General features: G+C 33.8%; 3 protein-coding genes and 1 long non-coding RNA gene across 4 annotated transcripts; 2 read left to right on the top strand and 2 right to left on the bottom strand.

Annotated features, from left to right (window-relative positions):
* Positions 1-30,738: 30,738 nt before the first annotated feature.
* Positions 30,739-32,546, top strand: LOC133193267 (uncharacterized). Its single transcript, XM_061329224.1, has 3 exons — positions 30,739-30,746; positions 31,927-32,152; positions 32,388-32,546. Exons 1-3 carry the CDS (start codon positions 30,739-30,741, stop codon positions 32,544-32,546), a joined length of 393 nt encoding a protein of 130 aa, XP_061185208.1.
* A 75-nt stretch (positions 32,547-32,621) lies between these two features.
* On the top strand, positions 32,622-33,116 carry LOC133193265 (uncharacterized protein K02A2.6-like). The gene has a single exon (XM_061329223.1). The coding sequence runs from the start codon at positions 32,622-32,624 to the stop codon at positions 33,114-33,116; it is 495 nt and encodes a 164-aa protein (XP_061185207.1).
* A 9,667-nt stretch (positions 33,117-42,783) lies between these two features.
* LOC133193385 (uncharacterized) lies at positions 42,784-43,875 on the bottom strand. Its single transcript, XR_009721924.1, has 3 exons — positions 43,743-43,875; positions 43,346-43,414; positions 42,784-43,088 (listed from the first exon to the last, which is right to left on the bottom strand). It is a non-coding gene; the product is annotated as an uncharacterized LOC133193385 (long non-coding RNA).
* Positions 43,876-68,518: 24,643 nt separating this feature from the next.
* On the bottom strand, positions 68,519-71,154 carry LOC133193064 (receptor-type tyrosine-protein phosphatase alpha-like). Its single transcript, XM_061329051.1, has 6 exons — positions 71,074-71,154; positions 70,416-70,550; positions 70,087-70,206; positions 69,838-69,986; positions 69,451-69,586; positions 68,519-68,630 (listed from the first exon to the last, which is right to left on the bottom strand). Exons 1-6 carry the CDS (start codon positions 71,131-71,133, stop codon positions 68,559-68,561), a joined length of 672 nt encoding a protein of 223 aa, XP_061185035.1. The 5' UTR covers positions 71,134-71,154; the 3' UTR covers positions 68,519-68,558.
* Between the last annotated feature and the right edge of the window lie 935 nt (positions 71,155-72,089).

Here is a 72,089-nt window from a genome sequence, read left to right as displayed (position 1 = left end):
GATCATTTGTTACGTAATTAGGGGTCACAAGGGGCCAGAATGCTAAATCTTTGACGCTTTATATCTCGAAAAGGGGGAATATTTTGATAAGCAATACTGAACAAAAGATGGTCAGAATAATGTTCTAAACAATATGCACCCTTTCAATTTTTGTCAAACGGCCCCATTAAGGACTTGAAGGGTTGGCCCCTAAATATTTCTATTCTACATATCTCGAAAACGAAAAGAAATCTCTGAATAGTTGTTGAACAAAAAGTCTTTAAAATTACAAGACCTTTCATTTGATATCAAGAAAAAGGGGCTGACCCCTCAAATTAGGGGCTGAGAGGGGCCAAAAGTCTTTCATCTATAACTCTTTAAATATCAGTATTTTGTTATCAGTTACTGAAGCAAAAATGTTCATCTTAATGATTTGTAACTATATGTTATAATATAAAGATCATATGTTGCATAATAAGGGGCCAAAAGGGGCCAGAATGCTAAATATTTGACGCTTTATATCTCGAAAAGGGGGAATATTTTGATAAGCAATATTGAACAAAAGATGGTCAGAATAATGTTCTAAACAATATGCACCCTTTCAATTTTTGTCAAACGGCCCCATTAAGGACTTGAAGGGTTGGCCCCTAAATATTTCTATTCTACATATCTCGAAAACGAAAAGAAATCTCTGAATAGTTGTTGAACAAAAAGTCTTTAAAATCACAAGACCTTTCATTTGATATCAAGAAAAAGGGGCTGACCCTTCAAATTAGGGGCTGAGAGGGGCCAAAAGTCTTTAATCTATAACTCTTTAAATATCAATATTTTGTTATCAGTTACTGAAGCAAAAATGTTCATCTTAATAATTTGTAACTATATGTTATAATATAAAGATCATATGTTGCATAATAAGGGGCCAAAAGGGGCCAGAATGCTAAATATTTGACGCTCTATATCTCAACAAGGGGAGATATTTTAAAAAGCAATATTGAACAAAAGATGTTCAGAATAATGATCTGAACAATATGCATCATTTCAATTTTTGCATAACGGCCCCATTAAGGATTTGAAGGGTTGGCCCCTAAATATTTCTATTCTACATATCTCGAAAACGAGAAGAAACTTCTGAATAGTTGTTGAACAAAAAAATGTTTAAAATCACAAGACCTTGCATTTGGTATCAAGAAAAAGGGGCTGACTCTTCAAAGTAGGGGCTCAGAGGGGCCAAAAGACTAATATGTAACTCTTCAATGATCAAGAATTTGTTATCAATTACTGAAGCAAAAATGCTTAACTTAATTATTTGCAACAATATGTAGTAAACTTTTGATTCTCTATTGTGTAATTAGGAGCCATAAGGGGCCAGAATGTTAACTCTTTTGCGTTTCCTATCTCGAAAAGGGGAAACATTTTGAAAAGCAATATTGAACAAAAGATGTTCAAGATTATGTTATTTAAATCAAAAAAATTAAATCTAAGGGGGGAAACAAAAACTTAATCAAAATCACATCTCATCTCATCGAAAAATCGGACGGAAGACCTACTCGTTGCTCGCAACGAGATCTCATCTAGTTATTATTATTATTATTATTATTATTCTTACCGATTTTGTGCACGCAAGTTCTCGGTAACGTCTCGGCCGATTTTCATGAAACTTTCAGATCTGATAGGTATTGTTCTGAACCTTATTGGAAATTTTTTTCGTTGATGACGTCACTTTCTATCTCGAGATATTAAGGATTTTCTGATTTTCAGAGGGTCGGCTTGTCCTGGAAACTCCTCCGAAAGGACTTAAGATATTGAGTCAAGGCTTTCTGTGAAAGTAGGGGAAGGCTTGTAGATTTGCAGGCAGGTGTCCAAATCTCTCTAGCTCAAAAGGCGCCGAAGCTCGGTAGGGCTCAAAAAATGTCTCAGAAACATCTCACAAAATTTTACACCTTTTCTTTCATATCTTCCTACATGTTAAAAATTTGTTAAAACATATAGAAGAAAAGTTGTGCAGAATGATACGACCTTTCATTTGATATCAAGAAAAAGGGTTGACCCCTCAAATTAGGGGCTCAGAGGCGCCGAAAGTCTTTCATTAACTCTTTAACGATCAATAATTTGTAATACATTATTGAAGCAATGATGCTTATCTTAACGATTTACATCAATATATGATAAGATTCTGATCCTATGTTACATAATAAAGGGTCACAAGGGGCCAGAATGCTAAATCTTTGACGCTTTATATCTCGAAAAGGGGGAATATTTTGATAAGCAATACTGAACAAAAGATGGCCAGAATAATGTTCTAAACAATATGCACCCTTTCAATTTTGGTCAAACGGCCCCATTAAGGACTTTGAGGGGTGGCCCCTAAATATTTCCATTCAGCATATCTCCACAACGAAAAGAAATCTCTGAATAGTTGTTGAAAAAAAAGTCTTCAAAATCACAAGACCTTTCATTTGATATCAAGAAAAAGGGGCTGACCCCTCAAATTAGGGGCTCAGAGGGGCCAAAACTCTTTCACCTATAACTCTTTAACGATCAATAATTTGTAATACATTACTGAAGCAAAGATGCTTATCTTAACAATTTACGACACTATATGAAAAGATTCTGATCATTTGTTACGTAATTAGGGGTCACAAGGGGCCAGAATGCTAAATCTTTGACGCTTTATATCTCGAAAAGGGGGAATATTTTGATAAGCAATACTGAACAAAAGATGGTCAGAATAATGTTCTAAACAATATGCACCCTTTCAATTTTTGTCAAACGGCCCCATTAAGGACTTGGAGGGGTGGCCCCTAAATATTTTCATTCAGCATATCTCCATAACGAAAAGAAATCTCTGAATAGTTGTTGAACAAAAAGTCTTCAAAATCACAAGACCTTTCATTTGATATCAAGAAAAAGGGGCTGACCCCTCAAATTAGGGGCTCAGAGGGGCCAAAACTCTTTCACCTATAACTCTTTAACGATCAATAATTTTTAATACATTATTGAAGCAAAGTTGCTTATCTTAACGATTTACAATAATATATGATAAGATTCTGATCATATGTTACGTAATAAGGGGTCACAAGGGGCCAGAATGCTAAATTTTTGATGTTTTATATCTCGAAAAGGGGGAATATTTTGATAAGCAATACAGAACAAAAGATGATCAGAATAATGTTCTAAACAATATGCACCTTTCAATTTTTGTCAATCGGCCCCATTAAGGACTTGGAGGGGTGGCCCCTAAATATTTCCATTCAGCATATCTCCGTAACGAAAAGAAATCTCTGAATAGTTGTTGAACAAAAAGTCTTCAAAATCACAAAACCTTTCATTTGATATCAAGGAAATGGGGCTGACCCCTCAAATTAGGGGCTCAGAGGGGCCAAAACTCTTCAACCTATAACTCTTTAACGATCAATAATTTGTAATACATTATTGAAGCAAAGATGCTTATCTTCACGATTTACAACAATATATGATAAGATTCTGATCATATGTTACGTAATTAGGGGTCACAAGGGGCCAGAATGCTAAATCTTTGATGCTTTATATCTCGAAAAGGGGGAATATTTTGATAACCAATACTGAACAAAAAATGGTCAGAATAATGTTCTAAACAATATGCACCCTTTCAATTTTGGTCAAACGGCCCCATTAAGGACTTGGAAGGGTGGCCCATAAATATTTTCATTCAGCATATCTCCACAACCAAAGGAAATCTCTGAATAGTTGTTGAACAAAAAGTCTTCAAAATCACAAGATCTTTCATTTGATATTAAGAAGAAGGGGCTGACCCCTCAAATTAGGGGCTCAGAGGGGCCAAAACTCTTCAACCTATAACTCTTTAACGATCAATAATTTGTAATTAATTATTGAAGCAAAGATGCTTATCTTAATGATTTACAACAATATATGATAAGATTCTGATCATATGTTACGTAATAAGGGGTCACAAGGGGCAAGAATACTAAATTTTTGATGTTTTATATCTCGAAAAGGGGGAATATTTTGAAAAGCAATACTGAACAAAATGTGGTCAGAATAATGTTCTTAACAATATGCACCTTTCAATTTTTGTCAAACGGCCCCATTAAGGACTTGGAGGGGTGGCCCCTAAATATTTCCATTCAGCACATCTCCACAACAAAAAGAAATCTCTGAGTAGTTTTTGAACAAAAAGTCTTCAAAATCAAAAAAACTTTCTTTTGATATCAAGAGAAAGGGGCTGACCCCTCAAATTAGGGGCTCAGAGGGGCCAAATGTCTTTCATCTTTAACTCTTTAACAATCAATAATTTGTAATACATTACTAAAGCAAAGATGTTTATCTTAACGATTTACAACAATATGTGATAAGATTCTGATCACATGTTACGTAATAAGGGGTCACAAGGGGCCAGAATGCTAAATCTTTGACGCTTTATATCTCAAAAAGGGGGAATAGTTTGATAAGCAATACTGAACAAAAGATGGTCAGAATAATGTTCTTAACAATAAGCACCCTTTCAATTTTTTTCAAATGGCCCCATTAAGGACTTTGAGGGGTGGCCCCTAAATATTTCAATTTAGCATATCTCCACAACGAAAGGAAATCTCTGAATATTTCTTGAACAAAACGTTTTCAAAATCACAAGACCTTTCAATTGATATCAAGAAAAAGGGGCTGACCCCTCAAACTAGGCGCTGAAAGGGGCCAAAGGCATGTCATCTAAAGCTCTTTGATAATGTTATATAAATCAAAAGAATGAAATCTAATTAGGAAAGTCTATTTATTATTATCCTTTAACAAAGATCATAGTCAAAATCATATCTCATCTTATCGAAAAATTGGACGGAAGACCTACTCGTTGCTCGCAACGAGATCTCATCTAGTTATTATTATTATTATTATTCTTATTATTATTTTTTTGACTTTCTAATTTTGTGCACGCGATTTCTCGGAGACTATTGGGTGGATTGGCATGAAATTTGCAGGGAAAACGTGTCGTAGGCTGAATTTATTTTATCCGATAGTAAATTCCATTAATCACATCCGGTGCCAAGTTATGGACCATTTCCTGATTTTAAAATGAAATTTTGTCCAGGGATAATCTCAAGAACGGCTAAAGATATCAATGTGAAACTTTTAGGAATTATAGATCATGATAAATTCTAGCCGGAACGTGACTTTTCGTTCGTCGTCGGTACTTCCGGTCGTTACTGGATACGAATTTAAAAATTCGAATTTTCTAACTTTTTTGTTCTTCAATATTTTTCTTTTATATTAGTAGGGTTAATAGATGCCTTTCCAAAAAGGCTTAATATATAATTTGTTTAAAAATTGATAAATCCAAACTCTAGATATTCGCATTTTAAAATTTGAAGCGGGTCCAAAATGGCGGCTGTCTTCGCAAACTCCGACGAGCAGGTCGGCACTCGGAGATCCTCGGTTGGATCGTTCCTCGCACACTAACTTCGGACGTCAATGGTGTTCTACCATGTTGCTGATACAGTCATGTGATCTTATATGAAATTCCTCCAAATGTTATACCTTTGAAGTTAGTTTCAAGCATGCCCAACACTATGTTTTGCTTTCAAAGACTACTTACATGATGCTGTGATCCAAGGAAGAATTAGACAAGAGAAAAAAATGTTTGAAGAACGTTATGCAAAGTAAAATAGAAAATGAGTTACAAGGCAGTTTCCGGCGGAGAAATGTAATCGATATGATGCATATTTCTCCACCAATCACTTCCGAGGTTTGTATGGAGCGTAGCGGAGTCAGTCGAGGATTGCCGATTGGCAGGTTGGAGTTTACGGAGACATCCGAGCGTCTTGTTGAACGAAACTACCATAAGGATCAATGAAATATGAATGAATTGTTGGATCTTTCAGGTTATGAAATGGATAATCTGTCATTGAAAACATAAATAATCTGACCTCCAAATGCAATAAAATGAGTAATTTGCACGGTACATACAATAATATATATGAGAATGGAGACCATTCAATAGAACATACATTTCAAAGAAAAGGCGCGAAGATTTACTCGTGACGTAATGTATCGTGACTCTTCGTTCATAGTAGAAAAATGTTTTGTTGTAGAAGTGCAGAAAAAGATTAGACGGATACGTTTGTATAAAATACAGGTAATATGGAATTGCATGGAATAAAAAAGTTGAATACACAAAGAATAAAGGAAGTAAACAGTGTCATCAGTTCATCAGTAATAGATTATTTGTTATTGTTTAAACTCAAGTAACAAATTCCGATGTGAATCTGCTTGCACAAAATTTGGCTAGCTAGCTCTCATTTTATAATTCCGCATTATATAAAAAAACTTTTAACCTCCCTGACGCTCGTTACTTCAGGCAATGATACAAAATAAACATTGATGATGGCTGGTAAAATTGCGCTGGTGTAGTGTCTTCCATATTGAATATTCACGAAGGCGATCTGGGTTTAATCCCGAATTTGTTTGCTTAAATTTACGTTTTCAACTTTATAAATGATGTTGAGTGTTTTTTTTTTGTTTTGTTTTGTTTTGTTTTTGTTAGAGATGATAGAACATGATTTCTAGTTATTATTATTATTTTTATTCTTTTTTCTTCTTACAAAATTTGTGCAGACGATTTCTCGGAGATGGCTCGTTCGATTTTATTCAAATTTTCATGGTAGATTCGTTGACATCTGAAGTTAATTCCGGCATTTCCGTTAAGGGATATTTACTTCCGGTCGGAGGTTACCGCCCTTTTATCAAAATTTAGAGGACCTCCTTGTCTGCGATGGAACTCAAAAACGGCTTAAGCTAGAGCGCTGAAATTTTCAGTGATGATAGAGGACATGTTGCCATTTTGCACCTGGGTTTGCATATTTTCCGGAAGTGCCTAGTATGGAAGCTCGGTAGGGGTCGAAATTTAGGACACGAATCATGAGTGAATTTTTGAGACATTTTGTATCATATCTTTTAAAGTATAATTATTTTGTAAAAACATTTTGAACAATATTTGTGCAGAATGACAAGATCTTTAATATAATATCAAGAAAAAAGGGCTGACTTATCATATTAGGGGCCGAGAGGGGCCAAAAGTATTAAATCAATAACTCTTTAACGATCAATATTTTGGTATACATTACTGAAGCAAAAATGTTTATCTTAACAATTTGCAACTATATATTATAATATTTATGTCAAATGTTACATAATTAGGGGCCATAAGGGGCCAGAATGCCAAATCTTTGGCACTTTATATCTTGAAAGCGGGAAATATTTTGATGAGCAATATTGTGTAAAAGATGTTCAGAATAATGTTCTAAACAATATGTAACCTTTCGATTTTTGCTAAACGTCCCCATTAAGGAGTTGAAGGGCTGGCCCCTAAATATATCTTTTCCATATATCTCAGAAACGAAAAAGAATTTCTGAATAGTTGTTGAACAAAAAGTGTTTAAAATCACAAGAGCTTTAAAGTGGTATGAAGAAAAAGGGGTTGGCCCCTCAAAATAGGGCCGAGAGGGGCCAGAAGTTTTTAATCAATAACTCTTTAACGATCAATATTTTGCGATTCATTACTGAAGCAAAAATGTTTATCTCAACAATTTTCAACTATATATTATGATATTCATATCACATGTTACATAATTAGGGGCCAAGAGGGGCCAAAATGCTAAATCTTTGACGCTTTATATCTTAAAAGTGGGAAATATTTCGATGAGCAATATTGAACAAAAGATGTTCAAAATAATGTTCTAAACAATATGCAACCTTTCATTTTTTGCTAAACGTCCCCATTAAGGAGTTGAAGGGCTGGCCCCTAAATATTTTTTTTGCAAATATCTCGGAAACGAAAAAGATTTTCTGAGTAGTTGTTGAACAAAAAGTGTTCAAAATCATAAGAGCTTTAAAGTGATATGAAGAAAAAGGGGCTAAACCCTCAAAAATGGGGGTTGAGAGGGGCCGAAAGTCTTTGAACAATAACTCTTTAACGATCAATATTTTATAATGCATTACTGAAGCAAAAATGTTTATCTCAACAATTTACAACTATATATTATGATATTCACATTATATATTGCATGATTAGGGGCCAAGAGGGGCCAAAATGCTAAATCTTTGACGCTTTATATCTCAAAAGTGGGAAATATTTTGATAAGCAATATTGAACAAAAGATGTTCAAAATAATGTTCTAAACAATATCCGACCTTTTGATTTTTGCTAAACGTCCCCATTAAGGAGTTGAAGGGCCGGCCCCTAAATATATCCTTTGCATATATTTTGGAAACGAAAAAGAATTTTTGAATAGTTGTTCAACAAAAAGTGTTCAAAATCATGAGAGCTTTACGGTGATAGTAAGGAAAATGGTCTGACCCCTTAAATAAGGGGCCGAGAGGGGCCGAAAGTATACAATCAATAGCTCTTTAATGATCAATATTTTGTAATATATTACTGAAGCGAAATAGTTCATCTTCACACACTATATCTAAATAACATAATGTTGATATCATATATTACGCAATAAGGGGTCTTTATGGGGCCAGATTGCATAATCTTTGGCGCAATATTTCTCGAAAAGGAAGAATATTTTGATAAACAGTATTGAACAAAAGACGTTTAAAATAATATTCTGAATAATATGCACTCTTTCAATTTTTGCTAAAGGTCCCCATTTATGACTTGAAGGGCCGGCCCTTAATATTTCTTTTGCATACATCCCGAGAACAAAAAAAAATCTGAATAGTTGTTGAACAAAAAGTGTTCAAAAGCATGAGAGCTTTAAGATGATATCAAGAAAAAGGGGCTAACCTCTCACATTAGGGGCAAAGAAGGGCCGAAAGTCTTTAATCTATAACCCTTTAATGATCAATATTTTGTTAAATATTATTAAAGCAAAATTGTTTGTCTGAACTATTTATTTATATCATTATATTTCAACGAAAATCTCGGTCAAATTCTCATCTCATCTTATCAAAAATCGGACGGAAGACCCACTCGTTGCTCGCAACGAGATCTCATCTAGTTATTATTCTTTTTTTCTGCACAAATTTTGTGCAGACGATTTCTCGGAGATGGTTTGATGGATTTGCTTCAGATTTTCAGGATTGTTGCTTGGTTATCTGAAATTAATTCCGGCTAAACAATTTTTTGAAATTCACTTCCGGTCGAAAGTTATCGCCCTTTTATCAAAATTTAGAGGACCTCCTTGTCTGCGATGGAACTCAAAAACGGCTTAAGCTAGAGCGCTGAAATTTTCAGTGATGATAGAGGACAGGTTGCCATTTTGCACCTGGGTTTGGATATTTTCCGGAAGTGCCTAGTATGGAAGCTCGGTAGGGGTCGAAATTTAGGACACGAATCATGAGTGAATTTTTGAGACATTTTGTATCATATCTTTTAAAGTATAATTAATTTGTAAAAACATACTGAACAATATTTGTGCAGAATGACAAGATCTTTAATATGATATCAAGAAAAAGGGCTGACTTATCATATTAGGGGCCGAGAGGGGCTAAAAGTATTAAATCAATAACTCTTTAACGGTCAATATTTTGGTATACATAACTGAAGCAAAAATGTTTATCTTAACAATTTACAACTATATATTATAATATTTATGTCATATGTTACATAATTAAGGGCCATAAGGGGCCAGAACGCCAAATCTTTGGCACTCTTGATCTCGAAAGTGGGAAATATTTTGATAAGCAATATTGAATAAAAGATATTCAAAATAGTGTTGTAAACAATATAAAACCTTTCGATTTTTGCTAAACGTCCCCATTAAGGAGTTGAAGGGCTGGCCCCTAAATATATCTTTTCCATATATCTCGGAAACGAAAAAGAATTTCTGAATAGTTGTTGAACAAAAAGTGTTCAAAATCATGAGAGCTTTAAAGTGGTATGAAGAAAAAGGGGCTGGGTCCTCAAAATAGGGGCTGAGAGGGGCCAAAAGTCTTTAATCAATAACTCTTTAACGATCAATATTTTGCGATTCATTACTGAAGCAAAAATGTTTATCTCAACAATTTCCAACTATATATTATGATATTCATATCACATGTTACATAATTAGGGGCCATAAAGGGCCAGAAGGCCAAATCTTTGGCACTTTATATCTTGAAAGTGGGAAATGTTTTGATAAGCAATATAGAATAAAAGATGTTCAAAATAATGTTCTAAACAGCAAGTAACCTTTCGATTTTTGCTAAAGGTCCCCGTTAAGGAGTTGAAGGGCTGGCCCCTAAATAATTCTTTTGCATATATCTCGGAAACGAAAAAGAATTTCTGAATAGTTGTTGAACAAAAAGTGTTCAAAACAATAAAAGCTTTAAAGTGGTATGAAGAAAAAGGGGCTGGCCCCTCATAATAGGGGCCTAGAGGGGCCGAAAGTCTTTAATCAATAACTATTTAATGATCAATATTTTGTAATATATTACTGAAGCGAAATAGTTCATCTTCACACTCTTTAATTATATAACATGGTGTTTACATCATATCTTATGCAATAAGGGATAATTAGGGGTCAGATTGTATAATCTTTGGCGCATTAAAAATTTGAAAAGGAAGAATATTTTGATAACCAATATTTAAACAAAAGACGTTCAAAATAATATTCTTAATAATATGCAATCATTCAATTTTTGCTAGACGTCCCCGTTTAGGACTTAAAGGGCCGGCCCTTAATATTTTTTTTTTGCATATATCTCGGAAACGAAAAAGAATTTCTGAATAGTTGTTGAACAAATATTGTTCAAAATCATGAGAGCTTTAAGATGATATCAAGAAAAAAGAGCTGACCATTCATGTAAGGGGCCAAGACAGGCCGGAAGTGTTTAATCTATAACTTTTTATTGATCAATATTTTGTTACACATTACTGAAGGGAAATTGTTTGTCTTAACAATTTATTTATATAACTATTTTTTAACGAAAATCTCAGTCAAATTCTTATCTCATCTTATCGAAAATTGGACGGAAGACCCACTCGTTGCTCGCAACGAGATCGCATCTAGTTATTATTATTTTTCTGACCATCTAATTTTGTGCATGCGATTTCTCGAAGACTACTGGATGGATTTTAATGAAATTTGCAGAAACTATGTGTTGTAATCCGAATTTATTTTATCCGGGAGATTTTTTGGAAAATCACTTCCGGTGCCAAGTTACGGACCATTTTCTGAATTTAAAAAGACATTTTGTCCGCGGATAATCTCAAGAACGGTAAAGGATATCAATGTGAAACTTTCAGGGATTATAGACCGTGATAAATCCTAGCCGGGACGTGACATTTCGTTCGTCGTCGGTACTTCCGGTCGTTACTGGATGCGAATTAAAAGTCAAATTTTCTAACTTTTTTGTTTTTCAATAGTTTTCTTTGATATTAGTAGGGTTAATAGAAGCTTTTCCAAAAAGGCTTAATATATAATTTGTTTAAGAATTGATAAATCTAAACTCTAGATATTCGCATTTTAAAATTTGAAGCGGGTCCAAAATGGCGGCTGTCTTCGTAAACTCCGACGAGCAAGTCGGCACTCGGAGCTCCTCGGATGGTTCGTTCCTGCACACTAACCTCGGACTTCAATGGTGTTCTACCATGTTGCTGATACAGTCATGTGATCTTATTTGAAATTCCTCCAAATGTTATACCTTTGAAGTCTGAGTTACTTTGAAGCACACCCAACACTATGTTTTGCTTTCAAAGACTACTTACATGATGTTGTGATCAAAACCAATATACGAGGAAGAATTAGACAAGAGAAAAAAAATGTTTGAAGAACTTTATTCAGAGTAAAATATGAAATGAGTTACAAGGCAGTTTCCGGCAGAGAAATGTAATCGATTTGATGCATATTTCTCCACCAATCACTTCCGAGGTTTGTATGGAGCGTAGCGGAGCCAGTCGAGGATTGCCGATTGGCAGGTCGGAGTTTACGGAGACAGCCGAGTGTCTTGTTGGACGAAAATACCATAAGGATCAATGAAATATGAAGGAATTTTTGGATCTGGCAGATTATGAAATGGATAATCTGTCTTTGAAAACATAAATACTCTGACTTCCCAATGCAATAAAATGAGTAATTTGTACGGTACATACAATAATATATATGAGAATGGAGACCATTCAATAGAACATACATTTCAAAGAAAAAGCAGGAAGATTTACTCGTGACTTTTGGTGCAAAATAATGTATCGTGACTCTTCTTTCATAATAGAAAAATGGTCTGATGCAGAAGTGCAGAAAAAGATTACACGGACACGTTTGTATGAAATACAAGTATATGGAATTGCTTGGAATAAAAAGTTGAATACACAAAGAATAAAGCAAGTAAACAGTATCACCAATTCATTAGAAATAGATTATTTGTTATTTTTTAAACTCAAGTAACAAATTCCGATGTGAATCTGCTTGCACAAAATTTGTCTAGCTAGCTCTCATTCTATAATTGTGCACTTTATTAGAAAAAACTTTTAACCTCCCTGACGCTCGTTACTTCAGGCAATGATAGAAAGTAAACATCGATGATGGCTGGTAAAATTGCGCTGGTGTAGTGGTTTCCATATTGAATTTTCACGAAGGCGATCTGGGTTTAATCCCGATTTTGTTTGCTTAATTTTCATCTTTATAAATGAGGGTGAGGTCTTTTGGGGGTTTTTTTTGGTTAGAGATGATAGAACATGATTTCTAGATTGGCGAAGGGACCTTTTCATGCGCCGTCGTTAGTTCCGGTCGCTACTGGAAGCGAATTGAAAAAAAAAAAATCTGTTTTCAATATTTTTCTGCAATATTTGTAGGGTTAAGAGGGCCTCTTTTCAAAATACTAAATATATAATTTCTTTTCGAATTGATAAATCCAAACTCTTGATATTCGTCATTTTCACTTTGAAGCGGGAGTCCAAATGGCGTAATGGTTAGCGCGTTGGATTTTCACGCTGACGAATAGGGTTAAATCTCCAGAGTGTCTGATTTTTTTTTTCATTTTTTTCAGCTTGAATTTACGTTTTATCTTCAAAATCGGACGGAAGACCTCTCATTGCTCGCAATGAGTTTCTAGTTAGGTCTTCCGTTTTCAACGGAAGACCTATAGTGATTCTACTGTTTCTTATTAGGTCTTCCGTTTTCAACGGAAGACCTATAGTGATTCTACTGTTTCTTATTAGGTCTTCCGTTTTCAACGGAAGACCTATAGTGATTCTACTGTTTCTTCTTCTTATTATTATTATTCTTATTTTTTTGACTTTCTAATTTTGTGCACGCGATTTCTCGAAGACTATTGGATGGATTTACACGAAATTTTCAGGAAAAGTGTGTTGTAACATGAACTTGATCTATCTGAGAGATTTTTTGGAAATTCCCTTCCGGTGCCAAGTTACAGACCAATTTCTGAATTCAAAATGACATTTTGTCCGCGGATAATCTCAAGAACGACAAGAGATATCAATGTCAAACTTTCAGGGATTATAGTTCGTGATAGGTACTAGCCGGGTCGCTACTTTTCGTTCGTCGTCGGCACTTCCAGTCGCTTACGGAAGTGATCAAAGAAATCGTAAAATTTCAACTTTCCTTTTTTAAATTAATACTTACATCACATTATTGGATCTCTTTTGTTGTTTTGAAATATGTTGGTCCCACCGGAAACAAAAATGTCAACTTCCGGTTATAAGAGAAAAACGACATAATTTGAGTATTTTTCGTTCCCATTAATATCTTTTGTAGATAAAGTATTTGAAATGAATTTTAAATATGTTATTCAGACTGCAAATGTCTAGAGTAACGTCAAATATCTTTGTAAAATTCACTTCCGGTCGCGTGTTTTCCTGTCCTCAAAATGAGAAGTTGTGTGAGCAAGATCTCGGAAACGGTAAGAGATTAAGACACCAAACTTTTATGAGCAACAGACCTTAATATGTAGACAAAACCATTTGGGATAAGAGCGTCAGTCGTCACTTCCGGTCGTCACAGGAAGTGATCAAAGAAAACGAAAATTTCAACTTTTCTTTTTTTAATTAAAAATTGCATCACTTTATTGCATCTTTTTCGCAGATTCGAAAGATGTTCGTCCCACCGGAAACAAATACGACAACTTCCGGTTAGAAGAGAAAAACTAAATAATTTGAGTTTTTTAATTTCCCGTAAATATTCTTTATAGATAAAGTATTTGAAATGAATTTTAAATGTGCTATTCATAGTGCAAATGGCTAGAGTAACCTTAAATATTTTTTCAAAAATTCACTTCCGGTCGCATGTTTTCCTGTCCTCAAGATGAGAAGTTGTCTGAGCGAGATCTCAAAAACAGGTAAAAGATTAAAACACCAAAATTTTAAGAGTAATGGACGTTGAGGGGTAGGTGAAACCATTTGGTTAAACGCGTCAGTCGTCACTTCCGCTTGTCACAGGAAGTGATCAAAGAAATCAAAAATTTTAACTTTTCTTTTTTAAATTAAAACTTACATGACTTTATTGTATCTCTTTTGCTTTTTTGAAATATGTTTGATTCCACCGGAAACAAAAACGTCAACTTCCGGTTTTAGGAGATAAACTACGTTATTCTTATACTTAACTTTCTCATAAATATCGCTTATCAATGAAGTACCTGAAATGATTTTATGCATGTTGTAGATACTGCAAATGTCTAGAGAACTGTCAGAGATTTTTATAAAATTCACTTCCGGTTGTGTGTTTACCTGTTCTCAAAATTAGAATTTAGTCCCACAATATTGTTCGGCAACAGTAATCGACTGAGGACTAAAACTTTCAGGACTGATATTCAGTCATCAGTTTATTTGAATCGTGAGAAAATCTTGCATCGCCGTTACTTCCGGTCATGAAAGGAAGTGATGTAAAAAAGTGAATGGTTAATGGTTAGCACATTGGATTTTCATGCTGACGATTAGGGTTAAATCTCCAGAGTGTCTGAATTTCTTTTATCACTTTTTCAGCTTGAATTTTCCTTTTTATTTTCAGAATCGGACGGAAGACCTCTCATTGCTCGCAATGAGTTTCTAGTTCTTATTATTATTTTGTTGACTCTAATTTTGTGCACGCGATTTCTCAGAGACTATTGAATGGATTGGGATGAAATTTGCAGGGAAAATCTGTTGTGGGCTGAAGTTATTTTATCCGGGAGCAAATTCCAAAAATCACATTCGGTGCTAAATTATAGACCATTTCCTGATTTTGAAATGAAATTTTGTCCAGAGATAATCTCAAGAACGGCTAAAGATATCAATGTCAAACTTTCAGGGACAAAAATACGCTTCCCGGGAAGTCTTTATCACGTGATAAAGACCTGCCGGGAAGCGTATTTTTGTACGCCGTCGGCACTTCTTGTCGCTAAAGAAAAGGGCTTTCAAAAATCGATTTTTCGAACTTTTTTGTTTTTAAATATTTTTCTGCGATATTAGTAGGGATAATAGAGTGTCTTATCGGATTACTAAATATATAATTTGTTTTAATGTTAATTCAAACATACTCTAGAAATTCGCTTTTTTCGTTTTAAGTTACTTTCTAATTTTGTGCACGCTATTTCTCGAAGACTATTGAATGGATTTCGTGAAATTTTCAGGAATAGTGTGGTGTAAAATGAACTTAATCTATCTGAGAGTAAGTTTGGAAATTCACTTCTGGTGCCAAGTTATAGACTACTTTCTGATTTCAAAATGACATTTTGTCCGCGGATAATCTCAAGAACGACAAGAGATATCAATGCCAAAATTTCAGGGATTATTGATCGTGATAGATACTAGCGGGTCGCCACTTTTCGTTTGTCTTCGGCACTTCCGGTCGCTTACGGAAGTGATCAAAGAAATCGTAAAATTTCAACTTTCCTTTTTTAAATCAATACTTACATCACGTTATTGCATCTCTTTTGTAGTTTCGAAATATATTAGTCCCACCGGAAATAAAAACGTCAACTTCCGGTTATAAGAGAAAAACTATCTAATTTGAGTATTTTTCTTTCCCATTAATATCTTTTGTAGTTATTTATGTCTTTTGTAGCATTTGAAATGAATTTTAAATATGTTATTCAGACTGCAAATGTACTAGAGTAATGTCAAATATCTTTGTAAAATTCACTTCCGGTCGCGTATTTTCTGTCCTCAAAATGAGAAGTTATCTGAGCAAGATCTCGGACACGGTAAGAGATTTAGACACCAAACTTATATGAGCAACAGACCTTAAGATGTAGTCAAAACCATTTGGGATCTGAGCGTCAGCCGTCACTTCCAGTCGTCACAGGAAGTGATCAAAGAAATCAAAAATTTTAACTTTTCTTTTTTGAAATTAAAACTTTCATCACTTTATTGCATCTCTTTCACTGTTATGAAATATGTTAGATTCCACTGGAATCCAAAACGTCAACTTCCGGTTTTAGGAGATAAACTACGTTATTTTTATATTTAACTTTCTCATAAATATTGCTTATCGATAGAGTACTTGAAATAATTTTATTTATGTTGTAGATACTGCAAATGTCTAGAGAAAAGTCAGAGATTTTTCTAAAATATACTTCAGGTCGCGTGTCTACATGTCCTCAAAATTAGAATTTGTTCTCACAATACTGCTCGGCAACAGTAAACGACTGAAGTCTAAAACTTTCAGGACTGATAGTCAGTTATCAGTTTATTTGAATCGTGAGAAAATCTTGTATCGCCGTTACTTCCGGTCGTGACAGGAAGTGGTGCAAAAAAGTGAATTGTTAATGATTAGCACGTTGGATTTTCACGCTGACGACCAGGGTTAAATCTCCAGAGTGTCTGAATTTCTTTTATCACTTTTTCAGCTTGAATTTTCGTTTTATTTTTAGAATTGGACGGAAGACCTCTCATTGCTCGCAATGAGTTTCTAGTTATTATTTCTCATTTTTATTTTTTTTACCTTTTCAAATCGGGATATCTCAAAAACTACTCAATGATTTTCAGCCAAATTTTCAGGAATGATGTGTTATCTCTTGTCATTTTGAAATATTGAAAAAGTTTGGAAAAATTTACTTCCGGTCAGGAATTTTTACGATTTTTCACTTTTTCCACTAAAAATCTAGTCCGTGAATGTTCTCAGAAACTGTTAAAGGCAGGAGTCAGAAACTTTCAGGTATGAAAGAATGTGATTTGCAGATGTGTGATGGAAACATTTCGTGTGTCGTCGCCACTTCCGGTCGTCACAGGAAGTGATTTAAAAAGGGTAATTTTTTGAAATTTTTTGATTTTCAAAATTTTTTAATGATGTTTATAGGTTAAATAGAAAATCTTATCAGAATACTAAATATGTAATTTGTTTAAAAATTGATTAATCCGTACTCTAGATATGTATGACGTGTTATTGTGATGCGATGGTCTTTGATAGCGTAATGGTTAGCGTGTTGAATTTTCACGCGGGTGACTTGGATTCAATCCTCAGAATTTCCGAATTTTTTCCACACTGTTGTTTGGGCTCAAATGTAATATTTTATCTTTAAAGGGGGGGGGGGGTATGTCGTTCAACGTCAGAGCAATGGTGTTTGAATTCACAATAGCAGTGTGATTTTTTTACACCTTCATAAAGAGTTTGCAGTTGAATTTTGCACTAGATGATGTGCATACACGCATTTCTGATATGATAAAACAAGGTAAATGTTCATGTAGCAAGGTAACTATGCAATTGAATCAAAAATTGGAGATTTGTCAAATTATATTTTGAAAGTAGAATTTATTATTTTCTCATTTTGATTGAATAACAAATAGATTTCAAATGAGTGGGAAAAACTCTTCAATGACATTTAGTTCAGATCAAGATTTGTCATAAGAGCTCAAAGCGACTTAGCGCATAAAGGTATGGTTAATTAATGATATACAGTGTATTAACACAATAAAACACAATTAAATCTATATACTCGAAACAGTATGTGAAAAAAATGCTTTCACGTAATACATCAGTAAATTATCAATAAATTTGTTATGCGTGTGTGGTGCTGACTTCGGGAGGGGGGGGGGGGGGTAACCAAATGCATGAAATCAGGTAAAAAAAAAAAAACAAATCAATGTAGATAGTCCTAAAATAAAAAAAATCTTTTTTTATCATAATTTAATATTTTGTAATAATTAAGTGTGAGAATCTCAAAGCTTAAAAAAATTTCACACAAAGATGTTTTGGACATAGGTCCCCCCTCTTTAAAATGATGTCTCGTATTTTTTTCCGTTCCAGTTTTGCAATATTTTTAAAATATAAACGTTTAATTATATTCTATGTATGAAGGTGTATCAGGCAATGCACAACATAACATGTTGTTTAGTGAGGAATCAACTTCTCTGGAGACAGAGAAGGGAGGGAAGACCTTCTTGTTGCCATGGCAACAAGGTTTCTAGTTATTTTTAATTCTTCTTCTGTGGAACTGCTAGACCAGAAAAGATTTCCTGGGGTAGTGTAGATTACAAATTATTCAGCTCAGGGGTTAAGGTGGGGCCATAATAGAGGATTATATTTTAACATTGAAATATATAGGAAAAATCTCTTCTCAAAAACCACTAGGCCAGAAAAGCTGAGACTTATGTGGAAGCTTCCTAAGAAAGTGTAGATTGTAAATTGTTCAGATTATGGTTCCCAAGGGTAGTGTGTGCCACAAAAGAGAATCGAATATTTTACATCTGAATATATAAGAAAAATCTTTTAAAATTTTCTTTTTTAGAATCACTGGACCAGAAAAGATGAAACTTGGGAAGCTTACCGAAGTAGTCTAGGTTGTAAAATTGTTCTGATATTGGTCCGCTGGGGTAGGGTGGGTCCAAAATAGGGATTACGTAGATAAAAATCTCAAAAACTCTTCTTCTAAAGAAAAGCAAACTCATGATGAAAAATATTAAGTGGAAGCATTCTCTGATAGAATAAATTCATAATTGTACAAATCACGACCCGTTTGTTTAGGTTAACGCTGGGGTCAAAAAAGGCGATCTAGTTATTCGAATACATGTATATTGGATTTTTTTATGCAAAACAGCAGGGCCAGAGTGTCTCAGGTGAGTGTTGTGGACCATAAACCTCTTGTTTAAAAGTCTTCTCATTAAATTTGTTTCTACAGAAGTTATATGAAATCGGTTAATTTTCCCAGTGCACTGGATATCAGTGTTTTTTGGTTTTGTTTTTTTTAGAGTCAATTCTATTAATACAAGGATGCAATGCGGATAAATATTTCAAAATAAAGATATCCGTGCATGTACACGTATGTATATTTTATACAATCTAACTTCCTTTAATGACTTTCCTCATCATTATCATTTTCATCTTCATCATCATTATCATCATCATCTCCATCATCATTATTATCTCAATATGTGCAGTAAGGGTACGCAAATCTTGTCGCCGGCGACAATATGTATAGCTTGCAATAATATATGTAGGACTTCAAGGTCCGATGGTGACGCCAACGTCTGATGGTCTCGCCAAAGTCCGATTGTCTGCGCCAATCCCCGATGGTTTGGTGTCGGTGCGGACGCCAAAGTCCGATGACCACGCCAAAGTATGATGATTCGTTTCCTATGAGACCCTCTGCGCTAATTAACGTGCAATGCTCAGACATGCCAAAATCCGAGGGTTCGGAGAAACAATAAACGTTATGAAGTCATAGTCAATCCTTAACGCCGTTCTCCGTAAGTCAAAAGCCAATAATTTAGGATGAGTCGCTGCATACAATCTGACTGATTTTACTTAATGTTTGCATTCACCTGAGTTATTAGGGTTAGTCATCGCACACCAGTTGACTGATAAGGGTTTGTCCTTTCACACAATTGCACTGATTATGGGATGATTTTGCACTGATCATGGGATGGTTTTGCACCCATCCGATATATTTGGGGTTAGTCCTCGCACACTTTTCGACTGAATAGTTTTCTTTTCGCACCCTGAAAGAGATTTAGGGTAAGTCCTTGCAGACAATTTGACTCATTAGGGTAAGTTTTTCTCCCATCTAGAATGTTACACACTTTTTGACCGATTAAGGTAAGTCTCCCACCCATCTAAGAGATTTGGGTTAGCCTAGCACCCACTCAAGAAATTATGCCTAGTGGTACAATTATATTATTTTTTGTGTATTCTAGTGTACCACTTTGGCGATCAAATACTTAATATTCACGTAGTATATTTGAAACCCATTTACCTTGGCGTGGTCCAGCATTGCAATTTAGCGCAGATGTTTTTCTGCACCATCGGACTTTAGCGCGTCAAACTATCGCATCGGACTTCGGCGTGTCCATCGGACTTTGGAGTCCCATCGCACTTTGGAGTCCCACATATCTACCGACGGACGACAATATGTGCAGTTATGGAAGGTACACAATGTCTCCAGCGACATTATGTACAGGACAACAATATGTACCGTCACAAGCGCTGTATGAAATAGCCTTAAAGACACATTTGTGTAATTTACACACCAAACATATTCACAAAACTACAGGGAAAAAGTCCTTAAGCAACTCTAATTGTGGGGCGACAATATGTGCAGTGAGGTACATATAGGCACAAATTGCCATCGGCGACAATATGTACATGTGTAACATTTCAGTCGGCGCCGACGACAATATGTACAAAACGACATATGTGCCGTCATTGCAGGCCTCTTAGCTGTCGCGTTTCACTGACGATATAGAAGTGATTATTGCTACTGATTAAATAAAGTTTAAAGCAGTTGTTAATTGCCTATATAAGTAGCAAATTAATATAAAAACAGATTGAAAAAAATGTCTTTGTATTAATAGTATGCTACAATGTTTACATATATGGAAAATTACAGTTTAAACACTTTCAGATTCAATTTAATGTGTACCTAATATCTGAAATATGTGTCTTTAATGTGATCCCGCACACTGATACCCGAAGAATCCTCTAGAAGGGACAACCTGCAACATTTCATTTTCCATTATCTTTGAGACATCTCTAAATATGTTTCCATTATCCAGGCCAATTTTAAGGAGGACAGAGATTCAGAGACCACCCGTTATGCTCTTTCTGGACTGGTAATCAGGTCTGAATGGAGGGCATCGAATCTTTACTTCAAAGTTCCATATGTCTGTTCTATTGTTAATCTGTACATTAAAAATGGATGAGATGTGAATATGGCTAAAACAAAAATCTGAATGCATGTTCATTTTTTAATTGAAAATAACAGGAAAATCATTATACCAACCGGGTTCTTCTTCGAGCTGCATTGGAATTTTGTGCGGCTGCTAACTCTGCACTTAAGTGTGGTGTTAATAGATAAGGCTTAAACTCATACCCCGAGTTCCCCAAAGCATTCCTTGCATGCAGCGGACTTTTAAAATAAATGGCATTTGAAACCATTCTATAATGAAACAGATAGGAAATACGTTACCAACAAAATCAAGTAGTACAGATTCTCATTACCGTCTGGCTTGGAAGACAGCTCAAACTTACAGACTTGACGTCATTTTCATTATGATGTTATATGTTGGCAGTTTGAAAAAAGAAATGCACTTTTAGGGAGAGGGCTAAAAAAGGCTTTGTCTGCTGCCCAATCCCTTTCACTTATTCTTGTGAATAAAATTTTAAATAAATAAATGCACTTTAATATTTTATAAGAAACTTTATTACGCCTGCAAAAGACATTGGAGCCTGCAGCGGTCGAAATTACAGGCTCCTGACGAAAAGACACACAGGATGCCCCGCTTCGAGTCAGATTTTCAACGTTAATACAGTATTACCAAAAAAATTTATGTACGAGTCAGTTCAGAGAGATGTTATTTTGCAAGCCCTTTATAGTCACAATCCTGGTCCAAATGTTTTATTTGTCCGTAATTCATGATTATTTGCCAGACTTCCTTCCACTGGCAGCCAAACAGGAAGTCATCAATTACGCTTTGTTCAGCGTACTGAAAAATGCAGAGATATCTTATCGGAACTCCTTGGATGTATTCTACAACCAACAATCAACAGCAAACAAAACCCTCTTTAATTAATTTGTTTTTCATATAACAAAACAGTTAATATGTTCCCAAAACGAAATTTGGGAACATTGTTTTTACTTTCTTTTTATTATTAGGTCTTCCGTTCAAAACTGAAGACCTATAGTGATTGTACTCTTTCTTTTTATTATTTTTATTATTCCTCCAAAATGTTTTAGTTCGATTACTCAGCAAAAGTTTATATAAAATTTCGATTTTCGAAAAATTTACTTCCGGTCCGAAGATGTGGCCAAATTTAAAGTTTAAAAATTGACTTTTGACCGATGTTTTTCTTGCACACGGTTTGAGATAAAGAAGAGAAAGTTTTACGAATACTAGATCCTAGTATTTAACAATAAAGAACGGTAGTCTCGTTCGTTTCCAGTACTTCCTGTCCGAACAGGAAGTGGTTTTGTGTTTCGGTCAATTTTCGATCTTTTTGCTTCTTAATATCTGTCCAAGATATTTATATTTTTTCAAACCTAATAGAGATTTGCCTACAAGAGCCAAACATAATTTGTTATGAAATGAAACAGTTTTCTAGATATAAGCTATTTTTACTTTGCAACAAACAAAGTACCGTCAAGTACTGATCGACATTTCCAAGATATTCCTAAGATATACCTTATTTTAACTTACGTATAGGTAACATTTACATACAAACATTAAAGCATACAGTATCATATATGATGATTGAAGATACATTTAAATGCAGTAAAAATCAAAGAAGTACTCTAAGGACATTTTTCTGCATATCCATTTCTAAATAGTACATACTTCTTAAATGCTGTTTTTTAAGACACATAAATCCCTGCATACAGTATATTACCCATGGAAGCCTCCTTCATTATCTCATTAAAATCAAAGTACCGAATATACTGAAAGGAAATGTTGTAAATACCATATTATTTTACTGTTTACTCATATATAGAAGTTTCTCTAAATGTAAACATTAATGAATTCCATATCATGTATAAGAAAGGTTGATACTTTCATTTTTGCAGTAAAAATCAAAGCACCATAAGTACTGACAGGCTGTTTATAGATAATACGACTTTTATTTATATTTTATCTTGAGGCAAAATGTAATGCAGAACGATATCGTATAACTAAGGACAAAGAATACTTTTAATTTTGCAGTAAAAATCAATGTACGGCAAGTAACGAAAGTATATCTTTTAAAAATACTGTATCCCACCTTTACCTTAACTAATGTATACAATACATGTTTGTCTACATAGAAAAATCAATGGAAAAAAAATATAAGAAGGGAAGACCTTATTTGTTGACATAGCTACAAGTTTTCAGTTATGTCACCCGTACGAAGTCGGGGAGATATATTGCTATTGTTCGACCAATACTGCTGTCCTCATAATTTTTCAAACATGGCTCGGTCAATCTTGATAGAACTTCACTGCCATAGTGATAACCAACTAAAGATGTGGAATCCTTATTTTCAAAATGGCCAAATTGACATAAATAATTTAACTACGATGGATATTTGGCTAATCCGAATTTTCTCTACTTTTCTTAAAATTTTAAGATATTTTAGTTATTTTTATATGCTTTCTATATTTGAATATTTTTTTTTTATTTTCACATATGGTAAACATGTCACATAAAGAAACAAAATGATATAAAAACAAAAAATTTTAGCCGTTAACTAAGAGAGAAAAAAACACTTTTTACGAATTTTTGGCTCAAATCTGAACTAAGATTGGAAGTTTTAAAAGCTAACATAATTGTAGTTTTTTTGGAAAATCATATTTATTTGATATATTTTAAAACTTTAGTTCCTTATCATTAATATAACTTACATTAAAAAATTTTCTCCAAGTCTTTGATTGTGTAAAAATTATAACTAAATTCATTGTTCTATACTTAATTTGAGAGGCAGAACAGAAGATATTTTCATACGCCGCCATTCCGCGAAAAATATAGTCCCTGCTAGATTTCAAACTCAGTTTACCATTTCTATTTAAAGTTGTACAATTGTGATGAGGAAAGAAAAATATGATATTTCAAATCTCTTACATCTAAATATATAAAACATATGAGCAAATATACTTTTAATATTTCATCTAGTCAGAAACCAGACAAGAATCCCTCCTTAAAGAGTTGTGAGTTGCATCCTATCAAAGTAATTCTTGTAAAAAAAAATGAAACAGAGTGGACAAAAAGACCGAATAATTTTTAAAAATGTGCAGTAATATATTTTGCGATATTTCCACACATTGTTTTGTCCGCGAATGTTCTCGTAGATTGCTTTGTCAATCTTATTAAAACCTTCAACAGAAATGATAATCACTATTTGTAGTTGTGCAAATATCACTTAAAATTTTCATCAACGATGCCTTTGGAATATTAAAAAAATAATAAAAGAAATGTTGCTGTCACGTCACCATTGTATGCCCTCAGAAGTTTCAAGAATTACTTTACTTTTACCCCAACATATTTTTGCTATTTAATATTTGTATGTGATTTTTTTGTGGCGATGTGTATTTACAACCTAAAAAACTAAAAAATTCGTATATTGCAGTTTCTTGAAACTAGTGGCCATTAAACGTTGTATATATGTTTATGTTTGATCTTCTTAAAGCTATTATTTATTCAATATCTTTGTCTTCTTTTCTTTTTTCTGTAATATTCCCAGGGTACGTAAAGGCCTACGTATCTTTGAAGCTTCTATGTATTACCAGTTTCTTGATAAGGTTAAAAAGAAATTAAATATCTGAGCATTTCCAAAAAAGCAGGACCAACGTTTCTAAAAAGCTACAAACTATTCCTTTAAACTTTCTTTTAAATTCCTTTAAATTCCTATCGTCATAACAACGAGTTTTTATTAAATAAAAAGCACTGTATATGGTAAATATCAGGTAGGCGCATTTTTATATCCCTCTAATCAAATAATGAAGACGTCATATTTAACCCCCTTTTCTCCTCTTTCTATCTTTTATAATCGGCCGCCAGGCGATTTAAGTTATGCTTTTTCAAAGGTGACATGATTTACTGCTGGCCTATATTCAATAAAAATTATTTTATCCAAAGTTTTCATTATGTTATATTTAATCAAAATTACACTAGAAACAAACTTTAAATAACTATTTTGAAAATTGTGATCCCACATTATAGAATATGTTTAGTTAATTGTATTTTGTATATAGAAGTTGCGATTGCAACATCTTTATATGTTACCGGTAAATGAAATCTGTTAATTCGCGCTATTTATTTTCACACTGTAGGGTACAATTAATTTGTTTTCATTTTAGCGACAATAACCCTTTTTGAATAAGTAAAAAATCTGTTTTTTTTAAATATATCTGACGATGAAACCGTTAGAGCGAGCGCAGGTTCATTTTTAGTTCACCTGAGACAAGGGTCAGGTGAGCTTTTCTGATCAAAGAGTGTCTGGCGTCCGTCTTTCATCCGTCGTCTTTACACTTTTAACATTTTCGACTTCATCTCAAGAACCACAGGACCAATTTCAATCAAACTAGCCACAAATCATCCTTGGGGAAGCGGGATTCACGTTTGCTACAAGAAGTACCACGCCCTTTTTCAAGGGGAGATAATTAAGAAATTGTTTAAATTTGGTGGCATTTAAAAATATTCTTCTCAAGAACCATTTGGCAAGAAAAGCTGAAACTTATGTGAAAGTTTCATTACATACTCTAGATTTAAATGTGTTTATTTCGTAACCCCCGAGGGTAGGGCGGGCCACATCAGGGGTCAAAGTTCAACATAGAAATATAGAGGAAATTTCTGTAAAAGTCTTCTTCTCAAGAACAGTAAAGCCATGATTAGTCATATTATTATAGATGTATCCTCAGGTAGTGTAGATTCAAGTTTGTTCCAATCGTAAACCCTGGGGTACGGCAGAGCCACAACAGGGGGTCAAAGTTTACCATAGAAACAACCGCAACCAACTCTCGCCGGGCTGAACTTTTAAACTTCTCATTGAAACTAAACATTCCGTGAGATACCCCATGTCTGAATTCAACCATATAACCCCAAAAAGCATGTTCACTAGCATCTGAATACACCACCTTAACACAAGAAGGCTGACACATTAACTTCCTAATTTTGATTGCTTCAATATCATCTACCCAAACCTGAATTTGTCAACAACTTTCATACGATAGAACAATGAAATCATTCCACGACTTTGAACTCAAAATATCAATTGTCAAACATCGAGTCATACGCTGACTAACTGAAATAATCTGCCCTACAAAACTAGCTTTTTTTCTTACCAAACTTTTTCTATTTTTGACAATCTCAGACATAATGTCTGTACCTGTTTCCCTGTAATATCCTAATCACTCCAATTTTCCCGGAGGACACCCATACTATTTCTGTTCATTAATAACAAAACCACTCGACCATTAATCCCTTCGAACACTCTCTGACATTTACCTACATATAGTTGACTATAAATCTTTCCCAATACCGATACCATCGTCCAAATACATAACAACACTTTCCCCCTCTCCTCTCCACCTTTTAATCACTGGCCTTGTTACCTTTGTAAAAACGTACGTAGCAGATTTCAACCCAAAAGGAAAAAACAAAAATTAAAAAAAATGTTCTCCGTTTATAATCCAGGAAAACCCCAAAACCTCTGGATACAACGTTTCAATACGATGATATGCAGAATGCAAATTAAAAGTAAACATGAGTGCGTTATTTTTAAGAAACACTAAAGCCGTTCTTATATCCTCATACTTTACACTTTGTTGAAGAACCTGCATGTTAACGCATCTCGGATCTAAAATGAGCCTCTTTTTATTAGTTGATTGTACACAAACTGTAAGCAGATAGAAAATGTCGGCCACTTCATTACATTGTTCAATAAGACCTTCCTTTATTAAATCTGTTATTGCACTTTCAATAAAATCTTTTTGTGATAATGAAGACTGATTATTTTTATGAAAACTCCTTCTAGACATACTGTACAGAGGAAATTTATACCTATACATTATAATGTCTAACACATTATAGTTAGCACCAATTTGCTCCCAGAAATGTACATGGGATCTTTATCTACCCTTAATATTATAAGAGTTGAAGCTTTGACTTACAAATTCATAAGTGTTTAATATATAATACTCATCTTTAACAAACTGAAAAGCGTCAGACTGCACTCTGACTGTCCTCCAGTTCTAGGCGCGGCTCTGGACCTGATGATAAGCGGGCCTTCTCGTTGTAGGTGGGTGAAATCCCCGTACAGATAGCACCCACCGAATCGAAAGGGATACGTGCCTGACCGTTGTTTGTGCGGCGCTGCAACACGTGGAACATAAGAAATAACAGAAGTGGGTGCGACATAGCCGGAAAACGGATCTGGTGCTGTAGCGACTGGTTGAGGCTTCAAATCCTTCCCTGCCCCCGACCGATTGTCAATTTTATGTTTCTTCATGACCCGATTCTCCGCCTTATAAACCTTGCTTTCATCATTTGAATCACTGAATTAGACACGTACTGATTCACCGTGTCCTATCATCCAGCTGAAGAATCAGCGATTCTTATGTGTAAAAATTGTTGATTTTTAATTTAAGTATACTTCCGAATGAAATTCGTACGCATGTAAAGAAAAATGTAAGTTTATTCACCTTGTAACTATATAAAAGATTGCTTCTCAAGGAAAATGCATCAAAATGATACTCGTTAGTACTTAACATGTTAAGAAAGATTTACATGAAGCTGTCGGTGCATAGTAAACAAGGTAGTGTAGGGCGTAATGTGTGCGCAGATAGTCATATGCCTTATATGGAATTGACTGTGATCGGCCGAATCCAATAAAAAAAAACGTGTTTGTCTTAATTCGTGCATCAAAGGGTTTGGTATCTGGAATTCAGCTCGAGTTTCAAGAGAAAACACTCAATGTCTCAATAATTTTATAACAGCCACGAAAATACAAAATAATAATAATAATTAAAAGAACGAAAAACAAACAAATTAATTTAATTCATTAGAATCTTTTTTTTTTTTTTTTTGCATTTTGTTTGTGTTACATCCGGAATTATTATATTGCATAAATGTTGTTTTTTATGCTATAATCAATTGGAATAAATTTGTTCACAATGGCTACGTTATTGTAGCCATGTGCTCGGTAGTCAATAATGCTGAAATAGAGCAAACACAACAAAATGGCGAGTTGTTCCTTACGTCACGGGTTCGAATCCCACTGTGGGACGTGGAGACCGGTCCTTCGGATGAGACCGTATAAACCGAGTTCCCGTGTCGCAGTAGGTGTTGGATCGAAAAAGATCCCTCACTGCTCAATGGCCCTTAGTGCCGAGTATAGATCAAAATTTGTAGCTCAAGTGGTGGCGTCTCCATATGAGTGAAAAATTCTCGAGAGGGACGTTAAACAATAAACAAACAAACAACAAATTGGCGAGGAGGTAAACTATTTAAACCTTGCAAAAAGTTTCATTCTTGTCCGATGTTATAACTCGTTCTGTAAAATTGGATCTGTGGTGATAATTCGTAAGAATCAGCAGAATGGCAGCGCTTGGATTGATCGGCAAAATTGACCCCTTTGATGAAACGCTCGATTCATGGGAGTGTTATGTTGAACGTTTTGAATAATATTTCGAGAAAAACGAAATCGACGCTGGAACGAAGGTATCATCTTTATTGTGTATAATTAATTGAAAGTTGTATTCACTGCTTTCGTGACCTGACATTTCCCGACAAGCCAGCGACGAAGTCGTACGGAGAAGTGGTAAGACTTCTAAATAGTCATTTATCCCCTAAACCCATTAAAACGGTAGAACGTTTTCGGTTTGATAAAAGAGATCAAAAGGAGGGAGAGACTAGTGCTGAATATATTTCACAGTTAAAGAAACATTCGATTCATTGTGATTTTAATGCGTCACATAATGAAAACCTGAGAGACAGGTTAGTGTGTGGTGTAAGAAATACTCAGATTCAGAAACATTTTCTGTCAGAAAAAAAACTTGTCTTATGAGAAAGCAATAGAAATTGTATCAGTAGCCAGGGAAGCCGCAGCTAAAGATGCTACAGAATTACAGAGTAGGAACAGGAGCGAGACGGGGGCTGTAGGCAGGTAGGTTAAGGCTTCCCATAGAATATGACAGTCCACTCTGTGCCTTCACTTCTCTGAACTACCAAAATAGCACGTCATAATTGAAAATGACGTCTATTCACTGCCAACTTGAGGTGTTATGACGGGGAGAGTGTCATGAACTTTACACTTTATTTCAAACTGCATGTAAAGTGCTAGATAGCTATTGCAAAACTCACGGGTCGTTAAAGATTTTTTTAAGTCTTATATGTCTGAATATTTTAAAAATACATCGCTTACGTACCCTTGATTGAAATTCAGCATGTTCAAAATGCTTACGAAAAATGTACTTTTGAAATGTACTCTGTACTCCCGTGGTTGGAGGTAGAATTTATTTTGTGTGTATAAAAAATCTGGCGCAGGTGACTAATGAGGATTTATCTGAGATTTTTTGAGAAAAATCTGTAGGAAGAGGTAGTTCTCTATCTGAATCTTGCTTGGGAAAAATGTGTGATGGCTTTGTTTTAATACAGATTACGATATTTTGTGGAAAATACCCTCAAATTTGTAGGTAAGTTGAATTTCTAACGAAATATTTTGTACCCGAGTTATACTGTGACTTTTCCCAAGCACATTTCGGGTACACAAGGATACGATGAGTTTATTTATATAACAAAATGTTAATAATTATTGTGTTAGTCGGCTGCGCTGAAGCGATTTATGTGAAATACTTCAAAAAATTATAAATGACCGTCACATGATCAACAAAGTCATGTGATATCATAATAAATATATTAATATATAGCCGAGGGAATCCTCTATCTAAATTGGAAGTACTAAAGTACAATACCTTTAAGTTAAAACCAATGAAATATGTTTTGAGCGCATTTTAAAGCTTCGGGAAGCCTTAACATAGCTGCGTAAACAGACTACGTGTGAAAAGCAGACATTCAAAGTTCAGTGATAAGAATGACAAGAAACAGTGCTATAGATGTAATGGCAGCAGCCACATTGCACAGGAATGTCGTTTCAAAGATACGGTGTGCCACAACTGCCATAAGCGTGGACACATTCAAAAGGCACGCGCTCGAAACCAACGACACCTAAAAAGCCAGCTCAAAGGGAGAAATCTGACAATTTCGTAAGTGATGATCATCAGGAACCAAGTGATGACAATTACATAGCCAGTTTGAACAATTTGACTAGCAAGGATATTATATGGATCAAGCTAAAAATAAATGGAGTAGTGATGAAGATGGAGCTAAATACTGGTCATGGCGGAGGGGGAGTTCCGGAAGAAGTTCGGAAAAGTGAAACCAAAAAAAAAAACAAAAACAAAAAAAAAACCTGCAATAACTCTACGCACAAACTCAGGAGAACACATTAAGCCAGTTGGTTATATGGATGTAAAGGTTGAGTATGGTGACACCAAACAGACATTGCAATTGTATGTTGTTCAAAAAGGAAGACCAGCTCTTCTTGGCAGAGAAAATTCAACTTGATTGGAAGGTATTAAAAAAGACACATTCTATTCACACTGTGAAATCAACGAACGTCAGTGAAATCTTGGAGAAATACAAGGACTTATTTAGTGATGAGGTGGCCGTGGGAACTGTCAAAGGTATCACGGCTAAGCTGTCACTCAAGGAAAATAAACCCAAATATGTCAAAGCCAGGACTGCCATTTTCCTTAAGAGCAAAAGTTGAGGAAGAACAAAGCCATCAGACATTTTTTCCCAAGCAAGATTCAGACTGGAGGCAGAAGGAACACTAACAAAAGTTCAACATAGTGCCTGGACAACGCCAATCGTACCTGTTTTGAAGAAAAATGGGAGTGTAAGAATTTATGGAGACTTTAAGGTCACTTTCAATCCACTACTTAATGTTGACCAATATCCACTACCGAAAATAGATGTCATTTTCGCAAACATGAATGGAGGAACACATTTCTCGAAGATTGACTTGAAACAAGCTTACTTACTACTTCCAGTGGGTGAAGCATGCAAGAAGCCTTTCACCATAAGCACACACAAAGGACTGTACCGTTACAATAGAATGGCACTTAGAATTGCGTCTGCACAAGCAATTTGGAAGAGGACCATTGAGCAAGTTCTACGAGGTATCCCAGGGCCTCAGTGTACATGTATTTTAGATGACATGGTTATCACGGGAGAGACTGATGAGCACATCAGAAATTTGGAAAATAATTTTCTTTTTGTTTTTAAAAAAAGTAAAAAAAAGATGGGTGTCCCTCAGTGGATTTGAACCGCGATCCTTTGGCTTTGAGAGCTTCCGCTTGTTCCACTAGGCCAGAACGCTTTCAAGTAGTTGGTATTTAAATTATTTTGTGATGTTTATTATATTAAGGGACACTAATTTGTTCATCGTAGTAATTTGAGGGATTAGGTTTAGGGTATTTAAATTTTGGAATCAGTTTTTGTAATCACTCGACAAAAGTTAGCCAACGACTCGCTAGTTTTACACACACACACACACACATATATATATATGTGTGTGTGTGTGTGTGTGTGTGTGTGTGTGTGTGTGTGTGTGTGTGTGTGTGTGTGAGGGAGGGTGTGTGTGTGTGTGTGTGTGTGCGTGTGTGTTACAATTTTAGATGATTTTCAGATGTTGAATGAAGTTTGCTGAACATTGACAGTAAATCTTTTCTATCAGGATGTTCACTGATTTTGCCTCTCAGCTTTAGACTTTGGTGGTGTTTCCCGTCAGGATATACTCCAATATCACCCGTTATATGGATGCTGATCTTGCCCTCCTGCGGACGTGATCGTCTTTGTACAACACTGCTTTAATAAATGGCTAACTATGTCTTATCCTACATTCTGTGTTTGTTTTATTTTTATATTAGAACAGGAAATGATTTATGTTCGGCTAAGCGAAGCGAAAGAGAACATAATGGTTTTGAAAAGACTTAGTCAGTATGGTTTGCGTGAAATTTGAAGAAATGTGAATTCTTCAAAGAGAATATAACATTCTGTGGACATATGATTGACAGATATGGTCTACACAAGACACCAGAGAAAATTTACGCTATAGTGAAGGCACCCTCACCAACCAATGTTTCCCAGCTAAGATCTTTCTTAAGTTTGGTGAATTATTATGGTAAATTCTTATCTGACTTGGAAACTGTACTTAGACCCTTACACCATTTGCTGCAGAAGGACAGTCATTGGAAGTTGACAGAGGCTTGTGAGGAGTCATTCAAAAAAATGGAGGACTTGGTAACTTCAGATCTGGTGTTGACACACTATAGTCCAGATATACCCATCTCTCTAGCATGTGACGCATCACTCTATGGACTAGGTGCAGTTACGAAGTCGTGCGAAGAAGTGGGAAGACTTCTAAATAGTCATTTATCCCCTAAATCCATTAAAAGGGCAGAACGTTTTCGATTGTATAATGTGGGATGTCCGGGTAATTATACCTACCAAACTCAGAGAATAAGTGTTATCTCAGGTTCATGATGGACATCTCGGAGTTGTCAAGATGGAGATGCTTGTCAGAAGTTTCTGTTGGCGGCAAGGAATTGACAAGGACATTGAAAAAGTGGCTAAGAGATGTCAAGGATGTCAACAGAATCAGAATGCACCTAAGGGAGCACCACTGAATGCATAAGAATGGCCAACCAAGCCATGGGAAAGAGTTCACATAGATTTAGCTGGACCCTTCCTAGGATCTATGTTCTTGATAATGGTGGATTCATACTCAAAGTGGCCAGAAGTGGTCAAGATGACTACTACTGCGTCAATGCAAACTGTCGATGTTCTGGGGGCTGTATTTTCTAGAAATGGACTCCCAGCTACAATCGTCAGTGGTAATGGACCACAATTTACTTCTAGAGAATTTGAAGATTTCTTGAGTGCAAATGGTATTCAGCACATTAAAACTACCCCATACCATCCATCTAGCAATGGGTTAGCTGAGCGCTTCGTACAGACATTCAAACAGGCCATGAAATGTAGTAAAAATGAAGCAGGCGGTGTGAATAAGAAACTAGCAAACTTCTTGTTAGCTTACGGAAGCACTCAACATTGCACTACCAATGAAACACCAGCAAAATTTATGATGGGAATGGAGTTGCGAACAAAAATGGATCTGCTAAGACCAAATGTAGAATTGCATGTTAAGCAGAAACAACAACAGATGTGTGCACAGAGAAGTTCACCTCCTCGGGAGTTTGAATAAGGACAGTCGGTGATGATGCGGGATTACAGAAGTGGAAATGATAAACAGATATCCGAAACGATTGCTAAAAGAACTTGACCGGTATCTTATCGAGTCCAAGTTGACCCAACAACTCAGTGGAGGAGACACACAGACCAGATTGTCAAATCGCAAGTTCCAATGACATCACCAAGTATTGAGATTCCTGAGTCAGTCAGCACAAGGCCTACCTTTGAGGACAAATCGGTTGCACCGGATTCCAATTTCTCAAAACAGGAAGAACCCAAAGTTGCGAAATCGCCGAAACCGGTTCATACATCACCCAAAACTACGGCTGTCTTGCTAGAGAAACGTCATCCAGTACCTACCAGAAAACAAAAAAACCTTGAAGATTTTGTGTATCATGGGTCTTCTACCAAGACCAAAACCTAATTTGTGTGTTTGTGTATTTTAGGGTGCAGGTTTTACTGTGTCTAGGGGCACAATAATCCCCTGTACAACTTGCTGGAAACATCTTCTTTCTGTTCAGTATAGTCAAAATATACATGCATTGTGTTCATTGTATACATGAAGTATTCTTTTATTTCCTTTTATTTGCATGCTGTAGATAATAATGCATGTGCTTTAGGTTTATAAAATTGACTTTGTGAACATACCAAAATTCAGTGAAGTTTATCTCTGACATTTAAGAACTTTGAACAAATACAGTCAGTAACATTTGATACGCTAAAATCATGTACATCAATCTAAAGGGGGAGAAAATGTTATATCCGAAGTTATTGTACTTGGATATGTTTGGTTTTACTTGCTATAATTATTCGGAATAAATAAAGTTCACAATGACTGCGTTATTGTAACCATGTACTCAGTAGTCAGTAATGCTGAAATAGAGCAAACACAACAGATTGTATCAAAAAGTATTATTATTATGTCATTTCTTTATTCTAAGAAGGAATCTTATTTAAAGCAGAAAACTATTGCATATACATACATACTTAAAAATTCTAAGGAACTTTTGGAAAATTTGAAATCACAAGATTTTACCAAAATCAACAGCTTTAAAACTTACGACTTTTCTACTTTATACACAACCATTCCCCACGATAAATTAAAGTCCAGGCTTTTTGATATCATTGACAGCTGCTTTTTCAATAAAAATGGAACTCGTAAATATACTTATCTTGTCATTGGTCAATTGCAAAATTATTTTGTTAAAAAACATTCTGATTGTACACACAAGTGCTCTGAAGTTGACATTAAAAAGATGCTTGAGTTTCTGATTGACAATATCTATGTGGTTTTTGGAGACTAGGTCTTCCAACAATCTATTGGAATTTCTGTGGGTACCAATTGCGCCCCGTTATTAGCAGACCTTTTTTTGTATTCGTATGAAGCAGAATTTGTCCACACTCTTGTACGTGAAAAGAAGACAACACTTGCTGTGGCGTTCAACTCGACATTTAGATATATCGACGACGTATTGTCAATTAACAATGGCTATGAACATTCTTATGTCGATACGATATATCCTGGTGAACTTGAGATAAAAGATACCACAGAGTCTGACACATCTGTTTCATTTTTGGATATTTTACTTGAAAAAGACGTTAATGGTAATCTAACAACCAAGCTTTATGATAAACGTAATGACTTTAACTTTTCAATCGTCAACTTCCCTTACTTATGCAGCAATATACCTTCATCACCTGCATACGGGGTATATATCTCTCAGTTGATTCGATACGCAAGAGCATGCTCTACGTTTGTACAATTTCTAAAACGAGGCAAATTATTGACAAATAAGTTGATGAAACAAGAATATCAGCTGTCTCGTTTAAAGTCATCATTTCGTAAGTTCTATGGTCGATACAATGACCTTGTCAGCAAATACAATTTATCATAGAGTCAAATGCTGACTGACGTTTTTCATACTAATTGTTAGGCCATTATTTACACACTGAATTGTCGACGGATTTTTCCGTTATTTCCCGATCATGACAAGGAGCACACGACGGGTGTGACCGGTCGGCAGGGGATGCTCACTCCTCCATGGCACCTGATCACACCTCTGATGTTTGGAGGTCCGTGTTTGCTCTGCTCCTATTTTGTATTGTATAACGGACTTTTGAGCTTGAATACTGTTCGTTATCTCCATATATTACATATAGAAAGTTAAAATTGCAAATTGGCTATTGCATTCATTACTCTTAATCCACATTTTTTGATTGATTTATTGTACGTTGTTCTACGTTGAATTCAAGAATCCCATTCAACCATAAAGAAATCCCTCAAGTACTAGAAATATTATTACTGTAAATCATTGTTTGATTGAATTTGTTCTGTAAAAAGGACTAGTCCAGTTTTACTATGTCTACTTCTAAACTACACAGGCATTTCACGTTCATATAGATAACTTTTTATTTAAAGAGATGACTATTTCATGTTTCAAATATGCAGACACAAAAGCTGGTGGCTACATTTTGGGGTGGAGGTTTTTTTTTCTTTTTGAAAACTGTTGTGTGTACGCGGCAAGAAAAAGGGTGTCCGTGAATTATCACAGTGTCCTAGTTGTAGTAACTTCTCTGAACTACTTAGATATGACGTCATAATAGCATATGATATCAAGTCACTGCAAACTGCGGAAAGTGTCATAACATTTGAGTTGCGTCTAGCGAAAAGGGGCCTTCGTGACATAAACGTAAAATTTTACGTCACAACAGCGTTTAAAAGACGTGAGGTCTCGTCTGTGTGCTTGCCGAAGAAAACGTCCTCATGCGATAATGAATGTACATGTATGTTATACTAGCTGCGAAAGTTATACAGACTTCTGAATCCTCTCTTCTACGCGGTCACCTTGGTGCAACAGCAGTGATCATTTTCAAGAGTAATTTTAAATCCTGTATTCATTGTCTGTAAATGAGCTGCAATAAATCACATCTAAACACGGTAACACAGGGTAAAGCTGATGCTGATGAAGTCGAACATCAACAGCGAAGTTGGTTCATCTAGAACTTAAAATTAGATTTGTTCCGCTTTCAACGTGTAGGCCTATAGTTTCATTTTCTGGTTTTAGGTGTAATAATTTTATTTCAGGCAAATAGTTCTGGACTATAATTAGCAAATCTTGGGCTCATAACCTTACATAATATTGTATAATTTAATGGTTAGGTCTAAATTTTTGTCCCTTTTATTCATTTGCTAATGTTCGTTTTATATTTATCACAGTTTACCACAACGAAAAGAGAAAATCCATCTCCAATTGTTCCCCCTCATTTTTTTTCTTTTCTTTTTTTAAAGATTTATTCATTTTTCACTTCGCTTTTTTTTTTTAAATTTTGCTTGTTCGTTTTCGTTTTTAATATTAAATTCGTTTTAGTCAGACTCCTACACTTTGAAAGCATTCCTACATATACAAGTTTAACCAAAAAACAAACAAAACATCGCTTATCAATTCGAACAACTAAATTTGGTACCGGGTCGTTCTCTTGAAATTCAAATAAAGCCGTGAAGTAATTTTTTCGTCCCTTGAATGTTACGTCATTTCATTACAATTTGTGTATTTTTTCCCTTATATTTGCAGAGAATCATTAGAATTTGATATCTGAAATCGTGCACCCCCTTTCTTAGTGTTACCATATATTCCACAGTTTAGAAACCTGTCTTAATTTACACTATGCAATTGCAAAATAAATGCCTATTAAATTTTGTGCTTACGCCCTGTCAATAATATTGTCTGATGGGTCTTTTTTTATCTTTGTTAAAACAGTTTATTATTATGCCTCCTCCCTCAAACAAAATTGCTTCCTATACGTGCCTGTTTACCGCATATGATTTGAAAAATATGTAATATTTAAAAAAAAAAGGGAATGAAAGAAAATTGAAATTTCTACAATTACAATATCCAACCGCGTCATGTCCGACTTTGAATCCTTCTTTCTTGGACGAAAATGATTTAGAATGAAAAGTTGGAAATTTTTAATTGTAATTATATGCTTTTAAAATAACAATACTTTAATTTATTTATTTATTTATTTTTGATATGGCGTACATATTATGCAATAATTATGAACTATTATATTAATCCAGGCATGTAGCATCAGAGGGCTGCCCCTTTATTTCAAACATAAGCCTCCTCCCCCCACTTTTTGTTGCAGTCAAATAAGGATAAGCAATATACATGTAGTTTATATATAAATATACATAAAAGAATTGGTATTGAAGTTGGAACGCCCCCCCCCCCCGAAATAGGAATTTCGAGCTTTGTCAATCTGGTTTTTTTTAAGTAAGTTGATGTTTTTTCTCTGGAAGCCTCCCCCCCCCCCTTTTTTTTTCAAAATCCATGCTACACCCCTGTAATCACAAAATACAAAATTAAAGCAAATTGACGTTTTTGCTAACACATGCTGAGAATAAATTCAAGAAATTTCTACCGATTACAGCTTGTACATTTATTGTTTAGATTTTCAGAGGTGAGGCCGATTTCAAACCACTTATACATGTATTATATTATAATAATCATTGACACTGAATACGTAATAGCCCGAAAATTTACATGTACGAGTATATAACTTGCCATATTTATAAAAAAAAGTCCATTTTTTAGGGAATTAATGTTTGATTTGTACTTTTATGTTAAAACGTCATCCGGGGCCCTTTATTGGGCACTAAAATACTTTGTATGAGACAACCAAAACGTGTACATGGAGCAGTAGGTGGTACATAAGAAAAATACACCAGAAGCTAAATATATAATTCAGTACCTTTTGAAATGGAATAACGTCTGACATTTCATGCTGTCCGACTGATTATTTCGCACCAAGCCAAGATAGTATGATTATTTTTTACAAATAATTTTTTGTAATGAACAAATTAATTTCCTTCGTCCATAGTCAAATATTATTTACCATAAAAGTAAAATACCATTTTTTTTCTTTTTACAGAATTGAACAATATAACGTGCTTTTTTCCAAGCACAACGTACCGGGCTCAATTTTTCAGTAGAAGCCCATTTTTTCTCTCTCTCTTTCTTTCTTTTCCCTATGTTCAAAAATTCTATTTCATGTACTGATATTATTAAGTCACAATTCATGATACAATTTGTGTATATTGGATATATTTTAGCATCATAAATCACTGACGTACAGGCACGTAGCATCGTTGGGGGGATGTTGAGAAAAACAAAACAAACAGGAAAAGCCTATTTTACATGTAAATGGGGGGGGGAGAGATTTTCAGTATCATTTCCGATAGAAATAAAGTGATACGGACATCGTTATTTAAAAGTGTGTAAAAATAATTGAAAGCAAAAAATAAAAATCCTAGAAATAAAATTTACAAGCACACCCAAGAAATTGAAGTATGATTATGTTGATGATGTAAGAAAAACATATTGATGAAATGATGTCGTTGAATACATTCCTTGAAAATTTACTACTTACTTTGTTTTTCAGTATACATATACATGTTAATGATATTTTTTTTCTTGGACAAACATCACTATTTTACAATAAATAGATTCATTTCATGATATGAATTTTTAAATACAACTAGTAAAATTAATTTCTACCTTGGTTTCGGCAATGACGTTACAATGATGTTATGTGACGTTATTAAATGATAGCGTTAGCTTGTAAGCATTGCACTGATTTCATTTTAAGTTTTAATTAGAATTAAGTAGATATCCAATAAAGATTTGGTATTAAAATATTTAAAAGGACTTGCTCTATCAGAAATTGTCAAAAAAGCAATTTTTTGGAAATTTGGCCAGGATGTCCAATTTCGCTTGGCGCAACTCACTTACATTACTTTCGTATGACATTTGAAAATTTTGTTACGTTGATGTTAAGTTTCAGTGTGCTATTATGATGGTGACAATTTGCAAGATTAAAAACGATTTTCCTTTTGCCTGCCTGATACACACGTATTCAAACAATAACTAAGAATAGAATGTGAAATGACCCCCTTTACACGTCCGTACACAGAGTTAAATTTATAAATGTATATATTAAGACTAGCGCAAGTGATTAATAAGGATAAAATGAAAATATTTTGTGTGAATCTATAAGATTTACATGTACGTCCTCTAACAGAATCTTGCTAATGAATGGGATTCATTCTCGTATTTTCCCGCGATAGGTGGCGTGACGGTTCTAGAGGTGGTTAACTGAGCGTTTGATTTTCGCGTCATCGCTTTTAATGCATGTAAACAAATTCAGTATTGCCAATAAACATCAATTTTATCAACAGTATTGCTGTGTCCCAGGATGTCATAATTCAGGAGGACATAAATTCCCATCAGATCTAGAGCTACAACAGAAATGGATCGTTGCTATTAAGAGAATTGATCCGAAAACGAAACGTTTATGGAGACCTAAGAAACACGATGTTGTTTGTCATTTACATATTCGGGCAGATGATTATAGAAGCACTGGACTATTAGGTACGTCTAACAAAAGTTATTATTATTTATGTTATGTTTTAAAGTAAATTTATTCATTTTACGTATTCTTGATTTAACACATGAATTTAAAGTTCGTGTTGCTTGTGGTTTCTTGTTTCTTTTCCAATTGATACTCATCCAAGTCCTTGAAGTATAGACGGTACCATACAGATAAGATTTACAAATATAACCATATCTATATGAATTACTTTTATTAATTATAAAAGCACAATAACTAGCCGTTATGCTTAAAAATAATTGTAGAGGAACACCTATTATTAAGATATAAAGTAGATACATAGGAAGCCCTGAGGGGTGCTCTTTATTTATAAAAATATCACATTTTATATCATGTGCTTACATAATTATTCTAGTACTGATTTTTTTTTCCTTCTTGATAGAATTACTTGGGTTTAGAAAAATTAAAACACTCCCAGCCCCTGACTCTTACCCCCATTTATATATTGTGACATGTCACAGTATAAAAGCAGGGGTAAGAGTCAGAAGAATCTCGGATTTCCCTATGAAAAATCTTTCCAAGAGGAGTATCTTGATCTGTGTACAAAACAATTAACCTGTGATAGGGAGGCATATTAAAAATATTTGTAAAATATGAAAATCGGTTACAAAAGGATATTTTTTTTTATTGTGCAAGAGCTTTAATATGTAATGTGATTGTAATGTGTCTTTTGTTGAAAATGTTTATGATTCTCTGATGTACTATATGTTACTTTAGGAGACCGTTCCTGTTTGAAAGAAAACTCAATACTAACAGTGTTCGAGTTTCGGAAAAGCATCACTGATGAGTCACCAAGAGCAAAGCGTTACAAAAGCAGAGAGGCATCTGATGATCTATCTGTGCAGCCTGAGCTTGGCAGCTTAGATTTTCAATATGAAACTGAAGTTACAACATGTACACATGGGATGATGGAGGAAAATCCAAAACCAGAACAAAATTGTCCCAGTACTTGTAATGAGGAAATTCAGTGTGAAATTCCTTTATCAGAAAAGTACTCTATTGATAATTTTCGTTTTGATGTGAAGGCGGTTTTGTATTACACATGATTTGATGATTTTGACCATTATATGATGTTCTTTTACTGCTTGGGGCCTGCTGCATTTGAACTGAAATATCAATGCTCTCTGTTACATCCGAAAGATCAACTGTTTATGACTCTCATGAAATTGCGACAAGCAAAAGATGATGTACAGTTGGCACTGCTTTTCAAAGTGTCAGAATCAACTGTTTCTAGGATAATAGTTCAGTGGATAGACTTCCTTTATTTTCAATTAAAAGAGCTTAACATTTGGCCGTCGAAGGATATAGTTCAGGAAACCATGCCAGTTGATTTTAAACAAAAGTTTTCAAAAAACAAGAGTTATTCTTGATGCAACTGAGGTTCCTATTCAGAAACCCTCTCATGTAAATTGCCAAAGCGTCACGTGGTCAAACTACAAACACAGGAATACGTTGAAAACAATGATAGGCTGCAGTCCCAGAGGTGCGGTTACTTTTATATCCGATTCTTATGGAGGTTCAGTAAGTGACAGACAAATCATTGAGAAGTCTTCTTTGCTCGATCCTTCCATTAAATTATTTGACAAGAGAGACAGCATCATGGCAGACAGAGGAATCATGGTACAAGATTTGTTTGCCTGCCATGATGTTACTGTCAATGCACCAACCTTTTTAAAGGGTAAGTCACAGCTAGATGCACAAGAAGTGGTTAAAGATAGGAGGATATCATCAAAACGTATTCACATTGAGAGAATTTTTGGATTAAGTAAGAGTTACAAAATTCTGAAGCATGGGATACCATGCAGCAAAATTCTTTTAGGGTCTAGAATAATTTTATATGTTATGCCATATCTAATTTCAGGAAGTCTATTGTACACAAAAATGCATAGGCTTGCAGAGTGTCCAGAACTTATCATTTCATGATAGGAACTTCAGTTGCTTCAAGAATAATCACTGAATACTTAAAGCTGAACACGATTCATAAAAGGAATTCATCCGCCATATTTGATTGTTTACTCTCTATATCTGAAAGCCCCTATATAAAGCCGCTTACTTAGTCACTGTTCAGTGTAATCAGTCGTCACTGGTGTAGACAGACATATGCTATACAGCACTCAGTAGCGATGAAATATAACTGTACTTCTTCTTATGCAGGAGAGTAACATACTAAAGAAACTTGCAACAGTTGCACAGGTCAGTGCAGTATACAAACCAACACAAATGCACGTAACTGCAATAAAATGTAAACAAAGATAATGCAAGATAACCAGCACGAAACTGGTCACCATTCCACGCCCATACCAGTGACAATAAGGCAATCAGGTGTAACGAATGCGAAGGGTATGCCCCAGTGCTATAGTAGATAGTATTATCAAAACTGGCGTATGTCTATTTTTTGAGTCGTGTTCAGCTTTAAAATGTATGCAAGTTATATGTATTGCTTGATGAATGTAGGAATTTTTCATAATGATTTAGAACAAACCTGATGTTTATTAATACAGTGTACATTTTCTCTGAATGTTTTTTTCCATCACCTTTATTTGAAGCAGTCTTGTATAATTTCTGAAAGAGGATTATATTCATATTGTAGCAATACAATTTTATTTTGTACATCAGTTTATGTAGCTCATTGGTTAAATCACCCAACTAGGAATGCAGGGATTCTGGGTTGGATATCTGATTATATCTGATTTTTCTCTCCTTTACTACAGTAAAATCCAATGAAAAATATTAATCTGTCCTTAGATACTAAGTAGGAGAAAAAAAGTAATTAATGAAAGACAATAGTAGCTGCATACAGCAGTTCATTTAATAGCAAACATGACGCACATAATGATTTATTCAATATTATATCAGTCCAAAAAGGTAGATATTCCAATTTATTCATCTACGTGTATTTTAGCCATGTTAAACATGTATATATATATATATATATATATATATATATATATATATATATATATATATATATATATATATATATATATATATATATATATATATATATGGCTGAATGCAAATGTCATTTTGATTACATTTAGGAATTAAAGAATGTGCAAAGCTAGTTACAATATGGTTTAAGATGAAAATCAAACCAAAAAAAATGTACATATCAGTTGTATTGAAATTATGAGAAAAAATTCTTTTAAATAATACATGTAACACATTTGGCATATACAGTTAAATTAAATACAGTTAAAACAGAATCATCTACAACTGTATCTGGGGAAGCTTCCAGACATGGGTAGTCTAAACAGACAAAAAGCCCACATTCTGTAGTTTTTATGCCAAACTTGTTTTCAAACAATTTCAAAGCTTTTTTTTCATAATTTTTTCCATGTAAAATGGCTTTGGTTTTGATATTTGAACACAAAATGGAACTACATAATTTACTGGTATTGCGTCGACAAGTAGCTCTGCATACTTCACCAAATCGCGATGCAGTCAGTCTCCACTCCCTCGCCTTAAATCATTTGGTGTTTTTGCTCTGTCCTCTTGTTGATGCTTCTATCTGGTGAATTTTTCGTTCATCAACCTACATATATTTTATTAGGCTTTATTGAAATGTTATGTCAAAATAACAATTGTTTTATATAATAACTTACATCTACTAAATACATCAAATACTACAGAATTTAGTTTTCTTTTAATTTTTTTAATTTAAATTATCATTATTATTTATGATCAAATAGTCGATAGGAAAAAGGAGAGAAAAAAAACTGTTTTTAGATGATTTCATAAATATTTTTAGTACAATAAGATTTTTGATATTTCCATGGCTTAATTACCTACCATCAAAGCATTATCAACCATTTGTTCTGTAAGTGGCAAATGACCATAGTCATGCATCATGGACACAGCCTGTATTATCAAAATAAACAAATAGTAACAACATAGATCTGTCAGCTGTAGTTTTTATATTCTGTTCTTAAAATCTGACAGCACAATTCATATTTTTAAATTTACATACATGTATGTACATGTATATGTGATAAATGTAAAGATGTATGGTTAACTGGTTAATCGTTATATTTATCTAAAAGATTTTTTTATTTGCGTGAATGTTCAATGTATGTACAAAATGTAGTACTACATAATAATTCAATAAATTATAAACAGTTATGATGAACCCTACATTAACTTAATACATGTATTTCCTGCTTTACATGCACATATACCTCAAATATACCTGAAGATTTGCTCTTGGATACAAATACCTCATAGAGATATCTTTAGATGTCACGCTGCAGTAGTTGATGATGATATTTTGCACCATAGAGTTGTAAGACGGATTGTTTCTGTGTTTGAATGGCCTCGGATCTTCAAAAAAGTCTTCATACGGCCTCTTTTTAGATGGGAGATCCTCTGCTTTTACTGAAGAACCTGTTGTGTTTCACAAAAAAATATTCAATATTTAGGGAAATAGCCAGTAGGATAAACCTACTTTAGAACATAAATATGAGCAGATTTACATAAATTTCAATGACAAAAACGATAATATGTAATATTGTTAGAATAAGTAAAGGAAGAATCTTTTTCCTGTTTAAAGCCAAACACATACCGCTGTATGTACTCTTTGGTCTATGGAAAGCCATAAGATTCTCAGTGCAGGATTTTGCGATTCTTAATGTCCCATTTTCAGCAAATCTCTCAAGCATGATGCAAACAGCTGCCAGATGTTTACAGGTGTCATGGGGCCCTCTCCCTGCTGGGCATTCACAGTGAGTGTTCAAAGGGTCACCACTCTCCTTTGAGACCCTGACTTTATAATTGTAGGTAACCTATCAAGAAGATTTTACAAATTTAAATATGTATAAACCCATACAAATAAATATGATGTCAGATGAAGTAAGTATATTATATGAAGAATAGTGCTAGTCTCTGTAAATATAATATATGACTCCTTTTTCATCAATATTTATTTCTCTCTACAAGCATTAGGCCAAGAAAAATCTCATAGATCAATGCTACTCAATACTGACTTACTTTTTGTTTCGTTGCTGCACCCACAATTCCTGTTTAGTAAATATCATTCTCGATTCAAATAGAGCAAGCCAAAACTTTGTTGGAGTCAAACATGTCTTGGCCCTTTACCAATGCTTTCAAATCTCCAGTACATTGTCTGTCATCTACTTAAAGATAATATCTAATTAATATGATATTGACCTATTAGAAAGTATTGACCAAGGTGATTTACCCTGGCTTTCATCCTTTTTTTATACTGATAGAAGCTTCCTTCAATTCTCAGAGTTATATTTCGATCGTTAATGTATACCTGCTATTCGATATAGCAAATATGCTTCTATCTGTTCCCGTGTGATTTTGGGAAGAATGTGCTGGTGTTCTTGAAGAATATGTTTAAAGCCAGCCACTGGCCATCCATCATCAAGGGGTTCTGGTAGTAAAACTGGATCTTCCTTGAAATTCTGTTTGCGATCATAGGCCTCTAATCTACCAGTAAATTAGGCCTATATAATTAGTATAAAATGGCTAATATAACAAACAGTCATCAATGTCATAAATCCTGTAGGAAATACACATTAGAGAATTGGGCAATAACTGGATATATATATTAGAATTGTGTTGCTTTATATTTATTAATATGATTATGGTTGACATCTGTGTCTAAGCTGAATCACAGAAATAGACATTTTTGTCTTTAAGGTGTTTAATTCATTACTAATGAAAACAACAACAAACGCTTGAGATTTCATTGAACACCAGAACGAAACAAACTCAAAACTGCTGACTCCTGTGGTGAAATTCATACTCGCAATTTTCATTTCTGGTATAATTAAATATGTAATCTTATTGAGAGGCAATAATGTTAACTATATCAAATATAAATTAAAAATAAGAGCCATGGAATATACCGCACAAACTTTGTCATTACGGGAGACATCTCGGTAGCCTAACCATGCTAACGTGGTTCAACTTCTAATGTTTACAAGAGGAAATATTTACCTGTCTATAAGTTCCTGCTTTCGACCAATTGTTACTGCACCTCTTTTTATCAATTCTTCTTTTATTTGAGGGACTTTCCAACAGGAATAACGAGAAGAAGTTTCATCCATGACTTCTGCTTACAACGTTTACTTACAGACGCTTGAATTTAAGCGCTCTTCTAACCACCTCCAGTACCGTCGCGCCACCTAGCGAGTAATGACGTGAATACATACTATTAAAATCATTAGAAATAACTATTTGTCATTTTATTAATACGTGTTTCCAACAATCCTCCAAAAGAGATTTCAGTCTGTCTTTACTGCAATTGATAGTCTACACGATCCATTGTTGAATACCGATTCCGTTGGATTTTTATTGTATTTATATAAGTTTGTGTGGTAACTGAATAGCATACAGTTTCAAAGTACTTTTTCATGAGCTAAACATGTTTTCAATAATCATTTAAAATAGATTTCAGTCTGTCTTTACTTCAATTCTCAGCCTACACGATCCACAGTGAAATACCGATCACGATGTATTTTCATAGTATTTAAATATAATTTTGCCTGGCAACAGAATATCATACGGCTTCAAATAACTCTATCATGAGCTCATAAACATGTCTAAATGCTAATTATCTAAAGCCTGCCTCTCAAAATCTAAAAGTGATTAATTATTTTTAATTAAACTGCCTCAGATATTTTTTTGCAAAGTAGATCAGAGGTCAAGGTCAAGTGGATTGTAATGCTAGTTTTTTTTCAAATTGTCTAATTTCAAACAGCGCACATGCTAAATAGCATAGTCTTACCTCTTAGATATCAAAATATGCTGTTTATCGGCACTATGAAATATTTTGAAAGTTGTTCGAAGGTCAAGGTCAAAAGGTCGATAACCATGGTAATTTACAAAAGCCTTAGTGCCAAGCATTATATGTGCAAAACATCATATCCATACTTCTTACAGTTCTTGATATATAGGATGTGACAGACAAACAAACGGACAGACAGACGCCGGTAAAGTGATCCCTTGGTGCCGCTCTGTATTGCAGGCGGTACAAAAAATATATTTTCGGAATGGAAAAAGGATCGCGACTATGGCTTGTAAAACGTTGCATATATGCAAAAGTAAATATACATATGTGCAAATATACACCCGGGTGTAAATTTGCATTTACTCAGACCAGATGCAAATTTACTTTTGCGTATGTGTAAATGTACTCCTAGTGTATTTTTCTGCATGTGAACGTACAGCAAATTTTACACACATATGCAAATACTCTCTGTATTGCGTCATAGCCCAATCTAGTCAACATAAAAATGGCTGCCAGAAGAAGAGAAAGCACATGGCCAGAAGAAGAAACACTTACATTACTGTCTATCTGGGCAGATATTGAAACTGATGAGCAATTAGAAAACCCCAAAACAAACGATACAAGCATTTACAAAACTATTTCCGCCGAAATGACAGACAAAGTTTACAAACGGACTCTAGAACAATGTAAGGTTCGAATGCACACGTTGAAGCATTCTTATCTTTGAATCAGTGTAAAGGTAACATGAAGAAAGTGGAAAGGGAAGAAAAATATTAGATATTTTGAATCTTGTTGCAATTTTGGGTACTCGAACTGCATCCTCCCAATTTAAGGTGATTCACAAACGCTGTGCTGATTTCTCTTCATCACGAGGAAGGTAGTGACGATGGACAAGAAATCGAGCAACAGGTATCTGAAGAACAATCTGCTGAGAAAGGGGACAAAAATGTAGATTTGATCACAATTTGGACGCAATACATCCCCTGACCGAGGAAACAACATTGACCGGCAGGAGTGAAACGGTTCACCGCGGTATCGATTCACCGCGGTATTTTTTCTCGGTTTGATACACGGTGCAAAATCTCTAATTTTCGGTTCGATTCATTTTTCGGTCGGGATCGTTATTCAGTCGGGTTTGGCATAAGGTAAAAAACGTTACTCAGTATAAATAAGTATAGAAAACGTAAATTTTTGATGACTGATAGCTTGTAAAATAATTTTTGACAGTCAAATAATTTTAATCAATTTCTTCTAGTCAATTTGCAAATAAAATTCGTAAAATATGTGAGTAGATTTAGAAAAAGGAAGCATAAAACAACGTTGAATTTGTTTCCTGCTATCAAAATGTATCGTATCGAAAATAACCGAACCGAGACAAAATTATACAATACGTATCGAACCGAGAAGGAGGTGTATCGTTTCACCCCTATTGACCGGGGATAAGAAAGAGAAGGAGACACATAAAGCAAGCAAAGCTAATGACCCAAAAATCCCAAAGAAGGGGGAAATTATAGTGAAAAAGTACAGTAAAGGGAAGAAAGCAAACAAGAGTAGACTGGACGTAGCTTTCGGATCCGTTATGGAAGGTTTCAGCACCACAAACGAAAAGTCGGAGAACAAATGTTTGGAATTTGAAAAGAATAAGCTTGAGGTTGACAAGAAAAAAAAATAACTGGAAAAGGCCAAACTGCATGGAGTCGGAAGAACGACAGAAACAAGAGGAACGCCAATTCGCTTCTTCTGGCAATATGATGAATCTGACTATGGGGATGGTTGGTGGGCAGCGTCCCCTAGAGCTCAACACGAATGTACCACAGTTCTCATTTTTTTGAGGTACAGGACCTACCGGTATGTGCTACGTACCCCAATCTCAAAGTACCTCTTTCGTTTTACCTACTCCAGCGTCAAGGGAAAATGTGCCATCAAAGGAAGACAGTACCAGTAGCTTTGATGATGCACCTTACTATAATTTGCAGAACATAAAGGAATAAGAATAAGGGAATATGCAAGCATCAATCTGTGTACACGTTCTCCTCTTAAAGTGTTGCATAATTTTAAAAACTCTTTTTTTCCACCAAAGTAGATACATGCACAATTGTACGTGATTGTTCATTATTTTGTTTGAAATTGTTTATTAAATATTTCATTAAAATAAGCAAACAAATAACTTTTTCTCTCGTGTATTCTACAATTCAATGAAAATTAAATCTTTAACACAATGTGCAAAGTCGATAGCAACTTATTTGTTGCAACTTCGTCATGTATAACGAAGGTTCTTTGTACATTTATATACCTTTCAAAATGTCCCAGCCGATATCATCAAATACTCTTTTAAAAATCCAATAAATGTCAAAGAAGGTCATTTGCAAAATAAAGCACAAGGTCATCACGGAGGTGCTTAGCACATGAATACTCCGTTGTATCAATATCCTCCTCCAGGTCATCATCATTGTTGTCATCTTCATTGTTGCTTTCGTCCCATTCAGGTCTGTATATTTCATTACTTAGCTCGCATATGTTGTGTAGAATCACACACTATTACTGTACAGGCGAACTGGACATCAACATCTAGCCGTTTTGATAGACATTTCCATCGACCTTTCAGTCTTCCAAAAGAATTTTCTATTATCATCCTGGCTCTGCTCAATCGATGATTGATGTCACGCTGAAAACGCTGGGGGTTAGTCCTGCTTGAAAAAGGTTTCATTAACCATGGTTTTAGAAAATGGGCATGATCACCAATCAATACAATGGGCATGGATATTTCGCGCCCTTGAAACTGAACCTTTAGATCCCAGTAGGAAACAATGTTTCTTTTTTACCAAAGTGAAAAATTTCTGAGTTGGCGAGCATCATGAACTTGTCCCGGCCAGCCAATTTTAATGATCCGGAAATATACTTATGGTCGCAAACAGCTTGCATGACCAACGAATAGAAGCCTATCCTATTCAGGTAGTCTCCTTGTGCTTCAGGTCGCCCGCGTGGCGCAGTGGTTAGAGCGTCTGCTCTAGAGTCGCGAAGTAAAGAGTTGATCCTTATGTCGCGGATTCGAATCCCACTGTGGGACGTGGAGACCGGTCCTTCGGATGAGATTGTATAAACCGAGGTCCCGTTTCGCAGTAGGTGCTGGCACGAAAAAGATCCCTCACTGATCAATGGCCGTAAGTGCCGAGTATGGGACAAAATTTGCAGCTCTCCACCGGCAAGTGGTGGCGTCTCCATATGAGTGAAAAAGTCTCGAGAGGGACGTTAAACAACATACAGACAAAGAAATCTAATCATGGCCGAATCAATTTTCTTCTTAATAAATAAACGCTCTTTCATACATATAACTAGTACAATAGTCTGACCCTTTATACGACTAGATATTTCTACGGTACTTCAAGTCGTGTCACGAGGAACCGAGTTTTCTTTTATACTATGAAGCTTAGAATTCGATACTTTTTTCTATAAAAGTCAAAGTTTTTTCATACTTATTGTAAATCCATTATTTACACACTGAATTGTCGACGGATTTTTCCGTTATTTCCCGATTCCGACAAGGAGCACTCAGCGGGTGTGACTGGTCGGCAAGGAATGCTCACTCTTCCATTGCACCTGATCCCACTTCTATTGTTTTAGAGGTCCGTGTTTGCTCTGCTCCAAAATTTGTAATGTTTAATGGATTTTTGATCTTGAATACTGTTCGTTATCTCCATATATTTTTATTCATCATAGTGTCAGTTAAGAGAGCCATTTAACAAGTACTTGTCTCTATCAAATATAAGCAATACTAAATACCATATCGCGTTCAGTTTGTAATTGAGATTTTTTTTATGATTTCTGAAGAGGATTCATGAGAATTAGGTATCTACAACAAAAATTCAGTGATTTACAAAAAGCTTAAAATCACTGATATATCACACCGTGTTTTCCCATATAAACCTCTGCAAATGCTTAACAAAGTCTTATTCAATAAAAGTTATTGTAAAATCGTAAAAATCAATTAGTTTTGTGCAGGAACTTTCCAAAAACCAAAACTGATTGACAATGTAGAAAATATACCATATTCTGGGCCATAGTCTTTGAATAGTATTCTAACACTGTGGATACTGTAGATATCACCAAGGTCAACTCTCCAATGCACATTTGTTCGTCGGGACATTCCTCCTATTTCGTTGTTCCGTGTACAACATGATGGGTTTCTATCAACCGCGTTGCTTGCAATACTCCAAGTTGCATTATGTGAAGGATTAGGATACGTTTGTATCTGACTGGAAGCTTTACCATTTGATAGGTCATCTTAAAAAGAAAACAGTATAGTAAAATATTAAACAGGCTTATAGCGAAGTGTCATGAAACAAAAGCTAATGCTTCTCAAAACGCAATCTTTCATATCCGTTGTTTACTATACCTTTTAAAATTACATGTACGAAGATTGAAATTCATTTGCTCTAAGCCAGAATTCATGATAATTGTGTTCACCATAAGTTTGTTTTACTGTATATAACTTCTCATATTCTGAAGCAGAGGCTTTTGCATCGCTTTATTACAAGTACATAAACAAAACAGCAGACAACGTAACAGGCCATTATTTTGTATTGCGGATGAAATGTTCATAGTCGGGTGCGGGGGGGGGGGGGGGGTGCACATGACATTCCTTATACGCAATTAAGATACTTATTTAAAAAAAAAAATTATTATTGAAAGAAAGAAGAATTTTTATTTTATTTTTCATTGATTACATTCAGATATGATTCCAACGATTAGATTGATAAAATTAGTGCAATTATATGAAAATATAGATTAAAGATAGTTTACATAAACTGTTAACTATCAAACATTTATTGACTGGGTTCGAGGGCAACATGCGTTTTGTCGGACTCAAGAAACAAACTGTTTGCCTGCGGCGGTCAGATTTAGCTGATCTTGCCAACAGTGTGACGTAAGCGGTCCAGTATCTAATCCACAGGTCCAATATCTCACTCCGCGATTAAACATGGTTTTTTTTTTTATGACCGCTCAATAAAACTTTGAAATGTTAGACTTTTTAGTATAGATTTATGTAGGAGCTTATTTTTAAAGGTATATAACAAATATTTATGTCAAAGCCTGATTAATATTCCTTTTTACCGAGATAAAATATTTCCCTACGCCATTTTCTCATTGTATAAAGACTTAATCAATAAACAGTAAGTTGCAAGATATTAAAGACATCCAATATAATTGTTATCTGATCCTTTTTGTTGAAAATGTCATTGGGTATTATTTATCATTAAAAGTTTTCACACAGAATTTCGAACACTTTGTACATATTTTTTTAAGAGTTACGATTGCTATACCGTATTTACATGTAACTGTTCAAATTATGCAAATTCCGTGCAGGAAAATCTATGTTACAAAATTAATATCAATTGACATGATATTTAAGTAACAAAGTAGAAATAAGGAATTTGGCGTACATACCATATCCAAATGTTGGTATAAATCCGAATGATAAAAGCAGTAATTTAAGCATTATTACTTTGCTTTCAACCATTGTGTTATAGCTTTATGACCAAGAAGTAATGCACTAAGTTATGGCGGAAAATCTTTTTCACAATTTCATCAACTGTTTTAATTTTATTTGCACATGTAGTTGTTTAGAATCAATTTCCATAAATCAGTCAAAAATGTGCAGTTATTTTTATATAGAAATTTATACAAAATGATTTCATTCATGATATGAATTGCTGATGTGAGATCTTTATTTCCCTTTAAAATATGAGGCACATTTCTCTTTTCTCTGGTGTCATTAGGAAATGAAAAAGTTTAAAATGAAAAAGGGTGACTTGTTGTAAATTTTTGGGTACCTCGGCTTTCTTAAAGTCGGGGTTTGAGTCTGTCAATCGCATTTCAATAAGGTGCAACTTCGTAACAGGTTAGATATATCATGGCCATAAGGGCTGTCAAATTAAAATACAATGTACAACTTTTCGTATTGTGCATGCTGTAACATAAAGCAAAATATGAAATGTAAATGCCATTTTTCATGAAGTTGACATCGCTTTTTCTAGATGTATTTTGATGTGAAATATGCATGTAAATACAAAAATTCTGAAAACATACAGATATAGAAACCACACTGACTGTATGCTGGCCTCTGATTATGAGGTAGGCATAACAAAATAAAAGAGTTTTGTCTAAGACATACTTTATTAATTATATTCTTATTTTACTTATTAAACTTGTGAACAAAAGACACAAATGAATAAAAAGCTGGAAAGCCATTTTCACTTAAAAGTACAGAAATTGCTTTGGTCGAAAAATAAGGAAAAAAGTCTTCAGTAAAGACGAAAGACCTTAGTAGCTCCGTGCAGTTCAGGTACCTAGACTTCCAATTAAATGTTTCACAAAAGACAATGTAGATTGGTGTATGATGAATCAGATAAGTAATAAAACAGAACAGAGTATTTAAGATGCATTTACATGAATAAGATGTAACTGCCTTTCAGTATTACAAATGAATTTGATAAATTTTCTTTAATCAATAAAAAACATTGTAATTTAAAAAAACTTAGAAAGGTAACAAATTACCAGAATTATCAACAGATTTTGCACTTAGATTATTTTCCTTTTTATTTCGCCCGTAAATTTAGTAAATTATATATTTGTCAATGCATATGTTGTACTGATTTCTAAATTCAACATGTATTTAGAATTTCAAAATCCATTTTTTTTGCAATATAAATTGTTTCAGCTGTGTTTATTTTGTATTACCCAATAAGGATCATGATTTACATTATCAACAAATAATAAGGAGACTGGTTAATATAAGTTTTTCACTTGCTTCCGATCTTCCACTTCTGTATGTCCGCCCTTTTCCAATAAAATATGGTTTAAACTAAGGAAACTTTTTTTTCATGTAGATGTAACATTTTCCTCTCTATTCGTTACATTGATATTATAGGGAAGTTATGTCAAGAGATTTTACGTAGCTATTCATTTTAAAATATTCTCACTGATTTGATTTGTTTTGAAAATGTCCTTAACAAACAATGACCTGATTTGTTCAAAATGGAAACTACTTTATATGTTTATTTAAGTAGAAAGATTGAAATGACAAGTGAATTTTTAAAGGTGTGTTGAATTGGTGTGAAATTTAAAGGAATAGTAAAATATTTACTAAGTAGAATAAATAAAAATGATTTGTAACTTCTTTAGGCCAAAAAATCAACACAGGAACTTTTGTGCAATATAGTATTAGTCGTATTTGTTATTTGAAAGAAAATATTAAGTACAAACAAACCTGCCTGTAAATTTATTTTATATCTTCCACGCTTTTTACATTGTTATGATTGATGAATGTTTCTAAGCACTGATAGAAAGTTACATCTTGAGTCATAATTTCAGTCTTTCATCATGGTCCGGAATTTATTAACTTTATATAACATTTCTTCCCTTTCCGATAGAGGACCTTTATGATATGCATTTGCCCTCGGATTGAAATGTCGCACAGTCATTGGTTAAAACGCGACACACTACTAACGGCTATATTTCTTTGTCCTGAAGATGAGACTTTATGTATGGCAATATGGCCCGACACGTTAAGGTGAAATTTGATATTAAAAATATTTTGTTATGGACACCACTTCCCATCATATTCTTTTTTCTTTCAGAAAAGCGGCCCTTTTAAGAAATGCAGTGAGATTTTGGGTGTCTGCATTGCGTGATGGTTATGTCGAGATTCGCCCAAACAAGAGAGGAAAACGTTTAAAAAACAGAAACAAATTTATAAAATTATAAACAAAATTTAAGTGCCTGAAAGATTTTTCAAGATTACTTGAAGGTAAAAGATGAGATTGATCATTTTGGAAAGTTTGACTGCGTTAAATTTGACGAGACTAAATAGTTTCAAGATGATGGGACATTTAAATTCACAGAATTATTAATAATTATGTGGTATTCATTCATGTTGATCATCACTTCTTGCAGCCCCATGGTATTATTAGTATTAAGGACGTCGTAGGTGCTTGGGGAGAGGGGGCTCCAACTGTTGAAAGAAATGTTCTTTACTGTATATCTTACTGTATTACTGTATACCCCCCATTTAGTTTGAAGTAGGGTGGAAGGTGTGCCATGCTATTTCATCAATAAAATTTCAAAAAATTTAGAGGAGGATTAAACACAATCCCAGGTTTTCGCAGTATTTTTTTTTTTTGGTCTATTTCTTTTATGTCCCCTTCCCTTTGATAAATGAGTTTTATAAACATAAATGATAAATGTGATAAATCTGCCCTGTGTTTAAGTTTCTAACACTATGATCCTTGACAAAATAAATCACTTATAGGGTTGTTACTGACTACCTCCGCCGTGCCGTCTATGAAAATTGATCAAGCCGATATATATCTCTAGACAGTCAGTAACAACCTAATAATTATTTTTATGTGCAAGTTTTACCAATTGATGTGTTACTGTGTAATAAAGTATATATATATAAATATGTACTTTAAATTTGTTTAAAACATACATATCAATTTAAATATATCAAGAAGGATTTATATTAACTTTTTATTATGTGTTTATAATAATTTTTGCATTATTTATTATTCTATGTATGCACGGGAATACAAAGGACTATTTGTAAATGTATGATATATATTCAAATGTCAAGGAAAATTCCTTGTTATGTGTCACTAATCTATAATTTTATAGCAATAAGATTTTATAATGGATTCTGATGTTATATGTGTAATATCCCATTTGTTTACTTTGCTTCATATTGTTTTGCAGAATTACATTATCTTTGAATTTTTTATCAACAAACAAAAAAAAGTCACCCAGAAACAGTCTTACGTTGCCTCTCGGCTACATGAGATATATGTACGGACACAGACGCATTTTCACGATTTTTTATTCATAAATTTTAACAGGACATCTGCTTTCTTAAAATAATAGGTGTCTAAAAATATCGCAGTACTAATTTCTTTTTAGGAAAAATATTGTTCAAAGTTTTTATTAAAACATTATAAAATGCTATTTATAAACCTTATAAAGAGCTAACATTTAATTTGCAAATTATCAGCTTGTTTCGTTTATTATAAGTCTACATGCAAAATGTCGCAAAATGCATATTTACATCGAATTACACTGTAGAGTCTCGCTCTGCAGTTTTTCACTTATGGTATAAAAATTGGACAAACTTTAAGGAAAAGAACAAGATTTCCTGTCTAAATTGACATCACCACAGTACCATTAATAAAGTTCTATACTGCAATACAGCAAAAAGGTTGCGACCATGGAATGCATTTCTTTTTGTTTGTTTTGTAATTAAGAGACTGAGAATTCATCGGAATATCCTTTTTGTCTTTCAGCGTAACTACCTGTCATCAAATGTAAGGAGACGCCTTGTTAAACTATATCTTTTAAACTTTTTTAAAAATAGACCACTAGGTTTATACAGGTTTCTCCTAGAAAAAAAATCAAAGATCGGGACTTTCTTTTTAATCAGAATTTGAGCAAATCCTCACAAATACGAGGGCTGTTCGGAAATTATTAAGACATTGTGTATATTCTTCTTTCTAATGAACGTTTTTTTTTTGGTGAAAATTTGCATTTACGTTTGACAAACTCTAAGAAGTAATAAAAACAAGAAATATTTTAAAATTATTTTATTTCATCTTTCCAATGATATATTAATGTGTCAATGGTAGAGGTACCCGGCGCAGTCACGAAACCGGATATTGAAAATATGTAACACCAACGTTAAAACTCCAAGTGGACCCATAGTAAGAACGAAAATAATTCAAATTATGTATATAATATTTCAATTTAAATTTGACTTCATTTTTTGCAAGTTTGTTAGAATTTCGATCAGAAATACGGAGATCATTAAAAAAAATTACGCGCGGTATAGCAATCTGATAACGACGAGAAAACGGATTTTGACGTCGAGACGGAGCAGCGATCATACCTAAAATTTTGTGTAGCGGTATTGAGAACTCTTGTCCAGACTAAACGACCTGCTAAAACAATAACAATGCAATAAAACATGTCTACCGAGTTTCATTGGTATATATTATTTTCTTACAAATAATTCAACCAGAGTAAAAACAAAAGCTTCTGACGACCATAAATTATTACGGACTAAATAACGTTGACCCGCGTTAACTCGGTACTGCATGATGCTAAGTCAACCTCTGTTTGACAATTTGTGTATATTTTACACTGGGGTAGCAACAGCACACTTTTTATTTATTTTTTTTTTAACTTTTTTAAAGAATCGATTAAGAATTATAAGAGACAGTTTGATTTTTGAATGTTATATGTAATGACAGAGAAAGTAGATTGAACGCTCCCTGATCATTTCACAATGAGAATATATCGGCTGACCTGAACGTTAAAATGACGTAGCGATGCTGCTCCAGGTCAATAGACATATGCTTGTTTATAATTTCACCGGAACGTATTTAATTATCCTATAAATTAGAAAATTTCTACATTTGTTTTATGTGTTCTTTGAAAAAAGTTGACGATTTTTTTATGAATTTATCTCTGTTCTTTGTGGAATAAAAGTATTTGTCTCAATAATTTTCGAACAGCCCTCGTACATGAACATTACAGTTCAAGAAACTTAACCTTGGTAATGTTAGAAAAGTTTTTTTTTTACAGCAGTCCTTTTCATAGATTTTATTAAAGCAGTGATAGAGCAGGATCTTTAAGAGATAGCAATTTGTCAACACAATGCAATAACTGACTGCATAAAGAATTACTCACAGGCAAATACGTATAAAAACCTAGTATATCATGTTATTTTTTAACATTAATGAAAAGAAGTTTATGGAGTATGATCGTTACTTCACTATCATGTTCAGCCTAAGACCGACTTAGCTCTACCTGGAAGTAGAAAGATGATTGTATGATTAATTCTTTAAAAAAAGTAGCTAATACATGTATGATATGATTTTAATTTGATGCAGAGTATTTGTTCATTATCTTTTCTTTGAGGTTTCTTTAAATACTAGGGCCTACGCCTTAGAAATATAATTCACACAAATCGTTTGCTGCCACCAATTATTCATTTTTCCTGTTAAACGAAAGATATGCTTTGAAGGTACACTAATTATTTTATGTATGCACAAGTTAGCCCCACAATAAGACAACAACAGGGCAAAGGACCACATTGCTAAGCTGAGCTCTTTAGCTAGAGAAAAGCAAAAAGAAGTTGAGTATTAAAAATGTTTAATATTTAAGTGTCCCCCTACCCCCTTTTTGGTGATAATTTGAACAAACTTGAATCTAATCTACTGGAGAATGCTTCCGTATTATTATGACTAATTACGGCTTTGCTATACTTGAGAAACTTTTCAATTTTTCCCCTATTTATTCCTATAAAAAGTTTGTTTTCAGTTGTAGTCCGTCTTACCCCAGGGGGTCATGATGTAAACAAACTTGAATGTACACTTTGTAAGGATGCTGCGTCTGTATTAATATGAAAAATAATAATGTTTTGTTTTAAACAGGAATTCTTGTCTGTTTTTTGACTAGATGAAATATTCAAGGTATATTTGCTTATATATCTTACATGTATATATTTAGATGTAAGGGATTTAAAAAATCATATTTTTTTTCTTTCCTCGATATAATTGTACAACTTTAAATAGAAATGGTAAACTGGGTTTGAAATCTAGCAGGGACTATATTTTTGGCGGAACTGCGTCGTATGAAAATATCTCTTTTTCTGCTTCTCAAAATTACTATAGAACAATAAAATTAGTTAAAAATTTTAATCAATGAAAGACATAAAGAAAATTTCAAATATAAGTAAAATCAATAATAATGGACTGAAGTTTGAAAATATATCAAATTAATATGATTTTCCAAACAAACTAAAATTTTATTAACTTTTAAAAGTTTCCAATCTAAAAACAAAATTCAGCCAAAAAACCACAGAAAGGGATTTTTTCTATTAGTAAAGGGTCAAAACTTTTTTATTCAATTTTTATCATTATATGGTTACTTTACCATATGTGAAAATTAGACAAAATTAAATATACGAACCAGAAATAAATAAGTAATAAATCCGAAATATCTAAGAAAAATAGAGGAAATTCTGATAAGATAATATCTATTTTAGTTAAATTATTTACGTCAATTTGGTAGCATCATCTGATAGACAAACGTTTAAACTTTTGAAATAGAAGTAGACATCGAATGATTGGCAACAGTAGTTGTTTAATTCTTAAGGTCAAGGAAAAAGACGATGACCTTAACCTGACCTTGCTTTTAAAATAAAACGGTCAATTTTAATCTAATTGATATCGTCATTTAATGAAAATATTTTTTCAATTTATGAAAATTTTATTCATTTTTAAATACAAGAAAAATAAGAAAAATGAGAAGAATCCCTCCTTAACGAAAAAAAGTTTTGAAAGGCATTTCCTATATATTCCTATTCCCAGTTGTGGCTCCACCCTACCTGCAGAGGTTTTAATTTGAAAAAGAAGTTGAATTTACACTATGTGATGAAGCATCACTGGTCCAGTATATGAGTAATACCTTTAAAAACATACCTGGCAAGCAAGCTATTATAAATTCCTTTTTCTACTTTGATATAATAGAGTAACTTTTTTAAAATGCCATAGAAAGACAATCAAGTCAATCAGTTTCTTTATAAATCTTGTTCACCTTTAGCGTAATATTAGAAATATAATGACTCAAATAAATATATTCATTTTAAATAAATATAAAATGTAGACAAACGACAAATGAAATAAAATAAAGACACTGAAGTCAATGTACTTACCATAACCATATACTTTCATAAATCCGGATATCAATGTAAGTAATTTGAACAAAATGTTGGCACTGGAATTCATATTACTTACAGGAAATCAAATTAAGATATGGTGGGTCGTTCAGTATTATTTACTTAAGATATTTTTTTTAACTTGCATTTGTAATTAGTCAATTGTGTAACATATACAATGTCATGCAGTTACACTGGATAACATACAGTTCACGTATACATGTAAACCATTATGATCAGGGTTTTTCTACATCTAAAAAAAGGACAAAATTGATAGAAGACAATGAATATAAAAGCATACACAGTAGGCAGTGCCTGCACTATATATATACACCATAAAATGTAATACATTATCTGCAGTAATGTAGCCCTCTCCATTTTTTTATCTGATGTTTCTGGGAGAGGGCTACAATTCCAAGGGATTTCCGTACCGGTGCATATTTTTATTTTTTTGATACGGGCGACTGCAGGCAAAAGAAATTGCTTTTGCATTCTACTTTCTTCGAATGAGATGGAATTTTTTATTCATCATTGACAACCTGACCCTTTATATGCTAACAAATGGTAAAATATAACTGCGTGTTTACCAGCTGTCTTCTTCAGCAGCCATGACAGTTCTCGCGTAGAGTACGGAGGTTTCCGCTTGAAATTTAAAAAAGTTTGATAAAGTAAATGTCAGTGCTGATAAATGATTGTTGTGAATGGTGCCACTAACTTTCGATAAGTTAAACCATTTGAGTCGGAAATATTTTCATAAATAGCTATATTTGTGCTTTAGATAATGGGATTCCTTTATGGATCCGCTCCCTAGATCCCGAATTCTCATTGGCTGTCCCAAAAATCGGTCAAGGTCAGTAAACATTGCGGATAAATTCAAGTTATAATGTTGACATAAACGAAAAATGACCGATATATGGACATTATATTTTTGGATCAATTTATGTCTTGCATAACTGTTTTTTTGGTCTTCAGGTAAGATATGTTAGTGAAATAGTCATTTAATGATAATTTGAACCAAAATCTGTGCGTGAGTGAATCATCACGCCCGCGCACCCGCGCACTTGCACCATCACAGAGATCCTAGGAGTTGTAGACCCCCCCCCCTTCCAACAAAAAAAAAGCGGAGAGGGTTATATTATTGCAGCCATGATACATATGACTTGATGCATAACTTTTGAAGTTTCAAGTCAATTCTCAAATCTTGCCTTGATTTTGCCTGTAAGTAATTAAGTATTGTCACTCCTCTTGATCACATGTTCTGGGTGAGGTCAAGGCTATCGACATCAATTATGACACAAGATTTGTGTCTTATTACTTGACATATTTCTTTCCCAAATGGTGAGAGCTTGCATGCTTTGATAAATAATAGATAAACAAAGTATGAAAATTGTTATCTAAGCATATTTATATGGATAAATTAAATTCTGTTACTTGTTAAATTTTCAATGATATCATAGTGAAAATTATATTATGTAAAAAAAGATTAATTGTAAAGTTTATATAGATTATGTTTAAACTTTAGATTTAAACTTTTAATTTAATATTTATAAATATATGAATTTTTGATTCATTAAATTTCAAATTGAAGTATAGATTAAATATATGATAAAGTTTAAAGTTTTAAAACAAATCTGACCCTGTATTTTTTTTTGAAATATGAAATTATTAATATAAATTAAAACTTATCCTTTCTGAATTGTTCAAGCTTCATGCAGTAAGATAATAGAAATTATTATACCTATACTGTTATTACTCTATATAAAATTTATACCATAAAACTGTCTATTTCATTGAGAAGATACTATTTCCCTCATCTGAGGACTACTCCCTGAAAAAATCGGAGCTAACACTGGGACTACTCCCTCAAGAATATTTATTAATAATTTTAACCAATTATAATGAACAGGAGGCGGAGCGTTCAAGGAATCTCGAGTCTGTGACGTGATGTTATTAGCAATGTAACTATGACTTCAAAACATTTCGATATGCGATGTCAAAATCATATAGGAATTCTAGCAAAATGAAGACAACGATTATCCTTCGAAGTGTCAGTAAAATCATTTTATACTTTTTAATACTTTTATTTTCCTCGGTATTGATGCATTAGTTACCTTACAATATTTTTTAATCACATGCATTTGTGATTATTTAAATGCCTCTGTATTGTTTTAAAAAATGTCTGAGTCTCTAGTTTAATAAATCTCCCATGATTGTTTCGGTATAATAAAACAGTTATGGAATGGGTACTCGGGAAATATCAAATTTAAGATATCAAATTTATGGTTCCCCTCGGCAGGAAACTATATTGTCTACAAGAGAGTTCAACTGAAAACTGAATCACAGATGTCTCTTACAACTTTTTAAAAAAAAATACACATTAATGCACATGTTCATGACGTCACAATTGGCATTTTGGAAGTTACATATGAAAAATTGTATACAGTTATTGAATGGGTATGAGGGAAATAGCAAATTTATGGTTCCCAAAGGGAGGAAATAGACCACATGCATCGTCCACAAAGATTTTTACACATTATATCCAAAAATTGAAGTAGCTGACTGCTGTGGATATTATCTTGTTAAGAAAAATAACCCTTTAAATGAGGCTTTTTTTGTTGTTTTCAGCTTAAAAATGTAGTAAATTCATGACGTCATATTTCCAGAACGGTCCTTCTAGATTCCATATTCTTTCATGCTTTATCTCTTTTGTATATTTAACTTCCGTTTAAGCTAATTTCAAAACTTTTTTGAAAACATCTAATTTTTGGGGCATTATAGAGCCAAAACCATATCTTTGTCTTTCCTTAAGGATATCCGATCCTCAGCCAGGAAGGATAACTCTTAAATTTATTATTTTATTTAAAAAGTCTTAAAATGAAGCTTGAAATTGAGATCTTTTCGTGCAACAATTTTCATTTTATGCATCTTAATATGATTCAAGGTTCTTTGAAGTCTTAGAAACGGTCTTCTAAAAAGTTGACATTTGTACCTCATAAACAAAAAAAAAATGATTTCATTTTTAGAGAAATTGAATTTCCTTAGTCTAGCATTAGATACCAATGCTTGTTAGCATGATATGAAATTAGACATGATATGTGATGTCTAGCAATGATAGCATAAGCTTTTTACACTATGTATTATATGACAATTGAAGTAAAAAGAAGAGCTAAAATACTGTATAAGCATAAAAAAGATGCAATTTTCTCCAAATGCCTGGATACCTATATTTTTCTATCCTAAGTTATATTTGTTGATCAATTTTCAATTAGAAAATGCATAGCTGATGTTTTTATTCGTATTTCCTGAAAATATATTTGAGATTTGATAATTTTCCCTATATAATATGATTAACTATAATGGTGAACATTGAAGAAATTCCGTGGGTAAATTCACGTTACTATGTGAAATCAGAGACATTTTTGTGAGCATTTTGAATTACTTAAAAGCTAATTTTCAGAACCTAAGGATCGGACTACCTTAACTTCGCACAGTTTCTTGGCTGGTTTAGTTTAACCTTAAAAAAAAGGGGGCTTTTGTTATTTTGATAGTGACATGTTGTTCAGCATTCCGGAAAATATTTCTAAATCATATTTTATTTTTTCCGGAAAGTTCTCTTTCGAATTTTTACTTTGTGTTTACTTTAAATTTTTTGTATTTCGAATTTTTTCTCGAATTTTTATACGTAACTCTTTAGTAAGCAGGAGCATGTAACTGAAAGTCGTTACACTAAATTCTAAACCTGCCAAATTTATTTAACCTTTAAGGACATTGGCAAGGTTCATGGTTATCGTATAGAATTTTTCAAGAACTCTTGGTTTAAATGTAATAAACAGGTTATATTCTGGATCGTTTAACCTACCATGCCAACCTTCTTTTTCAGATTATGTCAAATCAGTGTTTTTACAATTCTCAATGCATTTCCTATGTTAAATGTTGATAAAAGGGACCTACATAATTTTCCACCATAATATTTCTCCAAAACCCACTTAATTCATATAGTTTTTGTATTATAATATACATTATTGTATCTTCATTTCCCATGAACTTCTGGATATTTTGGCTGAAAATAAATATATAGAAACAAGACATGGACATACCGGCACCGATCATGTATTTTTGAGTTGCTTCACTTAACAATTAAAATTGGTCAAAGAGACTGGTTCATTTTTTCTATCATGTAATTGACTGAATTGATGAAACACATAGTCATAAAAATATTGGCATGGATTTATTTACATGTATAACGTTTTATTCGTTTTACTAAATGCTGCTTTCACACCTTAGAACTGTTCTCAGTCAGCCAACCTTTCAGATGTCACATCTTTGCCCTTCCCGGCATACTGAGCATAACTATGGTAAATGACGACCTATGGGCGTTTTGTCCCTGAATATAATGTACAACAAAGTCATTACTACTTTTCTTTTTTGCTGTATAGATGATTCTACCCGTTGAAGGAAGAACACGTGCTTTTGTTTATCTCTGTAACATACACTTTATTGGTTTTCACCGCTTAGAGAATTCTACACGGGAGATCACTCTCAATCACTATTTTATAAGTGAAAAAAAAACCCATGTATTAAACCTTTTTTCTCCGGAAAACCCTGACTTGCCAATGTCCTTAATATTTGGTTATTTACCTATTGATCAAAAGACAAAAAATTATAACAATTTGGTCGGTAAGCTTACTATTCTTTATTTTGATAAAAAAGTTTATAATTAAATTATTCTCTTACATAAATGGATTTTTTTCTCCGACAGTGTTTTTGTCATCATTTTAACAACTTTGTTTATAAATAATTATGTTTACCTTTTTATACTTTCGATGTTGTTCATAACTGCTACTGTTTGTAAAATTTATCTTGATTGATTTATACTGATTTGTATTGATTTATTACACTTTACGATCTGGTCTCAAGAAATAGAAAGTTATTAATTCTACAGAATTAATTCTGTCTTTTCAGATTCACACTTAGAGTGTCAATATCTCACACTAGACACATATTGTTTCCTTAAAAGGGCTTATTTGAAAACATTCACAGTTGTGAAAACCAGAGGGTGATATTTACAATTTGGTGCATGGAATTAAAATTTTACAATAGTTAATTCATCTATTTTTAATTTTAAAGTGGTTAAAAGATGAAAGAGCTGGTACGAACAATGATGTCACTGCCAATCTTGATCATTTGATTTGATGAGAAACAGAAGATGGAAGAACAAACGGTCCTTGTGCAGCAGGAAACCACTGGGTTTTTTTTAAGGAAAGGTTTATTCAATGACATGGTTTGCAGCCTAGTTTGCTATTTCTTAATAATGATAATTCCTTCATCGGAATAAACTAAATTTCCTTTTCCAAAGAATGCATTGTTAACAAGAGGCCCAAGGGCCTTAACGGTCACCTGAGTATAATACAACAATTTAGAAGTTAAATACACTGATAGATGAAGCTTTGTTGCCCTAAAGCAAGAGAAGTAGGAAGATCAGGATCAACAAAATAATTAGTCTAGTATTCAGTATCAACTCATAAATTAAGTTCTAATCTGTCCCCCACATGCAGACTATTAACAAACTATTAGTGCTTCTGTACTATTTTTAAACCCATATTAAGACCTCTCGCATTGACCTCTCTTATGGTCTTTGAAGAACTTTTAACAAGATAAGTTATTTTTGTCTCATTTTTATTTATCTATTACTTACAGGTCTACCTGATTATTAAAACTAAGAAAATACTTTTTGAATTATATGATAAACATTCTTGCATAATTATCTTATTCTATTAACCTTTCAAATACATTATTTACAGTGATTAATTATCAAAGGTGAATGGAAAAGGGGAATAACTTCTCTCAGTAGAATACAAATTAATAGAGCCCTGCCCAGGAATAGAATGCTTAGACAAATGGTCCAGATGTTCAAAAATCTGGTAGATACACGCTTACTTATATCATTTAAACTTTTACTCAGTTTTCTTCCAATATGCCCAGAAGTAGAGAAGAATTTCACAGGTACAATGCATTTTCACTACAGATTCAACAAAGCCTTACCCTAACACCAGAACCCAAGACCAAGGGTCAAGAAATTTACAAATTTGGAAGAGTTACCCTCATCATCATACCTATGGACTTCAAAGAATTAACACTTTTCCACTATATTATCAAAAGCCCCTCCCACCCACCCCCCCACCCCTTATTATGCCAGAACCCCTGATCCTAGGACCACAAGATTTAAAAATTCTGTTCGAAGTTCCCATTTTCATCATAGCTAAGCAATTTATTTATTAGCTCAATGCTAAGGAGCAGACAGGATTAATTAATGATTAATTAATAGAATTAATGCTTTTTCACTATATAATCAATAGAGGCCCCCCCCCCCTTCCTCAAGAACCCCAAAAACTGAGGCCATATATTTGAAAATTTTGGAAGAGGCATCCTTGCCTATCATAATCATGTACTTGGTTTGTTTAAATAATCTCCAGTAGCAGAGAAGAAGATTTTCAAAGAATCATTGCATTTTCACTGTATAATCAATAGAGCCCCGTCCTAACACCAGAACCCCTGACCCTGGGGCCATGAAATTCACAATTTTTGAAAAGGCATCCTTATGCATCATACCATGCACTTAGTTTGTTTAAATAATCTCCAGTAGCAGAGAAGAAGATTTTCAAAGAATCAATGCATTTTCACTATATAATCAATAGAGCTCCGCCCTAACACCAGAACCCCTGACGCTGGGGCCATGAAATTCACAATTTTTGAAAAGGCATCCTTATGCATCAAATCCATGCACTTAGTTTGTTTAAATAATCTCCAGTAGCAGAGAAGAAGATTTTCAAAGAATCAATGCATTTTCACTCTTTAATCAATAGAGCCCCGCCCTAACACCAGAACCCCTGACCCTGGGGCCATGAAATTCACAATTTTTGAAAAGGCATCCTTATGCATCATAACCATGCACTTTGTTTGTTTAAATATTACCCAGGAGCAGAGAAGAAGATTTTCAAAGAATTAATGCATTTTCACTATATAATCAATAGAGCCCTGCTCTAACATCAGAACCCCTGACCCTGGGGCGATGGCTTTCACAATTCTGGAAGAGGCCCACCTCCTCATCATAACTATGTTCTTAGTTTATCACCTTAATGCCCAGGAGTAGAGGAGAAGATTTTCAAAGAATTAATGCATTTTCACTATATAGTCAATAAAGCCCCGCCCTAACACCAGAACCCCTGACCCTGGGGCCATGAAATTCACAATTCTGAAAGAGGCCCACCTCCTCATCATAACTATGTACTTAGTTTATCATCTTAATGCCCAGAAGCAGAGAAGAAGATTTTCAAAGAATTAATGCATTTTCACTATATAGTCAATAGAGCCCCGCCTTAACACCAGAACCCCTGACCCTGGGACCATGAATTTCACAATTCTGAAAGAGACACTCTTGCTCTTCATAACTATGTACTTAGTTACTTTATCTAATACCCAGGAGCAGAGAAGAAGATTTTCAAAGAAATAATGTACTTTCACTATATGATCTATATAGCCCCACCCTGGGGCCAGAACCCCTGACCCTGGGGCCATGAATTTCACAAGTTTGGAAGAGGTATTCTTGCTCATCATAACTATGTACTTAGTTACTTTATTTAATACCCAGGAACACAGAAGAAGATTTTCAGAGAATTAATGCATTTTCACTATATAATCAATAGAGCCCTGCCCTAAGACCAGAACCCCTAACCCTGGGGCCATGAATTTCACAATTTTGGAAGAGGCATTCTTGCTCTTCATAACTATGTACTTAGTTACTCTATTTAATACCCAGGAGCACAGAAGAAGATTTTCAAAGAATTAATGCATTTTCACTATATAATCAATAGAGCCCCGCCCTAACACCAGAACCCCTGACCCTGGGGCCATGAATTTCACAATTTTGGAAGAGGCATTCTTGCTCTTCATAACTATGTACTTAGTTACTTTATTTAATACCCAGGAGCACAGAAGAAGATTTTCAAAGAATTAATGCATTTTTCACTATATAATCAATAGAGCCCCGCCCTAACACCAGAACCCCTGACCCTGGGGCCATGAATTTCACAATTTTGGAAGAGGCACTCTTGCTCTTTATAACTATGTACTTAGTTACTTTATTTAATACCCAGGAGCAGAGAAGAAGATTTTCAAAGGAATAATGCACTTTCACTATATGATCTATATAGCCCACCCTGGGGCCAGAACCCCTGACCCTGGGGCCATGAATTTCACAATTTTGGTAGAGGGCTCAATGCTTGTTACAATGATGCCAACAGTTTGACTGCTTGATGTCCTGGAGTAAAGAAGAAGATTTTTAAAGATTGCATTATTTTTGGTGGTTTTAGCCCCACCCCTCAGGCCCCAGGGGGGCAGGGACCATGAAATTCACAATTTTTGTTCCCCTTCACCCATAGATGCTATATGCCAAATTTGGTTGAAATTGGTTAAGCGGTTTCAGAGAAGAAGCTAAAAATGTTCAAATGTTAACGCACGACGCACGCCGACGGACGAGAATGGATAGCAATAGGTCACCTGAGTGACTCAGGTGACCTAATAAAAATTCGTATAAAGTTTGAAAGGGATGTCGAAATGTGAAAATAATAAGACACCAGACGGAAGAACGGGATGTAAAATATTTATTGATCATAATTACTCACTTGAACCTTTGTCTCAAGTGAAACAGTGAATAAAATAAAAACAAATCAAACAAATGGAAATAATTATATTTTTAAGTTTATACGACAAATGCAAAATTACATCTAAAATAAATTTAATTAAGAAAAAAAATATCGAATCGATTGACGAAATTTTTTCTGTTAAAATAGGCATTCTAACATTCCATAATGAGTGTTAGTCATTACAATAAACAACAAATGCAATGCCAGTAAAATGTTGTATGTTCTCAGAAAAAAGGTAACGTTAATATTGCTTTGAAATTTCAACGACGTCAAGAGAAAAGGTGCCTAACAATATATTAGTATTTCTACCATAACTACAAAGGCACGAAAAACACAAACTGATAAAATAAATTATGGATATAAAACGCTTAAAAATCAACAAGTAATTTGAAAATCAGTAGAAGTCAGATACATAAAAAAGACAATTTACAAAATCAATCATATTTTTAGAAATATAACAATGAAAAATGCAAAGTGCTGCAATAAATATAAACTAAAAAGCAAGCATATGGAACACAAAAGAATAAAAAAAAGATAAACTAATTTAAGTTAATCAATAATAATAATAATAATATATAGCTCATTTTGAATAAGTCTCAAACTCAAGCTCTTCTGTTTTTAGAGGGTTTTTTGTTTGACTTTGATTGCTTACAGTGTATACACAGAAATAAGGAATATGTTCGAAAAGTTTTAAATTCACACAAATTCATGACACAAATAGGGAAAAAGATACTTTTTCACTGCATTCTGTTTATGGTTATGAAAGTTTCCTCCCTTTGTTTAACAATTCGCGTAAACGCTGTCATTCTGCATGTATTCAGCGACAACATCATAACAAAGCTGGTATTCCTCCTGAAAATATAGGAAATATGGTATACAATGGTATCATTTATGATACATATCATAAATGGAATTAACAACAATGATGAAGTAAATTGTATTTACATTTATTTTTAAAACTATTTACTCCAACAGATCTAGGACTCATGGGGTGAATTGAAAACACCTTGTTTTAATGATTATTATTATATAACAGTAAATGTTACCAGGTAGAAACTGACTTTTTTTGTAGAAAAAAGGCAACTTCCATTTTTCTTTTACATGAAACAGTACCGCGTATCTATAATTAATTTCTACACCAAAGATTACTAAAACAATCCTAAGCAGACAACAGCCAGCTGATGCTCAGAATTAACAAGATCAAATTTCATCAGAATATAGCATTAAAATCAAAGTTTCTTTATTTTAAATTCATTGAAATACAAAATGATTTTTTTTTCCTTTCGCTAATTTACAATTCCTGAGATCAAATGTATCAAAATTTCCTAGAAATATTACCATTACTGTTACTTCTTGTAAGTTTTCTTATTTGAATCAAAAATGGGATTAGCCTAAGTTAAATACCTATTTTACAGTTTGCAAGCATAACCAATCATAAAATGATTCAGGATAACAGAAAGGATTACAGAATGATTAGTGTAAGCATCTATAGTTCAATGATTCTGTGTGAATCCTGATATACAAGATTTCTAGAGAAGTTCATCTCAACTGTTTTCATGCAAAACCACAAGTGTTGCACAATTAAAATTCCAAAAATTAATTAAATGGTAAGCAAAGATGACACTTATACAAGGTTAAACTTTACAAATACTGAAAAGGCAAACATTCTCACCAAGGTAGACACAAACTCCGGTCTACGAATCTGCAGTTGTCGTGTGATGGTTAAGATATCCACATCTTTATCCATTGAGAGTTGTTCCAGAGCGTTATAGACAACAGCAAATGCTCCACAACGTGTAGCTCCATCACTTACAGACACATGCAATAAATCAAATAGAAATAATTTTTTGTTAAGAAATCACGGTGTATTTGAAACTTGTTTTGAATTTTAATGTATAAGACATCTTCTGTGCAAGAAGATTTGGCATATTGACGTCGATAAAACATTCTGGGATCCATTGTTCAAATATTGAGAAGTTACTGGTATCAGGGGAAGATGTTTCTTAAATTAAGAAATTGATCAAACAATTGCTCAAAATCACACAGAGCTGAGAACTACCTGGACAAAATAAGTATTTTTCCCTCTTGCTTATCTTTCTCTGATTTTGCCTCTTTGACCACATCAAGTAACACTCTTTTGTCTGCAAGGAACCTTCCTTCTTTCCAGGTCTTACATTCCATCACAGTTATTTTCATGTCGCTGCCTCCCTATAAATAGAAATTGTAGGTTTCGTGAAGTACCGGTACATGACCTCTCGAACAAAAAGTTGGAAAGAACTAGTATCCATAATGTATAAACATTACAAACCTTCGGCTGCAAAACTATATTCCTGGTTGTAAAGTTTACCGAATTTGTTGATGTTGCTAGTTTAACTACAAAACTGCCGAGGATTTTGTTGTTGGATTTTGACGGAACCCAAAGGGATGACTGGCGAAATGAGACAAATCTAATGTTATTTTCTTTGAAAATATGATGATGGAAAATTAACAGTAAGAAAACCTTTTTTTTACATTTTGATATCATTTATATTTTCTTTTTTAGAATATTCAACTCTAAAGACTTATATAATTATTTATCAAACATATCTTTTGATGATTCTACATGTGTAATCAAGCCTTCAACGATTCATTTCTTACAGAATTAATTTCCTTCAAAGGACTCAGGAAAACCAACACACGGGCATCAAAATCTCTGATGAGTCTGAGAAAATCTTCAGTATAGTCAGGAAGTGGGTACTGGGCGCTGATCAGACTGTCATTTTCTGTGAAGGACTGGAATATATATTTTATACTATGCATTTTTCTAATTTTTTGTAAGAATGGGTCCTGTAAAATCACTTATTTTCTTGGGGTCATATTTTCGTGCTTTGAGGATAAAAAGATTGGTTCCAATGGACTTGATTTTTGGTCGAAAGACAATTATGATAATATATTTTGAAGTTCTAAATATTTCCGGGGGACATAGATTTTGGGTCTCCTCAAACAACGAACACAGCGAAAATTAATAATTTCACAGTATTATTAATGTATGTGAGTCGTAGTACATAAGAAATTGAATTTTATCATCTGATCATACACTCATATAACATTTTATTTTAATGTAATACGTTTACAACCAAACATGATGCTCCTCCTTAATGAACACAGAAATAATGTTTTCCTGATGTCTATTTTCGAAGGGTCACTTGATATATAAGAAATACGTAATAAGCGATTTTTTTAAATAAAAATAATCTATTTGAGAAAACGTTACATTTAAGGACACTTTTCATGTTAAATTAAACACAAATCCGACCTGTAGTAGAACAGCGTTGTAGTAGTTGTTCCTTCCCTTTGTATAGGACAGATAACACATGTATTTTTCAACTGAAATTAATAATTAAAAGTGATGGAATGTTACAGAGCAGCTGTGGAAAATTACAATCGCTTATTAAATTTATTTTCATTAGTTTTTGTTCTTCCAATTTGAGAAAAAAACTTAAAATTGATGTAGAAAATATTGAAATATACCTGGTAAAACACTCTCTGAATAGTTGGCCGATATGTTCGTACGTCCAGATTCGTAGTCTTTCTCTGAATATTTTACCCGAAGAGACAGTAAATTCTACAAACATTCAGAGTAAGAGTACACGCATGCTTACATTTCAAGCAATTATTGATAGGTAAGAATAATGTCTTTTTTTCTAGAAATTTATAATCTAAATTATGTATTTCTGATAGATATTCAAATAGTTTTTATTTTATATGTGTATAATCTAAATTGTATTCGTAAAAATTGTACATTCAGAATTTTAATGCATATAGGGGGACCCACTTTATAAGCTAATTGAAGCCTTGTCAATACCTTTTATTGTGGGTCTTCTTCATTTGGATATAAAGTGAATAGACTTGCATTATTTTATATTTTTATAGAGTACGATTAATTTACCTGGAACTCTGACGACAGGGAAGTTGTACTTGATAATTCACCACAATTTGTGTAAAAGGACCTATCTTGGGGTGGTTTTGAAAGTGATTCAGCTGTCAAACATCTTGATCTTCCACTGAATGATTCACATAAGGCGAGATAAAGGACTCTGTATTGGTCCTTTTGGATGAGAAAAAAATGTTTCATAATTCAGAATCGAATACAGTCTTTTTCTTCTTTTATCATTCACCTCTTGAAAATATATATCGAAAATAAATATCGCGTTGCTTTTGTTTTTTATTGTAAATATGTCCATATTTAAAATATGCCTATAAACCAAGGATTGATATATATTATGAAATTCCAGATACTTTCAAAATAATATTTCTTTGCAAATGCATTGA

The sequence above is a fragment of the Saccostrea echinata genome, unplaced genomic scaffold (genome assembly GCF_033153115.1).
Source record: "Saccostrea echinata isolate AGI-Se365-2 ecotype Australia unplaced genomic scaffold, CSIRO_AGI_Sech_v1 ptg000027l, whole genome shotgun sequence".
NCBI classification, from domain to species: Eukaryota; Metazoa; Mollusca; class Bivalvia; order Ostreida; family Ostreidae; genus Saccostrea; species Saccostrea echinata.
The sequence above is the reverse complement of the archived record's forward strand: the minus strand, read 5'-3'. Positions and strand labels throughout refer to the sequence as shown.

Bases quoted from the DNA above. Each gene is read 5' to 3' on its own strand.
- LOC133193267 (XM_061329224.1), top strand. The intron at 32,153-32,387 runs GTAACTTCAGAT...GTGTTATCTCAG, and splicing joins TCAAAAAAATGGAGGACTTG to GTTCATGATGGACATCTCGG.
- LOC133193265 (XM_061329223.1), top strand. From the start codon at position 32,622: ATGGTGGATTCATACTCAAAGTGGCCAGAAGTGGTCAAGATGACTACT.
- LOC133193064 (XM_061329051.1), bottom strand. From the start codon at position 71,133: ATGTGTTATCTGTCCTATACAAAGGGAAGGAACAACTACTACAACGCT. The intron at 70,551-71,073 runs GTCGGATTTGTG...TATATATTCCAG, and splicing joins ACAACGCTGTTCTACTACAG to TCCTTCACAGAAAATGACAG. The intron at 69,587-69,837 runs GTAGTTCTCAGC...TGTGTCTGTAAG, and splicing joins AAAATACTTATTTTGTCCAG to TGATGGAGCTACACGTTGTG.